This window comes from Hypomesus nipponensis, chromosome 7, assembly GCF_054491055.1.
Source record: "Hypomesus nipponensis isolate SF chromosome 7, ASM5449105v1, whole genome shotgun sequence".
Classification (NCBI taxonomy): Eukaryota; Metazoa; Chordata; class Actinopteri; order Osmeriformes; family Osmeridae; genus Hypomesus; species Hypomesus nipponensis.
Window position 1 is genome coordinate 17964894 of NC_140367.1, and position 70950 is coordinate 18035843.

The window sequence follows — 70950 nt, forward strand, 5'->3', positions numbered from 1 at the left end:
GAGATATGTGTGCAGGTTCTCGAGGGAAGGCAGATTGCAGCCAATCACCTTCTCTGCAGTGCGGATGACACGCTGCAGCCTGCTCTTGTCCTTGGCAGTGGCAGCAGCGTACCAGGTCAACAAAAATAGGAAGGCAAGTGAAAAAGGCAGGAATGCAAATGGATGCGTTGTGAAATTGTGTGTTTGCTTTTCTTTTGCAGGTGCTCTGTGGCGATGGACGAGTGTGTAAATCACGTGTCTGCAGGGAAAGGTAGGTGCCACATATTTGGAGATCAAGGTAAGTGTTGTTGCAACGTTTTTTAGTGTGTAGGTGAGTGAGGGGGTGCTCCTGGAAGTGTGTGACCAGTGTTGTTTGTAGCTGTGCCAGGCGGTTTGTTGTTCTGGTGTTGTTTCAGCCTGGTGTCTATCGATGCCCCGGTTTCTCCAACGTAGTGTTTGTGGCAGAGGGTGCAGGTGATGACGTAAACCACATTGGAGGTTTGTGAAGTGAGACTGCCCGGAACCGGAGCTGATGTGTGACTGTGGGGGTTTGTGATGAATTTTCCGTTCTTGTAGGGACTCCACTACCTGCCATCGAGCACATCCAGAGGAAACGCTGTCTGCATCGAGCTCGCAGCATCCTCCAGGACTCCCCTCGCCCAGCCGACACACGTCTGCCTTCACTTTGTCACTTGCACTACTGGAATGTCAATTTGCAACCACTGTCTGTTTATTGCAGTCACAGCTGTTTACAGTAACAGCTGTTTACTTGCGAATCTTGCACTGCGCCACCTTAACTGGATTGTGCTCCTTAGCACTGACGACTGTCATATGCAGTGCCAACTGTTTGCATTCAGCACCGTACTTTTAACTGTAATATGCAATCAATTTCCACTGCACTTTGACACTTTTTTTTTTTTTTAAGGATAGCTTCTGTCCATACTTTATTGCACAACACCTGCACTTACTTCTGGCCAGACCTAAACTACATTTGGTTGCCTTGTACCTGTACTTGTGTAATGACAATAAAGTTGAATCTAATCACATCTTTGGTTCTCTAGGTTGGAATGCAGAAGAAAATCAACGGGAACCACATTTTAAAAAAGGACCAGGAGCCCTCGTCATCGTTGTTACCTGTTGGGATGTCCTGAAACTATGAACGCCAACGCAGGTAAGTAATACACAAGGTAAGTGATGTACAAGAAGTAACATACACATAGGAGAAGGTTCACACACACACACACATATATATATATATATATATTTATTCAAACACTAACAGTGTCTGCAGGTAGGTAGGTAGGTGGGTGCCAAATATTTGGAGATCAAGGTAAGTGTTGTTGCAACGTTTTTTAGTGTGTAGGTGAGTGCCATTTTTGGACATCTTTACCATTGTTTGAGCTGCTAAATCAATGCTAAACACACACACACACACACACACACACACAGACACACACAGACACACACAGACACACACACACAGAGAGAGATGCTCAAAACAGTAACCCTTTGATATGTTAGGTGAGAAACAAGTGTATTCCCCTTTCCCGCGCTGCGCACCAGCATAAACGTATACAAAGTTACAGATAAATGGGTACTGTGTAGACGGTGATTGTGTGTTTTTTTTGCAGGTGCATCATGAGCGTGCATGTAGGCCTACATAGGGTTTGGGGCAATGCAGATATTGTTGCAAGGCGTTGTCATAACTGTTGTAAAAGGATTTTGCATTCCCCTGTAAACTAATGGCTTGTGTTCTGTTCCAATCCTTTAACCTAGCGTCCTCAGGTCTAACCCCGACAATGTCTTGTAGACGGGATGGCCAGTCGGGACAGAAGCCGGGGTGGAGCAGGAGTGCGCGGCGCTTTGGCAACACGTCAGAGGAAGACTTCGCCATCTTGAACTTTGTGTCCAAGCGCAAGAGTGAGACCCGAGGTATCCTGCTGTGGCTGGAATTGGAGAAGCGGGGTCTGATAAATCGCAGCTGCCGGTCCACAAAGGTTTGCTATCAGAAGCACCTTTGTGTTTCATTGCTGCAGAACCAGAGGAGGGGAGGACACAGGGTTAGACAGGTAGAGGACTTGGGGTTAGGCCAGGGGTGGGGTTTGTTGCGTTCAGGATCGCGGACGAGGGGGAGCACGCGGGGGTTTAGGGTTAGAGAGGGAAGAGGACTTGGGGTTAGGCCAGAGGAGGGGAGAACACAGGGTTAGACAGGTAGAGGACTTGGGGTTAGGCCAGGGGTGGGGTTTGTTGCGTTCAGGATCGGGGACGAGGGGGAGCACGCGGGGGTTTAGGGTTAGACAGGTAGAGGACTTGGGGTTAGGCCAGGGGTGGGGTTTGTTGCGTTCAGGATCGGGGACGAGGGGGAGCACGCGGGGGGTTAGGGTTAGACAGGTAGAGGACTTGGGGTTAGGCCAGAGGAGGGGAGAACACAGGGTTAGACAGGTAGAGGACTTGGGGTTAGGCCAGGGGTGGGGTTTGTTGCGTTCAGGATCGGGGACGAGGGGGAGCACGCGGGGGGTTAGGGTTAGACAGGTAGAGGACTTGGGGTTAGGCCAGGGGTGGGGTTTGTTGCGTTCAGGATCGGGGACGAGGGGGAGCACGCGGGGGGTTAGGGTTAGACAGGTAGAGGACTTGGGGTTAGTGCTGGGTTTGGGCCCTATAGGTGATTGCTGATGGTTGAGCGTATACTGTGCTGTGCCACATAAGTCAAAATAAAATAAAAAAATTAAAAACTCTTTCACTTTCCCTTGTCCCTTCCTTCCTTGAAAATAGTTGTCACCCAGAGAGTTTGCGTGGGCGGGGTGGTACACACCATCACCTTCCCGCAGTGTTGGTGTTAGAATTGGGTCGGTGGTTTGGGGAGCTTGGGGTTATGGGTTAGGGTTAGGGTTAGGGTTAGGGTTAGGGTTAGGGTTAGGTAAGGGAGAGCCCACGAGCATGGCACTCATTTGCATGGCACTCGTTTACATACCGCTAGCCCATTGGTCGAGGCACTTTGACACCGCCCAGAAAATGTCAAGACAGTGCACGGACGTTACAGGGTTTTGAAACTTTGCGCCACCCTGTGGACAAAAAAAGCCACTGCGACAGTCAAAGTCGAGCACTAGGTCAACGGTTGTGGCCTCGGGCGTCTGGTGAAGCCCTCGTGCTTGCTACGAGTCTGAGAGGCGCGCGCGGGCGATCTCCCTGCATTCAGCAGGCCTCCAGCTTTCCGTGGGCATGCGTTGTGTGGGCGTTTGTCCCCCGATTGGCCCCCCTCGGACAGGCCAAGGCGCTAGGCGTGGCGTGATGATTTTGCACTGGTCACTGTTCATCTCACCGTGATAATACCCGAGGGGCACACCTGTACGGCCACTCTTTGTCAGACTCCCAAAGCCCCTCTGAAGTGGAATATACATGGCGGTCTTTCATGGGAGCTTGAGGACGGGGCTTGGGGCTTGGGGCTTGGGGCTTGGGGCTTGGGGCTTGGGGCTTGGGGCTTGGGGTAAGGGATAGCCCACGAGCATGGCACTCCTTTGAATGGCACTCGTTTACACATTGCGAGCCCATTGGCCCTCAATAGAATAAAGGCTCGATTGTATAAACACTATCCCTCATCATTAGTGCATGTAATTTGCTCGAGGACGAAATGGCGTGTTCATTTCAGAGTAACTTCCATGTCAAAGCGGGGGTATCTGTTCGTCGTGGGCTTTTATTTTTTAAGATAATATAAACCACTTTTTGGAGGTGAACTCTTTGATTGGTCAGTTCCTCCCATAGACTTATAGTGGATACCGGAAAAGTGCTCAGTGAGGCAAGCGAGAGCGCTAAATGGACCGCGCCATCTTTCAAGTTCCGGTTCGTCCGGTCCCAAACAATAGGCGCGTTCGACTTCATGCAGCACCGGCGGCGCCGACAGCCAGCTGCAGCCAACTGCCTTGAAGCTGAGAATGCCATTGGCTGCTTCAAGTCAGCCGGGCTGCAGGCGATGCCGGCACTGCATAAAGTCGAGCGCACCTATAAACTCCCTTCCGTGAACACCCCGTCACTAGAAACAAAACCGGCTAGCATTGCGGATTATATCAACGTGTATGAATAGACCCTGTGCAGAGGTGGTGCTTTTCCCTTATAATAATTTCATTGTATGTAACTTTTAATAAAAATTAACAATAATACAAACATTTAATATGGAGATTATTCTCGATTCCGTCCCCAGCTCCTGTCCTGAGATATGTCTCCTGTCATGCTAGCCCTAACCCCAGCTCCTTGTCCATGTCCTCCTCTCCTGCACATAGGATCCTCACATAGCATGCACAATGACAGTTTTTTTTTTACTGTCGCTATGTTCAAGTATTTTAGTCAGTCTTTTTGTCAGGTACACAGATCAACACAAGGTTAGACTGGGCACTGAAATTCTTAAGACAAGACAACGCAAGCACCTGGCATAACATAACATATAAGTACACAGAACATAATTTACATCTATGCTGAGCTTTTATTTGTCATGTACACAGAACAACACAAGGACACACGCTAGGACACATTTCTCAACATTTATGTCACTTTTTCCAAAATCTTCACACAGTGATCACAACACAAGTATATTCGATTAGATTAGACTTTAGTTTAACAGTTTTGAAACAGCCTGAATGGACTGTAACTGTAGGGTCAAATGTCCACATTTTCAGCCCAAGCTTTTTAAGACAATAACATGTCCATATTCACCTCAACAAAAAAAAAAACACAATTCACAGGATGTACACACAACATGACCCATTTTAAAGAGTTTTAAGGAAGCAATTTGAAATATTGTCTATTGCCTCATCAGAATGTCCGAAAAGTGATTGCTTTCTTTTTAAAGGCATCATGAGTGCGTGTGGGTGTTCTGGCATTGATGCAAAGGTCGACGTAGAGCTTGTATGCTGCTATTGATGCACTTCCTCCATGTGCCTGAATTGCTTGGTGTGCAAGGTCAAGTTCTTGGGAAGACCAACGCATTTTATACCCAGCTGGTAAGGCCAGACTGGGCGTGTGGGTTACTGTCTGTTGTTGCTGATTGTCATCGCGCAGCAGGTCTTCAAAGTCTTCTTCCTGTTGATGTTGTTGTGGTTGTTCGTGCCAGGCATCAGGCTTTACCTGGCTTAGCCCCACTTGCAGAGGTGTTATTTTAAAGGGTATTTCGTGGTCTAGGCGATATATCCTCAGTTTACTTACACCCGGTAAAATGGTTTTGCTTTGTATCTGCAAAAGTCTGAGCCTGGCTTGTGTGACGGGGAGCGCCATTTCGAGCCTGGACAAGCTGTTGTAGTCCACGTAAACACCCTGCTGCAGCAAGGCTACACAACTGAGGAAAGTGCAGACAGTAACCAGTTGTGGCCTACTCAGATTCCGTCTCTCTCCATCCAGACGCTCCAGCACGGCTAGCATCCATGGCATTCCGTTCTCTTTGGCGGCGGCCAAATTCTTTTCAAAGGTCAGCCCTCTGGAAATCAGTTCGACCACAACGTCTGCTTCGAAAAGAGCTGCTCTGGCTTGCGGCGTCGGGTTCTGCAGGGGGGCGAGCACGTTCCAGTAGTCCCGTTTGTTCCAACTCACCTTTACATTGCGCGTCTCGTCGTGCAGTTTGATGGCAGGGAAAAAAGTGATAGCCAGGGAAGTCAAAGCGGAATCTAAGATGTCTCTTACTGGCTTACCAGCTGCCTCCAGGAGAGCGGCCGCCCTTCCATACGTGTATGGAAATGCAAACATTTTGACTTTTAACAGCTGTTCCACTAGCTGACCAGTGCTGAGTGTGCCAGTGCAACGGCCGAAACTGGGTGGTTCGTTTTTGGTGAATGCTTCAAGGGACAAGTTGTTGTTTTCCAGCAGATCTGAAAGGACGACTCTTAACAGGCGTTTGCCTATGACGGGGAAAGCTGCCTCCACGTAATCCGCGAACGCAAATACTCTTTGAATTCGGGCCTTCTGCTTTTCATCTTTGGTCCAATACAAAAGTGGAGGGGGAGTGTCTTCCAAAGTGGCAGAGTTGACGGGAGCTAAGCCCAAGATTCCCCTTTCCCAGGTTAAGCTTCTTTCCTTGTCAGTGGCCGGCCCCAGGTTAGCAGCAAGAACCAAGTCATACTTGCTGGAGGGCCTTCCCCAAAAGAAGACTTCCAAAGCAATCTCGGCCTGGAAAGCAGTCCAGGACTCTGTGAATCGGCCAGTGCCTCGGCCTGCGTCAAGGGCTGCCTGTAGCGTGTCACAGAGGTGAGTTGGCAGTTCCCGCAGTAAACTGGTGAAGGTGTTGCCTCCTGGCACTCCACACTCCTCAAAAGGCAGTAGCATAGGCTCCTGTTCAATAAGGGCGCGCAGCTTTGGAACATCAAAAAAGTCTCTCCCACTGAGTGCACGGCACATCTGGTTTGCTGCACATAGCGTGACAACTTCGACCCTGGCGGCAACACGCGTTTGTAACTTTCTGGTGTGCTCTCTCATGTGAAGTAAATAGTCCCTGCTGCGGTTTGACATGGCCCTCGCGGTCATGTGGTGCATAAGCCCGCAGCAAACAATCTCCCCCGAAACAGGATGAGAGTAGTATGTACGTGTTCTGTTGTGCGGAGTATCTGCGTAGAGCTGTATGAATGTCAGTTGTTCTGGAGAAACTACAATTTGTTGGAGGCGCTTGCTGATGTCCATTTTTTTACCATCCAGATTGCTCTGAAAGTTCACAGTTTCCCTCATGGACAGGGCAGCGAACACACTGCCCTTTAATCCTACAAGCTTTTGTAGTGCGTACTTTGACCAAAAATGATGATGATCTCCACACTTGGACAGGATGTCACAAGCAGTGTGGATGCTAACACTTTTCACCCTGGCGACTTCACACAGCTGGCAAAGATTCAGGTCAGACCTTTGTTTCTGTCCAAACTTGGTCAAAATCACAATGGTCCTCAATGAATTGTTCTTCCCTGTGTTGGCTAGAGCATTGTCTATCAATGTCAAGTAAAATCCCTGGTCCGGTTCAAGGACATTGACCCTGGACAGGTCGTACATTGTGTTTTTCCGCACTGTGGGTCGCGACATGTCGTCTAATGAAAGGTTTTCTAACAACATGGTAAGTTGTGTATGCACTTCAACAAAGTACTTCAGTGTTTCGGTGTCCATGTTCTGCTGAAACTTCATCCAGTCACGTCCATCTCTTTCAGCGGGTATCAAAGCGACGGTCAAGCTCCATCCCTGTGAGGTGTTCAGAACATGAAACATGAACATGAAGTCACCCGGCCTGCAATTTCAGCTGTTGCTAAATAACATACAGTTCCTAATGGGCGTAATAGCTTTTAAAACTACCACACACAAACATACAAGTAAAAAAAAAAATGGGCGAGAGAGAATGCACCATTGAGCACAAGAAAGACAAATAATTAAATGATTACTGTGAATTACCTGGGATTCAGCCAGTTTAATCCCTTTGCAGTGCATGAGACATGCAAAACCCTTATCAGAGTAGACATGGTTGTTGCTGACGTGCTTTTTTAGCAGATGAAATGCTGGCTTCAAGTTGTACTTTGTCGGTTTATCAAAAGAGACATAGTTTAATGGCATTTTGATAGCCGCCATGTCCTGGAGCTCTAGCACCACACCATCAATGTCAAATCTGTACTCCAGAAAGGTATCTTGTTCGTATGCCGTCAGCCGGGTTGGATGAACAGAGATGTGTACGTCCTCGTCAGAGAGAAATTCTTTAACTCCGTTAAACTGACTGCGCCGGTGCGCAAGGTTGCTGGTGTTTTCTTTAGCTGTCGTGGTGTATGTCAAATGGTCAGCATCCGTTGTCGTCCTGCGCGTAAGTGAAACACAACAAGAGGATCTCCTGATGTCATAAAAGCTACTTCACAAAGGTATGTCAAGCAGATGGTCTGCATCTCATTAAAACAAACAAACTCCCAACATCTTCTAGTCTTAACACATTCTCACCATTCCCTGGGTGATAAAAAAGCCTACAGTCATGTAGTCAAAACATTACATTGTTAATTTCTCCAACAAGCAGCAATAGCTTTCAATGTCAGATCTGATCTATTCTTGTCGATACATAGTTTCCAATTTTGTAAATTAAATTGTGATCACTGGAAACAATTACTAATTCAAAGCCAAGTTAACATGACTGAAAAAATACCTCATGTTTTCCGTATCCACTCTAGCCAGAACAGAATTTTCACCCTGCAAGTAAACACGTTCCTTCATTGAATTAAATGCGTTGACGACTCATCAAATACTACAATCAATAGAAGAAAAAAAAACTAGTTAGTTACCTGCATGTCTGCATCATGGGTAGGCATTGCTGTGTGGATGGAAGTAACAGTATAGGCATGTTTAATAATACACACGTGATATTACACATTATTAGTAGGCTATGGCTTATATGTAGGCCTACTTTCGAAAACAGTAGTCGTATAGTTGGTCAAATAGAAAACCTTGTCAATCTGTAGGCTATGTGAATTAGGCTATTTACAGTTTTTTTCAATCGCTATGACAGTTTTTTCAATACCTTTAACAAGTTTTCTAAACTCTTGACACAGTTAGCAGAACATCCGCCTGTGCTGGCTATACAATTAACACATTTCTTGTTGCTTTGACACACAATGCATAGAGTAAACACACATTTTAAATGCTTGAACTTCTTTTACACACAAGCTCCACCAAGACCAACACAATCGATTTTTACGGACCAATTTACCAATGCTTTAACACTGTATGTCAGAACAGATAACACTATGTTCAAAACCTAAATTATTGGCTAAAGTCAAAGTAAACAGCTGTTCATATTGTGAATTGAAACACAAATATATCCCCTGTATTTTAATCCATTGCTACTGAGAAAAAGCTGGTTGAAGTTATGCAAATGCTATAAATTACAGTTGATTCCCAACTAGGAAACACTATGGTGTTGAGGTTCTTTCAATCGTATGACTATATGGTATATATACTGCAAAGTGGAGCTCTTTGTGCTGATCTTGTGTGGAAAAAAAACAATATAGAGAAACAAGAAGAAAGTAAGAATACAGTACAGTAATACCTGCACAAAGGAGATGAAGTACCAGGACAAGGGAGAGGAGTGGGACAAGGGCAAGGGAGAGGGAGAGGAGTTACAATGTGTGGTGGCCTCAGAGAAATGCAGTTTCTGTATTCCATCTGATGTTAGTGTTTTTTATGACATTGTGCTATGATTGACTGAATGTTACTGTGAAAAGAGAACGGGTGTTAGTGTTTGGTAGACATGGTGTCATTTTTAGTATATTTTTGTGTTATGACAATTAGTGTTTTGAGTTTAGTTTACAATGTGTGATTTTGAGCATGAAATTAACCGTTTTGCCAATTGTGTGTGGTAGGTGTGTTGGTGCGTTAAGAGTTTCGAAAAATTGTTAAAGGTATTGAAAAAACTGTGATAGCGATTGTAAAAAACTGTAAACATTATAGGAATGATTACCTACGTCCCTGCAGGCCCCAATCCAGTTATTATTAATTCAGGAACATACCAATCAAAACGAATAACAAGTATAATATTTTATATTTCTCAATCTTATTAACCTACCTGCTTCAGGCCCATCGATTATATTGCTCTGGAAGTCGGAGCCAAACCGCTCACGAAGTCTAAGAAGTCGCCGTGATATTGTGTCAAGTTCCATCTCTGCCTGTTTTTTTAATTCTTCAATACGTGCCCTAAGTTGTTCCGTCATTTTTTTCTTTTCAGTAAAAAAATATAGGCCTACTAGGCTAGAGTGCAACGGCAAGGAATTCAAATGGTCGGAAATTTAGCCTACTGACCAGTTAACGTTTTTGCATCTGTGGTCAAGATAAACGTAATTTTTACATTAACGCATATTCCTAAATCTTACGCTATAGGCCACACCTATTTTGGTGAGATCGGAATCTGTCACCTAGGGCTCCGGAACACATGTGACTTTAGTGTTTACTTCGCCTTTTTTTTTATTCAGATCAAATACAAACAATCCAGGGGGCTATTGTACAAAAGTAGAATAAAGAAATCCAGGATAACTGAAAAAGCGCAACTTCATCAACCATTTCTAAACAACTGCAATAGTAGGGTTTAAGCATTTAAGTAATGCATGTTAATAAAAAATACATAAGAACACATTCAGACGACAGCGGAATACCTGTTAAAAACGTTTATTTCGGATCAGAGCGGCAGCTGATTTAACACGAGACTCCAGAATTAATCTTAGCCTGGCTGTTAGCCTGCTCGGGAGCAGGAGCTGCAAAGAATAAATCTCCATGGTTACTTGGCTGGGTTTAATTCATCCTGCTTTCGTGCAACCAACTCAAAGCTAAATTCATCCAGGATAACTTGAATATCCCGACTTAATCCCTTATCCTGGTTTCGTGCAATAGCCCTCAGGCACTTAAGCAGTAATTTCCCAACCAATGAATATATCTCCTGCCTCAGTTTCAACAAGAATAAAACCCATAAACAGATATAGACAATACTTGATAACAACAAAAACAATACAAATAATATCAACATAACAAACACAAGGACATATTTACAGCCATGACCAAATGACCTCCTCCAATAAAAGTGGCCAGAGGGGAGTCAATTCATAGGGGTTCATTTCATGGCGTGTGGCTTTACATTTACATTTACATTTATTCATTTAGCAGACGCTTTTATCCAAAGCGACTTCCAAGAGAGAGCTTTACAAAAGAGCATAGGTCACTGAACATAACAACGAGATAGTCCCAAACATTGCAAGCAGCCAAAACATGAAGCATACATTGTGAAAAAGCTAAACAAGTGCCAAAAGGGAAGACCCATAAGAGCATGTAGTTATACAAGTTACAAATAAAACAACATGAACCATAAAAGTGCAGGACTGTACCTGTAAAAGAACAATCAACAGTAAAATATTACACAGCAAGTACAAGACTTAACTTCGTTATATCTAACCTACAATAGCAACAAGTCACTCAATAAGAGTCGTAGTGATCCTGGAGGAAACTAACAAATCCAGCCAAGCATTCTTAAGTGCCGTTGTACTCCCGGAACAAGTGCGTCTTGAGCCTTTTCTTGAAGGTGGGGAGACAGTCAGTGTCCCTGATGGAGGTGGGGAGCTGGTTCCACCATTGGGGCGCCAGGCAGGAGAAGAGCTTGTGTTGGGACCGGGCAGTCTTGAGCGGTGGGACCACCAGGCGGTTGTCTGAAGAAGACCGTAGGTGACGGGTGGGGGTGTAAGGTTGCAGGAGAGACTTGATGTAGATGGGTGCAGTCCCGTTCACTGCTCGGAAGGTCAGTACCAGGGTCTTGAATCTGATACGGGCGTTGATGGGTAGCCAGTGGAGGGAGATGAGGAGCGGGGTAACATGGGAGCGTCTGGGTAGATTGTAGACCAGGCGGGCCGCTGCATTCTGAATCCTCTGAAGAGGGCGGGTTGCACATGCTGGGAGACCAGCGAGCAGCGAGTTGCAGTAGTCCAACTTGGAGAGGACCAGTGCTTGGACTAGCAGCTGGGTGGAGTGCTCAGACAGGTATCTCCTGATCTTTCGGATGTTGTAGAGGGTGAATCTACAAGACCGGGAGACTGCGGCGATGTGGGCCGTGAAGGAGAGCTCGTCATCCATTGTAACCCCAAGGTTCCTGGCAGAGGATGAGGAGGTCACCGTCGCAGATCCCAGGGTGATTGACAGGTCGTGGGAGATGGAGGGTTTAGCCGGGATGATGAGAAGTTCTGTTTTGGCGAGGTTCAGCTGGAGGTGGTGCTCGGTCATCCAGGCGGAGATGTCTGCGAGGCAGGCCTCAATCCTAGCAGAGATCCCCGGATCGGTCGGGGGGAACGACAGGTACAGCTGGGTGTCGTCAGCGTAGCAGTGGTAGGAGAAGCCATGGGAGGTGATGATTGGTCCAAGTGAGGTGGTGTACAGAGAGAAGAGGAGGGGTCCAAGGACGGAGCCCTGTGGGACACCGGTGGAGAGCTGGCGGGGGTCTGACAGTTTGCCTCCCCAGGAGACCTGGTAGGATCTTCCCGAGAGGTAGGATGAGATCCACTGGAGTGCAGTGCCAGTGATGCCCATCTCTCCAAGTCTGTAGAGCAGGATCTGGTGGTTAACCGTGTCAAACGCTGCAGAAAGGTCCAGCAGAATGATGACGGATGACCTCGAAGCCGCTCTGGCAGACTGGAGGGCAGTGGTGACTGAAAGGAGGGCAGTCTCTGTGGAGTGGCCGGTCTTGAAGCCCGATTGGTTGGGGTCAAGCAGGTTGTTCTGAGAGAGAAAGTTAGACAGTTGGTTAGATACAGCACGTTCAATTGTTTTAGAAAAGAAGGGTAGCAGTGATACCGGTCTGTAGTTCTGGAGGACGGCAGGGTTAAGGGAGGGTTTTTTGAGTAGAGGAACAACTCTGGCCTGTTTGAAGGCAGATGGGAAGGTGCCAGAGGTAAGAGAGGAGTTTAGGACATGGAGCAGAAAAGTTATGATAGAGGGGGAGATAGTTTGAAAGAGAGGGGAGGGGACAGGATCAAGGGGGCAGGAGGTGGGGCGATGAGAGAGAATGAGGTCAGAGAGCTCTGACTCGGACAGGGGAGAGAAAGAGTTTAGACATTTAGTTGGGTCAGTCGTGAAAGGTGAGGGGGTAGGAAAGGTGGGTTTAGGGAACCGACTGCTAATGTCGGAGACTTTTTCCTCAAAGAAGGAGGAGAAGTCGTCTGCTGTCAGAGTGGAGGGGGCGGGTGGGGGAGGTGGGTTAAGAAGGGTGGAGAAGGTAGAGAAAAGTTTGTGGGGGTTAGAAGCAGAGTTAATTTTGTTAAGAAAGTAGAGGGTTTTAGCACCAGTTATGTGAGAAGAGAAGGATTTAAGGAGGGAGTGATACTTATCAAGGTCCAGACCGTCTTTGGACTTGCGCCATCTCCTCTCGGCTGCTCGAAGGGTGGACCGCTTTTCACGAATAACATCCGTAAGCCACGGGCAGGAGGGAGAAGATCGTGCAGGCCTGGTTGACAGGGGACAGAGAGAGTCAAGTGATGCAGTTAACGTGGTTAACAGGGTGTCGGTGGCAGTGTTAGTGGGGTAGGACGAGAACTCGTCAATGGGAGGGATGGAGGATGTTACAACAGAGGAGAAATGGGAGGGGGATAGGGAGCGGAGGTTGCGCCGGAAAGTTACGAGGGGAGGGGAGGTAGGAGGAGTTGGAGGGAGAGAGACAGAGAATTTGATAAAGTAGTGATCAGATATGTGCAGTGGGGTTACAGAGGTTACATATATATACATTCACACCCACAATACGAGACATACAACGAGGCTGGAGGAAGAAGACCTAAGTCACGTAATGTGTTGGCAAAGTATTGTTGAGTTGCTCTTGCGCATGGTTGTGTTGGAAGAGACCGCGCGCCTCAGTGCGCCACTGCTCGCCATAGCGCGCCACAGTGTCCGAATCCTCAATGAGCAAAACAGCAGACCAGATCTTCACAACTATAAGCACATTCTCAGCTTCACACTATTGGCGAAATACTACACACAGTGGTTTTGCAAATCACTAAGTAATAATGTTGTTTACAATATGTGCTTCATGTTTTGGGCTACTCGCAATGTTTTGGGGCTCTCTTTTTGTTATTATCAGTGACCTATGCACTTTGTAAGGCTCTCTCTTGGAAGTCGCTTTGGATAAAAGCGTCTTCTAAATGAATGAATGTATACAATGTATCCAGTGTTTTTGCCCAGTTCGGTAAAGTGCCCACTAGATAGCAGTGTAAGAGCACAAATAGTAAGGGCAGAGCCTCTAGTCAATGTGATGGGTATGAGCATAAATTGCATAGTGTTTCAAGTTTCAAGTCTTTTATTGTATAAGTAGCAATAGCTTTCAGAACAACACAAGGTCAGACTGGGCACTGAAATTCTTAAGACAAGACAACGCAAGCACCTGGCATAACATAACATATAAGTACACAGAACATAATCTACATCTATCTACATAAATAATCGACTATACTAACCCTAATACAAAAATGTCCTAAATTACAGATAACAATAAATAATACACTATACTAGCCCTAAATGCAACATAAAACCTATTTCAACCCTATAACCCATTCTAACCTAGGTGGAGTACAATACAAAAGTGCAAAATGCAGATCAGTGACTATGTCAATGACCATACAGGAGCCTGGTGGCGTACAAATAAATAAATAACATTACAAAAAAACAAGTTAGGAATACACAGGGTTGAAGACAGCTGGACAGTACACATATTAGCCTTATTCAAGAAATAAAACATGTAATACCCATGGCAAAATGTACAATTGTTTGTCTTACATGTATCCTATTTTAATAGTTACATAATGCAATAATGTTAAACACACACAACATTGTATTTGGTCTGCTCATCTTTATTACATTGACGTGATTGAGACTGCTTACTCGTTCCAAGGCCTATTGACAATGTGATTACAATAGTTAAACACAGTGCACACACACATCATTTATGACAGGACATTGAGGATCGGTTCAAGAACATTAGTTCCCAAATGCATCCCTAGTTGTAACTCTAATTTAAAAAAAATGTGTTCAAGGAACATTCTTCGAAGAACTGGTGGCGTGTACTGGTGGACTCCACTTCAGAACAAAGGCTATAATCTTTCAATCCTATTAAAGCCTACATTATTCTCACATACATGTTACATGGTGCTCATGCAATGCAAAGAGAAGGCAAGATCCAGAAAGGTAGTTCACTCTTTTCTTGGGGTCATGTTTAACATAATTATTGTTGCTTCTTATTGAATGACTTTTTGATTTGACTTAACATGATTATATGTTTTTAAGTGTCTTCTACCCATTTTGTAACATTGATGTTCTTTGGGGTCATTTTCACCCCAGGCTGTTTTAGCTGTATGATACATACAAGAAATATCTAAATGTACATACATTTGTTTTGAATGTTATAGGGTTATAAAATGTTATAAAATGTAAAGATATTATGGTTCCCCTCCCCACTTGAATGATAGGGTAGACTTAGTGCTCCTAATGTCATCAAAGTGGGTTTGCATATATTCCATAGTCAGTCAAAAGGTTGTTTTGATGTATAAAGGGGGGTGGGGGTGGATTTTTTTATTTTATTTAAAGGGCTATTTAGGTGTGTGAACAAACAAACAAAAGTATCTGACACAAAAAAACCTGGGTACAAATCTGATTCTGGGCGTTAAAGTAGCTACTAGCTTTTTTGCTATAATTGGGTGCATTTACATGTTAATGTTCATTAATGTACACAGACGGCTCGCGTTTTGCAGCATTGGCAGGAAGAGCTACTGATTCTGAGACCTTAAATTAGACTCTTTCTGTGTTATCTTGCAGGACACGACCCAGCCCACACTTGGAGCCGGCAAGGACATATAAGTAAAACACTTGTACAACACTCTCCTGCATTTCACAGCCATACAATGGAATATCAGTCCAGTGAGATTCCTCTCTTTCTCTCCATCCTCCCCGTTCTCCTCTCTCCCCCAGTGTCGTACAAGCGTCTCCTGTCTCTCCAGAGTCTGAGTGAGGTTGCCAGTCCCTGGAGGGGGCTGACCCTGAACCGCTGCCTAGTTCTGGCCCTGCAGCTGGTTCTGGTCAGCACATCCCTTGCAGTTGAAGGTTCAGACCATCATAAAGCCCCCTCCTCACTCCACCCTGGAGCCCCCAGACGAGGCCCCCTGGAACACATGCTCTCAGCCTTAAGGGAGGGCTGGCCCCCCCGAGGGGGGCAGGGGGGCCAGGAGGCTCTGGTCCGGTTTGGAGTGTGCCCGGGGTCGGAGGGGAGCCCTGTCGCTGCCCTGGCACGGCTGGTTGGTGCTGGAGACAGACTGCGTGTCATGCACCCTGAAACAGGTCACCACGGAGACACACCCGGCCTCACTCGGTTCATATTCAGCACATCATGCATCTTAATAACATGTTTTAATTTTGTTTATTCACACAGAGCTGTTGGAGGAGAAGGGAGGAGGAGGACGAGGACGGCTGGTGTTGAACTTTCACCTCCCCCTCTCTCCGCTCCTGAAGCTGCATCCTGTCCTTGCCCTGGCTTTCAGTGTTCCCATGACAACCTCAGACATGGAGGTCTCCTTCACCAGCCCTGCCCTTCAACCTCCTACACAAGTGAGGCTCCACCCATCTCCTAGGCCCCGCCCCCAGGCCAGGGAAATTGTGGTCTTGACTTTAAATGTTTCTGTGTCTCCCAGACGCTGTGTCTGTCATCGAAGACCCAGTACCTGGTTCTGACTGGACAGCCTTCAGGGGGCCACAAATGGAGAGTTTCTGTCACATTGAAGACACCGGAAACAGAATCAGGCATGAACCAATGTTCAGCTATACTTCATCTGAAGTTCAGATCCACTTTTTTGGCTAGTTAAACCTCTCTAACCCCTTCTCTCTCTGCAGGGAAAAAGTTGTCTGAGCTACAAAGTATTCTGATTGGTGGAGAAACATCAACCCCTCTGCTACTGTTATCATTGGATAGAGCGACAGGAAAGAGGTGAAGTTTCATTGTTTCACAATTAAATCACTTTCTAAGCCAGCTCATCATTAAATTTACATTTTTATAGCAGATTATGTTGTCCAAAGCGACATCCAAATTGTATTATGTCACAGAATTGCAGAATTGCCAAACCATGACTTGATGATTCCTCCTGAGTTCAGAGTTGTTCATCTGTGTTCCCCAGAGAGACACCGGAGCCATGCGGCTTCCTGTGTGAGCTCCAGAGCTTCCTGTCTGAGGTGCTCCCACAAGTGCCCCTCCAGAACTCCGCCCCCTTCCCCCTGGCATCCCTGAACTCCCTGCCCCCCCTCCCCCTGGGCCCCTCCTCCAGTGAGGCACTCCTCCTCTGCCTCATCAACTCCTCTGGCCCCACACTGTTCTCCTTCCCCCAGAGGAGGCCAGTGCTGGGGGGGCAGGGGGGGGCCCTGCTGGGGGGCCAAAGTGGGGAGCTTTCCCTGACCCCCGTCTTGCTGGAGACCCTGAGGCTTCGGCTGGCGGAGGCCGTGGGCCGGCTGGGGCGGGAGGAGCTTGGATTCAGCGGTATGGACAGGCTGTGGAGGCTGCAGGAGCTCAGCGCCCTCCCCAGGCCAGGAGAGGAACTGCATAAAGGTCCACATTCTTGATTAAGATGCTCATAAAGATCTGTATTTGTCTTTGATCTGTCTTTGGTGAGTGTGTGTGTGTCAGTAACGGGGGGTGTCCCCACCCCCAGGTGGGGGTTGCTCCAGAGAGAGACAGTATCGGGCCCTGCTCCTGCTGAAGGCCCTGCACATGGTTCAGGGGCAGCGGGAGGTGAAGCGGGGCCTGCGTGTGGCGCGAGCATCCCCTGAGCGGAGCTCCGTCTGCCAGCTGCACAGTCTGACCGTATCCCTAGAAAGCTTCTTCAGGGACCCGCCGCACGCCAACATCAAAAACTGTGAGGGCAGCTGCCACTTTCCCATCCTGCAGGGCGTCAACGGCAACAACCATGTCATGCTGCTCAACAGCCAGGTATCCTGCACACCCTGCATACTGTACACTACACTTACACCATGTTCATTATACCTTACCCTCCACCCTACTCAGTGTAGGAACAAGGTGGAAGTGCAGCTCTGACCAGCCTGTTTGTGTGCAGGTGCAGAGAGGGCTGGAGCTGGGACGAAGCCCCTGCTGTGTGCCCCTGGAGTACGGCCCCCTGACAGTGGTGGAGCTGGATGCCAACAACGGAGCCACCATCAGCATAAAGGACAACATGGTGGCCAAGAAGTGTGGCTGTCGCTAAAGAGGAAAAGAGGAGGGTGGAGAGGAGGAGAGTTGGTCACACCAGTGCAAGAAACCCTCCCCAACCCTCCCTCGCCCCACCTAAATTATCGCTTTCAGTTCTGTAGTACGTTTTAATAAAGTGTATTTAAAAATAATCAGGACCTCTTGTAATTATTGTCACCTTTTGAGATATCCTGAAAATTTGAATGTGAATGCATTCATGATTTATGACATGATGATGTGCATGATGGCTGCACTAAAAGCCTTCATTTGCAACAGGACATTATTACTGCAAGAGACCATATGCCTTACAAAATGTCATCCTAATAACAGGTTTAGTCGATTGTGTGTGTGTATGTGTGTGTGTTTGTTTCCAGCCTGTCTGTGTGTGTTTCCAATATGTGAAGGGCCAAGGAATATATCACAAATGATTTGTATTTATCCCTTGACCCCCCATAGTTTAGATTACTTTTCGGCTCTATATGTATGGATGATTACGGTAAATAATCCAGGTCACGGTGACACTAGAATAAATATTGATCTAAAACCATTATCAAATGTCCTCCTAATAAGGTTGTGTGTTTCCAGACTCAATATATACAAAAAATAGGGGGCCAGGGGGATATATATATATATTTTTGTATTTACATGATTAAATAGCAGTACATAGTACTTAGCCGAGGAAGCCCCTGGCCCCAATCTTAGTTACTAATTTCGGCTCTATATATATATCGGCTAGTTATGGTAAGTAATCCAGGCCACGGTGACAAAACCGCTAGAATACATCTAAAAGCATGTATTTACAAATAGAAGGTTTTCACCGACGTCACGTTCTGAGCAGTAACCTGGATGCACGGCCATTGTGGAGGCACTTGGTGTAAATAACTGAACGGAGTACATGGAGTATTGTGCGCTTTGGATACTTTAAGTGAATGTAGCCATGTGGACGATTAGAACCTCACTTTGGATTGACGACAGTATGAAAATATAGGACGGTTTTATGTTAATATCGCTCTGGAAAAGAGCGTCTGCTAAATGAGTAAATGTAATATAAAATGTAATCTTCATGAAAGTCAGTTGGTTTAACTGTTACTGTAGCTAGCTAAATGTGGGAACGGAAGATAAAGTTATAAAGAGCTAGCCTAGCTAAATTGTCGTCCTTTAGTTTAAACTCCGTAATGTTAAGCGTATATCGTAATAGTACTTGTTTTTGTACTACTTTAAATGCAATGACAAATACACTGAGTAGCCTACAGAAAATATGCGTCTGTATTTTCTGTATTGTAAAGTAAACTAATGGCGCCCCATTACTATCCCCCATGTTGAGAAACACTGTCCACATGTTGAAGTGCTTGTTGTGTTCGAAAAAAAGGCTTGATATATAAATACTATCCCTCATCATTAGTGCATGTAGGCCTACATAGGGTTTAGAGCAATGCAGATATTCTTGCAGCGCGTTGTCATAACTATTATAAAAAGATTTTGCATTCACCTGTAAACTAATGGTTTGTGTTCTGTTCCAATCCATTTACCTAGCGTCCTCAGGTCTCTGACAATGTCTTCTAGACGGGATGGCCAGTCCGGACAGAAGCCGGGGTGGAGCAGGATTGTGCGGTGCTCAGAGGAAGACTCTGCCATCTTGAACTTTGTGTGCAAGCGCAAGCGTGAGACCCGAGGTATCCTGCTGTGGCTGGAATTGGAGAAGCGGGGTCTGATCAATCGTAGCTGCTGGTCCATGAAGGTTCGCTATCAGAAGTACATTTACATTTAGTCATTTAGCAGACGCTCTTATCCAGAGCGACTTACAGTAAGTACAGGGACATTCTCCCCGAGGCAAGTAGGGTGAAGTGTCTTGCCCAAGGACACAACGTCATGCACACCGGCCGGGAATTAAACTGGCAACCTTCAGATTACTATGCCGATGCTCTACCCGCTCAGCCACCTGACTCCCTAAGTACCTGTGTTTCATTGCTGCAGAACCAGGCCAGTCTTCTGAACCAGAGGTCGGAAAGCCAGCCTCTATCCTAGTGTGGCTGTAATTGGAGAAGCAGGGTCTGATAAATCGTAGCTGCCGGACCATGAATTAGGTTCGCTAACAATTGAGATTTCATCTTTGGGAGTATAATGTGTACAAAACCTTTTTTATAATGCCTTTTTAATGTGTTCACAGTGGTTCTCAAGTGCCATCTCAAGCCGGAGTAGAGGACTTCCCCCATTTTTTCCTCGCCCCAGCTGGAAGACCTGTCGTGAACCACCCAGAGTACAAACAGTAACCTTTTTCTATATGTTAGGTGAGAAACAAGTGTATTCCCCTTTCCCGCGCTGCGCACCAGCATAAACGTATACAAAGTTACAGATAAATGGGTACTGTGTAGACGGTGATTGTGTGTTTTTTTTGCAGGTGCATCATGAGCGTGCATGTAGGCCTACATAGGGTTTGGGGCAATGCAGATATTGTTGCAAGGCGTTGTCATAACTGTTGTAAAAGGATTTTGCATTCCCCTGTAAACTAATGGCTTGTGTTCTGTTCCAATCCTTTAACCTAGCGTCCTCAGGTCTAACCCCGACAATGTCTTGTAGACGGGATGGCCAGTCGGGACAGAAGCCGGGGTGGAGCAGGAGTGCGCGGCGCTTTGGCAACACGTCAGAGGAAGACTTCGCCATCTTGAACTTTGTGTCCAAGCGCAAGAGTGAGACCCGAGGTATCCTGCTGTGGCTGGAATTGGAGAAGCGGGGTCTGATAAATCGCAGCTGCCGGTCCACAAAGGTTTGCTATCAGAAGCACCTTTGTGTTTCATTGCTGCAGAACCAGAGGAGGGGAGGACACAGGGTTAGACAGGTAGAGGACTTGGGGTTAGGCCAGGGGTGGGGTTTGTTGCGTTCAGGATCGCGGACGAGGGGGAGCACGCGGGGGTTTAGGGTTAGAGAGGGAAGAGGACTTGGGGTTAGGCCAGAGGAGGGGAGAACACAGGGTTAGACAGGTAGAGGACTTGGGGTTAGGCCAGGGGTGGGGTTTGTTGCGTTCAGGATCGGGGACGAGGGGGAGCACGCGGGGGGTTAGGGTTAGACAGGTAGAGGACTTGGGGTTAGGCCAGGGGTGGGGTTTGTTGCGTTCAGGATCGGGGACGAGGGGGAGCACGCGGGGGGTTAGGGTTAGACAGGTAGAGGACTTGGGGTTAGGCCAGAGGAGGGGAGAACACAGGGTTAGACAGGTAGAGGACTTGGGGTTAGGCCAGGGGTGGGGTTTGTTGCGTTCAGGATCGGGGACGAGGGGGAGCACGCGGGGGGTTAGGGTTAGACAGGTAGAGGACTTGGGGTTAGGCCAGGGGTGGGGTTTGTTGCGTTCAGGATCGGGGACGAGGGGGAGCACGCGGGGGGTTAGGGTTAGACAGGTAGAGGACTTGGGGTTAGTGCTGGGTTTGGGCCCTATAGGTGATTGCTGATGGTTGAGCGTATACTGTGCTGTGCCACATAAGTCAAAATAAAATAAAAAAATTAAAAACTCTTTCACTTTCCCTTGTCCCTTCCTTCCTTGAAAATAGTTGTCACCCAGAGAGTTTGCGTGGGCGGGGTGGTACACACCATCACCTTCCCGCAGTGTTGGTGTTAGAATTGGGTCGGTGGTTTGGGGAGCTTGGGGTTATGGCTCAGGGTTTGGCTGTTGGCGTTGGCCTGGGGTGAGAACGTAGAGGTAGACAATGGGTCGGGCTGAAGTAACGTGTCCGTTCTGATACAGCAGGTGCTGTGTGGCGACGATGGTTGAGTGTAAAAATAGTCACATGACTTGGCAGAGTGACGTCGTGACGTTTTTGAGCCCCCCAAACGCCAAACCCCTCCCTCCAATTGAGCTCTATAAATGGAGCAGAGGGCGCATGGGCGGGTGGGCGGGCTAAATTTTCAGAGTAAATTTTGCAGCCCGCTTCTGACAGCTGCTCCGTTCATCCCTATTCATTTGGGGTCCACCGTTATTAATGTGGGGTTATTGCTGTTATTAATGTGGGGTTATTGCTGTGCTGCGGCAATGCGCTTCTCATCCCCGTTGTGACGGGTGTGTCTTTTTGTTGGCGTTTAGCTGTTGATAAAAGGCTGTCATTACTGAGCAAAGTCGATGTATTGTGCATAGCTCCGTAGCGGGGCGAGGGCGGCATGGGAAGACGTTGTGCGCGCAACACAGCTCATGCACCCACATACAATGTGTACAGTGGAGAATGCCCGCAGTCATTTGTGTGTGAGTCGTGTTTAGCTGTTCGTGAGAGTGTGGATTTGTTGAGCAAAGTGTATATACACATATTGCCGAGTGGCTATTGCACGCTGTCGTGTTGCGCCCACAGCGCGCCACAGTCCAGAGTCCGTGCTGCGCGTCTCCCCCAGTCAAAAGCCAGCGCTCCAGTTACGGATTTGTGTTATTGCAACAAATATGCTGCAGTCCCGCAGGGGGCGCCGCACGGCCGGCCGGCTGGTCAAAATGCATTGCTTCAAATGAAGAAGACGAACGCGTCGTTCACTCTCTGTGGTCGTCATTGATTTCGTTCGCAAGTGGCGAGCCAGACCAAAACCCCCGTTTCATTTTATCCTAATGTGTGAACATGTGAGAAAAAATGATAAAGAAAACGATCAGTGATAAAGAGAAGCAATCGTCGATCCATAAATTCATCAATCAATCAATCAATCAATCAATCCAAGCTTCTGCTCCAAATGACGTCAGTGCGGTCAGCTGTGGGGTTTCATTGGGGTTTCATTGGGGTTTGGGGGGATAGCCTAGCCCTCCTAGCCAGCCTGTGGGTAGTGGGCATACGTAGGTAGGTAGGTAGGGTAGGTAGGTAAGGGAGAGCCCACGAGCATGGCACTCATTTGCATGGCACTCGTTTACATACCGCTAGCCCATTGGTCGAGGCACTTTGACACCGCCCAGAAAATGTCAAGACAGTGCACGGACGTTACAGGGTTTTGAAACTTTGCGCCACCCTGTGGACAAAAAAAGCCACTGCGACAGTCAAAGTCGAGCACTAGGTCAACGGTTGTGGCCTCGGGCGTCTGGTGAAGCCCTCGTGCTTGCTACGAGTCTGAGAGGCGCGCGCGGGCGATCTCCCTGCATTCAGCAGGCCTCCAGCTTTCCGTGGGCATGCGTTGTGTGGGCGTTTGTCCCCCGATTGGCCCCCCTCGGACAGGCCAAGGCGCTAGGCGTGGCGTGATGTTTTTGCACTGGTCACTGTTCATCTCACCGTGATAATACCCGAGGGGCACACCTGTACGGCCACTCTTTGTCAGACTCCCAAAGCCCCTCTGAAGTGGAATATACATGGCGGTCTTTCATGGGAGCTTGAGGACGGGGCTTGGGGCTTGGGGCTTGGGGCTTGGGGCTTGGGGCTTGGGGCTTGGGGCTTGGGGCTTGGGGCTTGGGGCTTGGGGCTTGGGGTAAGGGATAGCCCACGAGCATGGCACTCCTTTGAATGGCACTCGTTTACACATCGCGAGCCCATTGGCCCACAATAGAATAAAGGCTCGATTGTATAAACACTATCCCTCATCATTAGTGCATGTAGGCCTATGTAGGGTTTAGAGCAATGCAGATATTTTACTGAACAGCAGACAGACAGACAGACAGACAGACAGACAGACAGACAGACAGACAGACAGACAGACAGACAGACAGACAGACAGACAGACAGACACACACACACACACACACACACACACACACAGACACACACAGACACAGACACACACAGACACACACAGACACACACACACACAGAGAGATGCTCAAAACAGTAACCCTTTGATATGTTAGGTGAGAAACAAGTGGATTCCCCTTTCCCGCGCTGCGCACCAGCATAAACGTATACAAAGTTACCGATAAATGGGTACTGTCTAGACAGTGTTTGTGTGTGTGTGCGCGTGTGCATGTGCGGGAAACTGAGAGACGGGAGATATGTGTGCAGGTTCTCGAGGGAAGGCAGATTGCAGCCAATCACCTTCTCTGCAGTGCGGATGACACGCTGCAGCCTGCTCTTGTCCTTGGCAGTGGCAGCAGCAGCAGCAGCAGCAGCGTACCAGGTCAACAAAAATAAGAAGGCAAGTGAAAAAGGCAGGTAACAGCTGTTTTCTTGCGAATCTTGCACTGCGCCACCTTAACTGGGTTGTGCTCCTTTGCACTGACGACTGTCATATACAGTGCCAACTGTTTGCATTCAGCACCGTACTTCTAACTGTAATATGCAATCAATTTCCACTGCACTTTGACACTTTTTTTTTTTTTTTAAGGATAGCTTCTGTCCATACTTTATTGCACAACACCTGCACTTACTTCTGGCCAGACCTAAACTACATTTGGTTGCCTTGTACCTGTACTTGTGTAATGACAATAAAGTTGAATCTAATCTCATCTTTGGTTCTCCAGGGTGGAATGCAGGAGAAAATCAACGGGAACCACATTGAAAAAAAGGACCAGGAGCCCTCGTCATCGTTGTTACCTGTTGGGATGTCCTGAAACTATGAACGCCAACGCAGGTAAGTAATACACAAGGTAAGTGATGTACAAGAAGTAACATACACATAGGAAAAGGTTCACACACACACACATATATATATATATATATATATATATTTATTCAAACACTAACAGTGTCTGCAGGTAGGTAGGTAGGTAGGTGGGTGCCAAATATTTGGAGATCAAGGTAAGTGGTGTTGCAACGTTTTTTAGTGTGTAGGTGAGTGCCATTTTTGGACATCGTTACCATTGTTTGAGCTGCTAAATCAATGCTAAACACACACACACACACACACACACACACAGACACACACAGACACACACAGACACACACAGACACACACACAGACACACACAGACACACACAGACACACAGAGACACACACACACACACACACACACACACACACACACACACAGAGAGAGATGCTCAAAACAGTAACCCTTTGATATGTTAGGTGAGAAACAAGTGGATTCCCCTTTCCCGCGCTGCGCACCAGCATAAACGTATACAAAGTTACCGATAAATGGGTACTGTCTAGACAGTGTTTGTGTGTGTGTGCGCGTGTGCATGTGCGGGAAACTGAGAGACGGGAGATATGTGTGCAGGTTCTCGAGGGAAGGCAGATTGCAGCCAATCACCTTCTCTGCAGTGCGGATGACACGCTGCAGCCTGCTCTTGTCCTTGGCAGTGGCAGCAGCGTACCAGGTCAACAAAAATAGGAAGGCAAGTGAAAAAGGCAGGAATGCAAATGGATGCGTTGTGAAATTGTGTGTTTGCTTTTCTTTTGCAGGTGCTCTGTGGCGATGGACGAGTGTGTAAATCACGTGTCTGCAGGGAAAGGTAGGTGCCACATATTTGGAGATCAAGGTAAGTGTTGTTGCAACGTTTTTTAGTGTGTAGGTGAGTGAGGGGGTGCTCCTGGAAGTGTGTGACCAGTGTTGTTTGTAGCTGTGCCAGGCGGTTTGTTGTTCTGGTGTTGTTTCAGCCTGGTGTCTATCGATGCCCCGGTTTCTCCAACGTAGTGTTTGTGGCAGAGGGTGCAGGTGATGACGTAAACCACATTGGAGGTTTGTGAAGTGAGACTGCCCGGAACCGGAGCTGATGTGTGACTGTGGGGGTTTGTGATGAATTTTCCGTTCTTGTAGGGACTCCACTACCTGCCATCGAGCACATCCAGAGGAAACGCTGTCTGCATCGAGCTCGCAGCATCCTCCAGGACTCCCCTCGCCCAGCCGACACACGTCTGCCTTCACTTTGTCACTTGCACTACTGGAATGTCAATTTGCAACCACTGTCTGTTTATTGCAGTCACAGCTGTTTACAGTAACAGCTGTTTACTTGCGAATCTTGCACTGCGCCACCTTAACTGGATTGTGCTCCTTTGCACTGACGACTGTCATATGCAGTGCCAACTGTTTGCATTCAGCACCGTACTTTTAACTGTAATATGCAATCAATTTCCACTGCACTTTGACACTTTTTTTTTTTTTTTAAGGATAGCTTCTGTCCATACTTTATTGCACAACACCTGCACTTACTTCTGGCCAGACCTAAACTACATTTGGTTGCCTTGTACCTGTACTTGTGTAATGACAATAAAGTTGAATCTAATCACATCTTTGGTTCTCTAGGTTGGAATGCAGAAGAAAATCAACGGGAACCACATTTTAAAAAAGGACCAGGAGCCCTCGTCATCGTTGTTACCTGTTGGGATGTCCTGAAACTATGAACGCCAACGCAGGTAAGTAATACACAAGGTAAGTGATGTACAAGAAGTAACATACACATAGGAGAAGGTTCACACATATGTATATATTTATTCAAACACTAACATGGCACTACGAGACAATCAGGAGCAGCACAGCCTCCATGGGCTCCCTGCACACTGGACACTGTTTGTTGCCCCTCTGCAGCTTGCGAGCGCATTGATAGCAGGAAATGAGGTGGATGGTGGGCCCGTGCACGATGCATCCGTTCTTGGGCCGGCTCTGGCAGATGAAGCAAGGGTCCAGGAAGCTGGCGGGTAGGTCGGCCTGCAGAAACACACACACACACACACAATAGTCTCCAAACTGAGTTATCACCTTTGTGCCATGTCCCATGTGCATCATTTGTGGAATTAGTACTGTTTTGGTGGCAGCTATATCTGTACTGTCCAGCCATACATAAATGCCATCCAACGCATTATATGCGTGTGTTTGATGGCATTTGTGTATGGCTGGACAGTACAGGTGAATCAAGGAGAGAAAGAGAACACACATTCTCCAAAGTGACTTACAAACTGTGTACTGAGATGTCAACATGTATCCATGGACGCAAGGCTCTGGGGTTAAAAGGGCAGGACTCACAGTGGTGCCGTGGACGCAACGTTCCTCCTCTTCCTCTTTGGCCGAACCTGGCCTCTTTCCTCCCCAATAGCCGGTGGATTCCCCTCCTTTGTTGAAAAGAAAGTATTTGATGTTAGCAGTCAGTTCCATGAACCCCTCTTTCCTACTCACACTCCCTCCTCTAGGACTGACCCAACTACACGTCTAAACTCTTTCTCTCCTCTGTCCGAGGCAGAGATCTCTGACCTCGTGACCTCATCCTTTCTCCTCGCCCCACCTCCTGTCAGTCACTATTCCCTCCAGTCTGCCAGAGCTGCTTCAAGGTCATCTGTGACCATTTTGCTGTACCTATCTGCAGCATTCGACACGGTCAACCACCAGATCCTGCTCGATACACTTTCTGAGATGGGCATCTCTGGCACTGCATTCCAGTGAATGTCATCCTATACTGCTTACCTGGGTTTAACACGGGAATGAGTTTTTGGCTCAGCCTGGAGAGGAAACGTCTTGGACACACACACACACACACACATACCTGGGGTTACAATACAGATGCTGGCTGTCTGCACATGGTCTACACACATTTCAAAATAAATCACACACACTTCCCAAGGGGCATTAGGCAGCTGCTTCCTCTCCATGGAAATCCCTTGAGACGTGTGCGTGCGCGTGTGTGTGTACGTCTGTGTGTTGGTGTGAGAGCAATGTGTGTTCCTTACAGTGGCTCCTTCACAGAGAACGTGTCGATCCCCAGCGCGGCCCCCAGAGGATCACTGCCTAGGTTGACAATGTGCTGCTGCTTCTGGTCGTACAGCTTGTTCTGAAAGATGTACCGGCCAAGGTAGAAGATCACCTGCGGGGACATAAATGGTCAGAGCCGGCCTGAACCCTGTTGCCCTAAACCAGTGGTTCTCAACGCTGGTCCTCGGGACCCCCTGCCCTGCATGTTTGAGATGTTTCCCTGCTCCAACACACCTGATTCAAATAAATGGGCCTGTTAACGAGCCATTCATTTGAATCAGGTGTGTTTGAGGAGGGAAACGTCTAAAACATGCAGGGCAGGGGGTCCCGAGGACCAGGGATGAGAACCACTGCCCTAGACTGCAGCGCAGAGGCTGGAGTGAGGACCAAATGTTTGTCATTTGTTTGGACACGCTGCTGGGAAACTATCAAAGAGGAGCAGGGACAACTAAAGCATTCTAACACCTGTACCTCTACTTGTGCCAAATGGAAAAATAAACTAAATCTACCTCCTTCCTGGTGTACACATTCTTATTTGCACCCGCGTGCCTCAGAAGGGAGCCAAGTGCGGCTGTGGGTCTCACCTGAGAAGAAAAACGAAAAGAAAGAGAAAACATTACATCATGCTTTGGTATTTCATTGTGGAGAGGGTAGAAATGCAGAGGTTTGTGTGCTTACTTTGAGCGGAGCTTGGTGTCTCGAACCGGTCATGTTGACGTACGTATGCCTATCTGGAGCAAAGACACAGATTAATACATTAACTCAGAGATTAATACATTAACATTAACTTCAACCCTGAGGACCAGCCTTCAAGACCTCTGCACGATTGATAACCAGCATATTGTTATGGTTCATGTGTTTGTTTGTTTTTTTGCAGGTGCTCTGTGGCGATGGATGAGTGTGTAATTCCACGTGTCTGCAGGTAGGTAGGTGCCAAATATTTGGAGATCAAGGTAAGTGTTGTTGCAACGTTTTTTAGTGTGTAGGGTGAGTGCCATTTTTGGACATCATTACCATTCTTTGAGCTGACACAGATTAATACATTAACTCAGAGGTCTTCAACCCTGAGGACCAGCCTTCAAGACCTCTGCACGACTGATAACCAGAATATTGGTATGGTTATGGTAGGCTACGTAAGGGTTGGTGTTCACTAGCTACAAATTGATATTGGCTACTACAGTTCAACAATGGCGTCTGAATTACAGCAATGCGCAGTACAGTTTTGGCAAAGCTTACACGCGTCGTGTGGTTAGCCTTTAGCAAACACCATATTAATAGTTAACATGAAATATAGCTAGAATGAAACCCTACTTTACAAATGTCACAAATGAACTTGCAAAAATGACACAAAGTACATAGATCTGTTGTTATTGAACCTGGAGAAATTACCTGAGTGTGCGCGGCCTCACTCGCCGTCATCCGAAATGGCGCTTCTAATGGAAATGGAAAGACGTCACGACGTCAATTGGCAAACATGTTGAAACATGTTCAATTCAATAAGAATAAAAGGTTGACAAGCACTTCCGGCAAAAAAAAAGAAAAAAAAAAGTATTTTCTAAATGAGAGGATCTGTTACGGATTCGTGCTATTGCAACAAATATGCTGCAGTCCGGCAGGGGCCGCTGCACTGCCGGCTGTTCAGTTGATTTTTCATATATATATATTTTTTGTTGTTGTTGATATATTCAGATCTTGTTGTTATTATCAGTGACCTATGAACTTTGTAAAGCTCTCTCTTGGAAGTCGCTGTGGATAAAAGCGTCGGCTAAATGAATACATGTAAATTTAATAATACAATTTCTGAACACAACGTATAGACTTGTTTCAATTGAAACATGAATGTTAAAATCTACCTGGTAACAGCACAACAACGTAGAAGCGGATCGAACTCCAATTGGTCAGTAAGACAGGCCCTTGTTAGCTTTTAGACCTATAAGAAGCAGGCCATAACACAAGAGTCATAGATGGGCATTTGTCTTCTGTTCCTTACCAATTGACCGACAGGAGCGACGAGGTTAAACTGCGGAGAAGAAGTGTAAACTGCTGTCGATTACAAAAGTAAGTGTTTCAATGCCTTTCTAGCAGTGTGTGACTCGGTGGTCCGTGTTGTGTCGGTCTCCTATCATCGTGCTATGCGCTTAGTTCATGTGGTGACGAGTTTCAACTTTGCCGTGTATAGGGGCTTAATAAAACGTTTGTTCGTCCCGAGCAAAGCGCCCAATGTTGCCTTAGCCAGTTTTGGTCGACGTATTCTTAATCTACTATAGGCTAACTATATACACACGGATGGGCATAGCCTCCTTCACCAAACCGACTTAATGAATACTAAACGAATCTGGCACTTTATGGCCCAACCGTGTACATTGCTAAACGTGTACAAATGTTTTATCTGGCTATAGGCCTCTCAAAATGGCCTATCCGCTTTGGGGACATGGCCTAGTCGTGTAGGGAACGAACGCACGCACGCACGCACGCACGCACGCACGCACCCCCCCCCCCCCCACACACACACTGCTTTTCTCTGCATATAACTCCCTTTGTCACCTGTCTGTGTTTTTGGCAGATGAGCATCGAAATGCAAATTGAGGCTCTCCAAAGTGCCGTGAGCCAGAGGGTCGGGGAGCTGAAGGCCGAGTGCGCGCGGCTCGAAGACGGCCTGGTGCAGGCACAGCGCAGAATGGCGTCGGAGACAAAGGCCTGCTGTGACCAGGTGGAAGCCAGGATGCTGGAGCATTTGGCCACCCTGGAAAGCAGACTGTCGGCAGCGGAACTGGAGGTGACGGCCGTGCGCCTTCGAAGGGCCAGGCGGGCAGAGGATGCCATGGCCCAGCGGGGCGCTCCCAGCCCTGTCCAGGTGGCGGACCCCGTCGACCGGACGCCAAGCCCTCGCCACTCGCCACCCGCGGTGCCGCAGAGAGACTCCAGGCATGGAAGTCCCCAGCCCAAGCGACCCTCGTCTCCCCAGGACGGACCAATGCACGGTGCCCCAGCGTCGCAGACAGACTCCAGGCACGGAAGTCCCCAGCGCAAGCGACCCTCGTCTCCCCAGGACGGACTAACGGAGGGTGCCGCCGAGCCCAAGAAGCGTCGCGTGGTCCTCTCCTACGAGGACTTGGACCCAGCCACCAGGGTTCGGGTTTTGGACTACAGGCCGCCCGTGGTCGACAAAGGAGAGTTGCTCACCGAACTCCAGCTGGCGCACCTCCTTATGTCGCTGGACCACTTTAAAATAACAGGTGAGTGAGTAACGGGGGAATATGCGTATAGTTTGTAACACTCGACAAAGGCACAGACATCTGATACCTCTGTTCTCTCTGACTCTTGTTTTATCAGATGCCGTCGATTTGGAGCACAAGGCCGTGCAAGTCATCTGCCTGGGCGCCGTCCACGGAGTTTGGCCTGATCAGCCCTGGGCGCCGCCCAATTGCAGCCAAACCTTTTTGGGCTACGTCATGGACAAAATCAGGACACACCTGAAGACAGTGGCCAAGCGAGCGTTGCTGGAAAAGCTGAGGCAGTCCTATATGGAAGACCTGGCGCGTCCATAGCAATGGTTTCCATCCAAATTATTTTTATCTTCTGTTCTGTTGGTGTTGTTTTGAGTTGTTTATATAAAGGATGCTATTGTTTTTGAGACAGTGTTTTCTTGACTCATTCTGGGTTTTGGTCTGTAAGGAATTGACTTTGGCAGGGAGGTGCATACATTTAACATATAGGAATATTGAAAACTTAAATATGTGGACTAACTATACAAAAGGAGAAAAGTCTAGCTAATACTAAGGGGGGTCTAGCTAATACCAAGGGGAATAAAATAAAATATAAGTAGTCATAATTGACAATATAACCTCAAATAAACAGATAGTGCAAGAGAACGATACAACATTGCAATGTGCAGGATGTCATTGTGCAAGACCACCCCACACACACACACACACACACACACACACACACACACACACTGAGAGAGAGAGAGACATCATAATGGCTGCAGGAAAGGATTGAAACAATATATGCCAAATACTACACACAGTGTTTTTATGCAATGTATTCCAACAGTGTTTTTGCCCAGTTCGCTAAGGTGCCCACTAGATGGCAGTGTAAGAGCAGATTACTATTTGGCTCTACATGTATGGACGATGACGTTAAGTAATCCTGGTCACGGAGAATCTAGAATAAATATTGATCGAAAACCATTCTTAAATGTCCTCCAGACAACATTTTGTTTGTTTCCAGACTCACATACACAAACATTAGGGGGCCAACGTAGACTTGTTTCGATGTTAGAATCTACTTGGAAACAGCACAACAACGTGGAAATGGGAGTTAACTCCAATTTGACCCTAGACCAGTTAGATAGCAGGCCAAAACTTATTTGCCTGGTAACAGCACAACAACGTGAAAAGGGGAGTCAACTCCAATTAACCCTTGTTAGCTTTTACACCAATAGAATCAGGCCAAAACTTAACAACCATAGGTGGTATTTGTCTTCTGTTCATACCGACTGACTGACGACAGCAACGACAAGGTGAAACTGTTGTCAATTACAAAAGTAAGTTTTTTTTCTTCACAATGTATGCTTCATGTTTTGGCTGCTTGTAATGTTTGGGACTACCTCGTTGTTATGATCAGTGACCTGTGCTCCTTTGTAAAGCTTTGGATAAAGGCGTCTGCTAAATGCATAAATGTAAATGTCATGTGGGGGTTTTTCAAGGCCTTTCTAGCAGTGTGTGACTCCGTGGTCCGTTTCTGGCCAGGCCGCTTGAAGGGTGTTACTCTTAGAGACTACGAATGGCCATCAGTAACTGTAACTGTACGCTAGTCAATGACAACAACAATCATCACCTGTCTGTTTTTTTTTTTTGTGTGCAAGGATGAGCAACGAAGAAATGGCCCTGTCGGAGTTGGAAGTGCTCGACACAAAGGTCGACGCCCTAAAAGGTGCAGTTGGGCAGACGGTGAAGGAGCTGAAGGCAGAGTGTGGCAGGCTTGCCCATGAACTCGAGCAGGTGCAGAGGAGGGTGATGGCTGAGGCGGCTGCCCGGTGCGCAGAGGTGGAGGCCAAGATGCTACGGCACATGGGCGCACTAGAAAGAAGACTGTCCGCAGCGGAGCGGGCCAATGGGAGCAAGCCGCAGCGCGCGGAGTCAGAGGAACCTGCCGCCTCCAGCCCCGACAGAGAGGCACCACCAATCTCCGGTGACCGGGCGCCAGACTTTTGGCCGGGGAAACCGACCTGCTCTACCCCGAAGACACCCGGTTCGCCGATGGCCTCCAGGCCCAAACGTCGTGCGCCCTGCCACCAACCTCCGACATCTGCCCCGGAGGAAACTGAAGCAGAGGTGCATCTGGTCCGGACCTACGCAGACTTTGAGGCGGGCTTGGGGAAGTGTGTGCTCGACCACAAGCCGGCTACAATTAGTGGCAGAGAGTTGCTCTCCGAGGTCCAACTGGCATTCTTTGCGTTGTCGATGAAGGAGCTAGACATCAAGGGTGAGAAAGCTTTGCTGTCTTTGTACTATACCAGGCATAATGGCACACGTAGAAAACAGCCCCACTCAACCAATGCACACACACTCACACACACACGTCTGATGTGTATTATGTGACCTCTTGCTTTTCAGACACCGTCGGTTTGGAAAACAAGGCCAGTGCCATTATATACAGAGGCGAAAGGCACAAAGTTTGGCCTGTACATCCCTGGGCCCCGGAGAATTGCCGCACCACCTTCTTGAGCTACGTCATGGAGAAAATAAAAAACACTCTTCGAAGACGCAAGTCCCTCGATCAAGCGGCAGACCTAGCGGATCGGACACAAGAACAGTGACACTGCCTTGTTCGGCCTATTTTATTGTGTGTATGTGTGATTCCAATGTTTTATCTTCTTTCCTGTTCCGATGTTGTAATGTCACGAGTGCCATATAAATGTTATTGCCACGAGACTGTGTTTTCTTTACATTGATTGGAATGCTCGGACATCAGTTTTCCCAGTGGTCAAGTTTAGCTGTTGCAAAAAGGGTTAATTTCTTGAGTGTTGAGCCACCATTCAGAGTTTAGATGCCATTCGTGACAAGCAAATGCCAATCACTCATTCGATATTCCACCTATTTTCCAGCGTATTAGGAAAGCCCTCAAAGAACGCAACTGGCCATTAGACGAGGCACAAGACAAAAAGAGATGAATAGATTTCAAACAAGACCATGCTAATGTAATTCCACACGTTCCAAACATATTTCAGGAAAAACGCTCTCCCAATAGGGTACTCTGATCGCCACATGTGTGAATAATTCATGGTAACGATTAGCCACACAAACAAACAAAAGCACCTAACACAAACAAAACAAAAACTCTGGGTACACATCTGATGCATGGGGTCGAAGTATAGCTGGGCTTAAATTAACCCCCAGGACGATCGATGTTAGTAAATTTGAGGACAACAGGAGGGTCCACATTGTGATAGAAAAAGGGAGAAGAAAAAAAACTCAACCAAAGGTAAAATACTCTGATCGCCACGAGTGAATTATTTATAGTAACGATTAGTAAGGGGCCCCATCGTCTTCCACCCAACCGCGTGAATGATAGGGGGTCTTTAATGTTGGCCAGTCTGAATGGACGATCATGGGGCCGCAGTTAGTAGGCTGTACAAAGTCTGGGAAATAACAACATTAAAACAAACGAAAAGTCTTCACAATGGGCACATACTCACAGCTTCACACTATACTTGCAAAATACGAGGCTACGCACAGGGTTTCCGCAAATCACCAAGTAGTAACAATGGTGTTCACAAGATGTGCTTCGTGTTCAAGAAATTTGAATTTGTACGGGTCGGACTGGCCTTGTTTTGTTTGTCCAAATGATTTTGCCGGCTCTAATTACAATTGTGTTTTGTTAGTGGTTTGTCACTAGCCTACATTTTTGAAGGGCTTATTTGAAATGATTAAGAATTGATGATGTAAATTCCATTTTCTGTAACTGCCAAGGAATGTTCCATAACTCATCTAGCCTACTATCGAAAACATGAGTCGGTCAAATCGAAAAACTTAAAACAAAAAAAAAATATATATATATATATATATATATATATAAAAAAAACGTCTAAATTGAGCAATACTCGTTGTTGTTATTATGGTGCACGAGAATAGATTATTTACTTGTGTATTATTGAACAATTATTTCAATAGAACAGGAACGATTACGCATACCTACGTCCCTGCAAACTTTCAATGCAAAGTATAATGTCCACACTTCTGATCAACATACCTGCCAGGTATGTTCACCAGGCCATGTAGGCCACGCCCACTTCGAAGAATCAGACCCATATGAGGGCCTCGTCAACATTCAAGGCTGCTCACTTTGAACAGCTCCCCATCCATCGGACCCCGCACGGCTTCCCTGACTGCATTGAATTAGGCCTTTATTCAAGCAAAACATTGAAAATGTCTTCTTCTGGGTAAGTTTGAATGCGTCCGATATTTTCGGAACAGTTGCGAGAGACAGACCCATTTGAACGCTGTTATAAACTGTGTTATAAAGTGTGACTAAAATGACGAATAACCCTTGAACATAGCCTACAACAAATACAGAACAGCTATGGGCCTAGTGAAAGTTCTACATTTTGTTTCATTAACCTAAGTAATTCAACGGTATGTTTGCAACCTATAACACGTGTTTGTATTTTCATGTCTTTCTTTCAGGAACAGAAATGTGCTGGTGTGCAAGTTCTGCTTCACCGTCCAGCCATCCCTTTCGGTGCACCTTAGGAGAAGGTGTATGAAGAATTCCACTGCAGATGAAATCAAGGACGTGGTCGACGAAGCCAAGAGGACTTTCTCCAGACTCGCGTCCAAAGCTAGCGTTTGGGACTACTCTACCCTGAAAGAAATTGTCGGCGAGGACTCACGGGTTGCCAGTCTAATTGGCGAGATGAAGAACCGAGGCATTTGGGTTACCAACGTCCCCTCGGCCACGGGCTCCCAGGAAGACGCCGGTTCAAGCGCGCCCTCTCAACCGTATGTACTTATTCACGTTTTTTGTTTGTTTTTTTTGTTGTCGTCGTCGTGAACTCTATCGTGTGTGTATATATTTATATGGTGCGAGTTGAATGTTTCAGTTTTTTAAACGAACAATTTGTCCTGTGTGTGTCCTTCTTTAGGCCCCAGATCCCCCAGGTTCAACACCCACACGAGTGCCTTTTACTCTTGAGGGCAGCAAAGATGGACTTTCTGGCCGTCGTCTCGAAAGTCAAGCATGCGAAGGCCATTTCCAAAATAGATGGAGCTCTATTTCTGAACTACATCATGGCTGTCTTGCTCCTGAAACATCTTTTGCGGCCGAGCATTCTGGAAAAAATGACGGTAAGTGCCCTTGTCTATTTCATGGCTATTTATTCGTAATCTGTATATACCATGTAAACTCTAAATGCTGCGACTAAATCAAATCGAATTTGTTCTAAGGTCAAGGAGTGGCTGGAAAGAAGTTCAGTCTCCTTTGATGGTAGCCAAGTGTCGGTGACTGGTATCCGGGAACACGAGACAGCAGCTACACCAGATGTGTTTTTTTGCCTGGACGAAGAAGAGGATTCTGTGAGTAAAACCGAATACGTAGAAATACATGTATAGCTCTAATGATAACAATTGAGATTTCATCTTTGGGAGCATAATGTGTACGAAACGTTTTTTAATAATGCCCTTTTAATGTGTTCACAGTGGTTCTCCATGTACTTTGAGCAAGTCAGGCCTGACTTTTTAAGGCCCTCTCAAGTCGGAGTAGAGGACTTCCCCCATTTTTTCATCGCCCCAGCTGGAAGACCTGTCGTGAACCATCCAGAGTACTTGAACAGATTCCACAAACAGTGAGTGAAACGTTTATGGCCCTACAATGAACTATGACATGTTTTCCTTTTCATAAACAGTTTAGAATGTTGTCGTGGTACACAACTAATCATTTGTTTGTGACGTCTTCAAGGTATCATTGTCCAAAGGTCACCGGTAAGATGGCCAGACGGGCGTTTCAGACGGCCACCGCCCAGAACATGGGCACTCAAAGGCAGTCGCACCTGGCAAGCTACCTGTCACACGGCGACCCAGTGGCTCAACAGAGTTGGCAGACGGCAAAGTTTGATTTCTTTGCCGAAGGAGCGAAACTGTTGAAACAGTTGGCGTCTGATCCCAAGTAAGCTTATTCCTACAACATCCCTTTTAAACCTTCATAGTTTAGAATTGCTTAAAAAAATGTACACATTCTCATATATTTGTATGTCAATATTTGTTTCTTTATTTCATAGCTCTGACCCGCTAGAAACGCCTGCAAAACGGCCTCGACTTGCGTCCACTAGTTCGGCTAAAGCTGAGGAGCAAGCCATATTTGCCTTGCTGACTGCGTCCTTCCCGGTGACCCTGCACGGTAGCCTGCCACCGACACAACAGCGCGCACACCTCACCGGGCAACATGACCGCATCTGCTACGACAAGTGGCGCGCAGACCAGATGAACATGCGCGCAAAACATGTGTTGTGTAAGTAATCCATTCCATATTTAAAAGTTTGCAGTTTCACAGACTAGTTTAACAGTGATGCTGGCATCTTGTTGGCTCTTTTTGTTCTGACTAACCAAATAGCACAATGTACTCGAGATAAACTCATTCTTTTGTTTGTTTATTGACTTTTCACAGCTACATTCTCCCGGCGCCAGCCCACAGAGAGTAGGCTCCAGGCCTGGATGAGCGCGCAAGGCTGGAACACCAACTGTCCAGACGCCAAAGACATCCTGGCGCAATGGAAGCCCCTCGAAAGCGTTTCCGACGCGGCGAACAACGAGGCCATCCAAATCCTGGCCAGGTCACAGAAGTGGACCGGACTGGTGCCCTTGCCGGTTCAAGGAAAAGGACAGGGGGTGTTTACGACCAGACGCTTCCTGAAGAACGAAATTGTTTGTGACTATCATGGCAGAGTGATTTCAAAAGACGAGGGCGAGTCCATTCAACGCAGCACTCCTTCTGGTGAAATGGGATACCTTTTCTTCTTCAAGGACAAAGGCGTTGGAAAGTGTATCGATGCACGCGCCAACAGCTGCCTATGTCACCCTGACATGACCATTTTTGGTAGGCTGATCAACCACTCTGCCAAACAAGCGAATCTCAAACCGAGACATTTTAAGGTCGAGTCGGGGGGCACCTCTACAAACACCATCCTGTTCTTTGCGGCAAGAGACATAAAGGTCAACGAGGAACTGATGTACGACTACGGAATAAAGAAAACATCTTTTTCTGGGGAAGGACTGGATTTGGAATGGCTTTGAACTGAGTTTGGAAGTCAGAAGAGGGCCATGGCTTGTTCAAATCATATGTTTAAAGTTGTTTATAGTTGTTTATTTTCTGAATATATTTTTCTAATCTTCTCTGGGAATGTTTCAGTGAAAAATAAAAGTTATCGTTCTACACACTTTGTGTTTTTTCTACTTCACACATCCTCTAGGGTGAATTCAGGTATACAGGCTATATTGGGAGATTTTCTTTTGTAATTCAATCTGCTGAGTTTAAGATTTTCTTCAAGTTCCAAACATAACCCAATAAATGAGACATTTCTGAATTCCTCAAGGTATCCACATTATTTAAGTGTAAAAAATAAGTCTTCATAATATTTTAGAAATGCATGGCTCACTATTTTAGTGGAGCTGACAAAAAAACGAATTTTCAGCAACTTGTTTGGTAATTTGGGACAGTATGTCTGGTAACACATTTGGGACACAGACTCATGGGTGTAGATTAATGTAGCCTATACTGAAGCTTGATGGGCCAATTCAAATTTGAATGGGTTATAGGCCCTGCTAGACGAGTGAGAAGAACACATCGTTATTGATTGCGCATTCATAAGTGGTTCGCGAGACAATAACCAAATGACAACGCTTCTCTCCCGCGCGTAATAGCCAGCGCTCGTGTTACGGATTCGTGTTATTGCAACAAATATGCTGCAGTCCAAGGCAAAAGTGAAATGCCTTTTCCTTATGCTGTCCCAAATGACCCGATGTCCCAATATAGCCCACCTGAATTCACCCATATACTGGAGCCTTGACTGCACGAAGCTGCTTGATGGGCCAATTTAAATTTGAATGGGTTACAATTCCCTCCCACGGCCGATGGGTGCGAGTTTGTCATTCCATCTGGGCTATCTCGATTGACAAGAACATATTGATTGCACATTGATAAGTGGTTCGCGAGACAATAACCAAATGACAACGCTTCTCTCCCGCGCGTAATAGCCAGCGCTCGTGTTACGGATTCGTGTTATTGCAACAAATATGCTGCAGTCCAAGGCAAAAGTGAAATGCCTTTTCCTTATGCTGTCCCAAATGACCCGATGTCCCAATATAGCCCACCTGAATTCACCCATATACTGGAGCCTTGACTGCACGAAGCTGCTTGATGGGCCAATTTAAATTTGAATGGGTTACAAGTTTGTCATTCCATCTGGGCTATCTCGATTGAGAAGAACACATCGTTATTGATTCCATTCACAAGTACTAGCCAGCGCTCTTTTTCAGAGTACATTTTGGAGCAGCCTTTTGACAGCTGCTCCGTTCGTCATTCATTAGTGTCTGGATATCGGGTCTCCTCTACCATATTTACAGCCATGACCAAATGACCTCCTCCAATAAAAGTGGCCAGGGGGGAGTCAATTCATAGGGGTTCATTTCATGGATTGTGGCTTTACATATATATACATTCACACCCACGATACGAGACATACAACTGCCCCCCCCCGGCCACAATGTCAAACTGTTTGGGCTCGATATATATGGCTGGTTATGGTACGTTATCCGGGTCACGGTGACATTGGAATGAATACAAAACCGGAATCATCCAAACACATGCGTTGTGTTTCCTGTAACATATAAACACATGGGTTGTGTTTCCTGTAACATATAAACACATGGGTTGTGTTTGGATGTTTAGATTGTGCCAAAGCCACCCAGTGGCACAACTCCCCGATGTAAAAGCACGCGCTCTGTTACGTCAGAGTCAAAGTCAGAGCTCATTGGATTGCATTCAAGCACAACGGACATATGTGACATGAGTGGTCTTTTAAAAACTGGCGAGGCTGGAGGAAGACCTAAGTCACGTAATGTGTTGGCAAAGTGTCGTTGAGATGCTCTTGCGCATGGTTGTGTCGGAAGAGACCGCGCGCCTCAGTGCGCCACTGCTCGCCATAGCGCGCCACAGCGTCCGAATCCTCAATGAGCAAAACAGCAGACCAGATCTTCACAACTATAAGCACATTCTCAGCTTCACACTATTGGCGAAATACTACACACAGTGGTTTTGCAAATCACTAAGTCATAATGTTGTTTACAATATGTGCTTCATGTTTTGGGCTACTCGCAATGTTTTGGGGCTCTCTTGTTGTTATTATCAGTGACCTATGCACTTTGTAACGCTCTCTCTTGGAAGTCGCTTTGGATAAAGGCGTCTTCTAAATGAATGAATGTATACAATGGATCAAGTGTTTTTTGCCCAGTTCGGTAAAGTGCCCACTAGATGGCAGTGTAAGAGCACAAATAGTAAGGGCAGAGCCTCTAGTCAATGTGATGGGTATGAGCATAAATTGTGTTGTCATAACTGTTGTAAAAGGATTTTGCATTCCCCTGTAAACTAATGGCTTGTGTTCTGTTCCAATCCTTTAACCTAGCGTCCTCAGGTCTAACCCCGACAATGTCTTGTAGACGGGATGGCCAGTCGGGACAGAAGCCGGGGTGGAGCAGGAGTGCGCGGCGCTTTGGCAACACGTCAGAGGAAGACTTCGCCATCTTGAACTTTGTGTCCAAGCGCAAGAGTGAGACCCGAGGTATCCTGCTGTGGCTGGAATTGGAGAAGCGGGGTCTGATAAATCGCAGCTGCCGGTCCACAAAGGTTTGCTATCAGAAGCACCTTTGTGTTTCATTGCTGCAGAACCAGAGGAGGGGAGGACACAGGGTTAGACAGGTAGAGGACTTGGGGTTAGGCCAGGGGTGGGGTTTGTTGCGTTCAGGATCGCGGACGAGGGGGAGCACGCGGGGGTTTAGGGTTAGAGAGGGAAGAGGACTTGGGGTTAGGCCAGAGGAGGGGAGAACACAGGGTTAGACAGGTAGAGGACTTGGGGTTAGGCCAGGGGTGGGGTTTGTTGCGTTCAGGATCGGGGACGAGGGGGAGCACGCGGGGGTTTAGGGTTAGACAGGTAGAGGACTTGGGGTTAGGCCAGAGGAGGGGAGGACACAGGGTTAGACAGGTAGAGGACTTGGGGTTAGGCCAGGGGTGGGGTTTGTTGCGTTCAGGATCGCGGACGAGGGGGAGCACGCGGGGGTTTAGGGTTAGAGAGGGAAGAGGACTTGGGGTTAGGCCAGAGGAGGGGAGAACACAGGGTTAGACAGGTAGAGGACTTGGGGTTAGGCCAGGGGTGGGGTTTGTTGCGTTCAGGATCGGGGACGAGGGGGAGCACGCGGGGGGTTAGGGTTAGACAGGTAGAGGACTTGGGGTTAGGCCAGGGGTGGGGTTTGTTGCGTTCAGGATCGGGGACGAGGGGGAGCACGCGGGGGGTTAGGGTTAGACAGGTAGAGGACTTGGGGTTAGTGCTGGGTTTGGGCCCTATAGGTGATTGCTGATGGTTGAGCGTATACTGTGCTGTGCCACATAAGTCAAAATAAAATAAAAAAATTAAAAACTCTTTCACTTTCCCTTGTCCCTTCCTTCCTTGAAAATAGTTGTCACCCAGAGAGTTTGCGTGGGCGGGGTGGTACACACCATCACCTTCCCGCAGTGTTGGTGTTAGAATTGGGTCGGTGGTTTGGGGAGCTTGGGGTTATGGCTCAGGGTTTGGCTGTTGGCGTTGGCCTGGGGTGAGAACGTAGAGGTAGACAATGGGTCGGGCTGAAGTAACGTGTCCGTTCTGATACAGCAGGTGCTGTGTGGCGACGATGGTTGAGTGTAAAAATAGTCACATGACTTGGCAGAGTGACGTCGTGACGTTTTTGAGCCCCCCAAACGCCAAACCCCTCCCTCCAATTGAGCTCTATAAATGGAGCAGAGGGCGCATGGGCGGGTGGGCGGGCTAAATTTTCAGAGTAAATTTTGCAGCCCGCTTCTGACAGCGGCTCCGTTCATCCCTATTCATTTGGGGTCCACCGTTATTAATGTGGGGTTATTGCTGTTATTAATGTGGGGTTATTCCTGTGCTGCGGCAATGCGCTTCTCATCCCCGTTGTGACGGGTGTGTCTTTTTGTTGGCGTTTAGCTGTTGATAAAAGGCTGTCATTACTGAGCAAAGTCGATGTATTGTGCATAGCTCCGTAGCGGGGCGAGGGCGGCATGGGAAGACGTTGTGCGCGCAACACAGCTCATGCACCCACATACAATGTGTACAGTGGAGAATGCCCGCAGTCATTTGTGTGTGAGTCGTGTTTAGCTGTTCGTGAGAGTGTGGATTTGTTGAGCAAAGTGTATATACACATATTGCCGAGTGGCTATTGCACGCTGTCGTGTTGCGCCCACAGCGCGCCACAGTCCAGAGTCCGTGCTGCGCGTCTCCCCCAGTCAAAAGCCAGCGCTCCAGTTACGGATTTGTGTTATTGCAACAAATATGCTGCAGTCCCGCAGGGGGCGCCGCACGGCCGGCCGGCTGGTCAAAATGCATTGCTTCAAATGAAGAAGACGAACGCGTCGTTCACTCTCTGTGGTCGTCATTGATTTCGTTCGCAAGTGGCGAGCCAGACCAAAACCCCCGTTTCATTTTATCCTAATGTGTGAACATGTGAGAAAAAATGATAAAGAAAACGATCAGTGATAAAGAGAAGCAATCGTCGATCCATAAATTCATCAATCAATCAATCAATCAATCAATCAATCCAAGCTTCTGCTCCAAATGACGTCAGTGCGGTCAGCTGTGGGGTTTCATTGGGGTTTCATTGGGGTTTGGGGGGATAGCCTAGCCCTCCTAGCCAGCCTGTGGGTAGTGGGCATACGTAGGTAGGTAGGTAGGGTAGGTAGGTAAGGGAGAGCCCACGAGCATGGCACTCATTTGCATGGCACTCGTTTACATACCGCTAGCCCATTGGTCGAGGCACTTTGACACCGCCCAGAAAATGTCAAGACAGTGCACGGACGTTACAGGGTTTTGAAACTTTGCGCCACCCTGTGGACAAAAAAAGCCACTGCGACAGTCAAAGTCGAGCACTAGGTCAACGGTTGTGGCCTCGGGCGTCTGGTGAAGCCCTCGTGCTTGCTACGAGTCTGAGAGGCGCGCGCGGGCGATCTCCCTGCATTCAGCAGGCCTCCAGCTTTCCGTGGGCATGCGTTGTGTGGGCGTTTGTCCCCCGATTGGCCCCCCTCGGACAGGCCAAGGCGCTAGGCGTGGCGTGATGTTTTTGCACTGGTCACTGTTCATCTCACCGTGATAATACCCGAGGGGCACACCTGTACGGCCACTCTTTGTCAGACTCCCAAAGCCCCTCTGAAGTGGAATATACATGGCGGTCTTTCATGGGAGCTTGAGGACGGGGCTTGGGGCTTGGGGCTTGGGGCTTGGGGCTTGGGGCTTGGGGCTTGGGGCTTGGGGCTTGGGGCTTGGGGCTTGGGGTAAGGGATAGCCCACGAGCATGGCACTCCTTTGAATGGCACTCGTTTACACATCGCGAGCCCATTGGCCCACAATAGAATAAAGGCTCGATTGTATAAACACTATCCCTCATCATTAGTGCATGTAGGCCTATGTAGGGTTTAGAGCAATGCAGATATTTTACTGAACAGCAGACAGACAGACAGACAGACAGACAGACAGACAGACAGACAGACAGACAGACAGACAGACAGACAGACAGACAGACAGACAGACAGACAGACAGACACACACACACACACACACACACACACACACACACAGACACACACAGACACAGACACACACAGACACACACAGACACACACACACACAGAGAGATGCTCAAAACAGTAACCCTTTGATATGTTAGGTGAGAAACAAGTGGATTCCCCTTTCCCGCGCTGCGCACCAGCATAAACGTATACAAAGTTACCGATAAATGGGTACTGTCTAGACAGTGTTTGTGTGTGTGTGCGCGTGTGCATGTGCGGGAAACTGAGAGACGGGAGATATGTGTGCAGGTTCTCGAGGGAAGGCAGATTGCAGCCAATCACCTTCTCTGCAGTGCGGATGACACGCTGCAGCCTGCTCTTGTCCTTGGCAGTGGCAGCAGCAGCAGCAGCAGCAGCGTACCAGGTCAACAAAAATAAGAAGGCAAGTGAAAAAGGCAGGTAACAGCTGTTTTCTTGCGAATCTTGCACTGCGCCACCTTAACTGGGTTGTGCTCCTTTGCACTGACGACTGTCATATACAGTGCCAACTGTTTGCATTCAGCACCGTACTTCTAACTGTAATATGCAATCAATTTCCACTGCACTTTGACACTTTTTTTTTTTTTTAAGGATAGCTTCTGTCCATACTTTATTGCACAACACCTGCACTTACTTCTGGCCAGACCTAAACTACATTTGGTTGCCTTGTACCTGTACTTGTGTAATGACAATAAAGTTGAATCTAATCTCATCTTTGGTTCTCCAGGGTGGAATGCAGGAGAAAATCAACGGGAACCACATTGAAAAAAAGGACCAGGAGCCCTCGTCATCGTTGTTACCTGTTGGGATGTCCTGAAACTATGAACGCCAACGCAGGTAAGTAATACACAAGGTAAGTGATGTACAAGAAGTAACATACACATAGGAAAAGGTTCACACACACACACATATATATATATATATATATATATATATTTATTCAAACACTAACAGTGTCTGCAGGTAGGTAGGTAGGTAGGTGGGTGCCAAATATTTGGAGATCAAGGTAAGTGGTGTTGCAACGTTTTTTAGTGTGTAGGTGAGTGCCATTTTTGGACATCGTTACCATTGTTTGAGCTGCTAAATCAATGCTAAACACACACACACACACACACAGACACACACAGACACACACAGACACACACAGACACACACACAGACACACACAGACACACACAGACACACAGAGACACACACACACACACACACACACAGAGAGAGATGCTCAAAACAGTAACCCTTTGATATGTTAGGTGAGAAACAAGTGGATTCCCCTTTCCCGCGCTGCGCACCAGCATAAACGTATACAAAGTTACCGATAAATGGGTACTGTCTAGACAGTGTTTGTGTGTGTGTGCGCGTGTGCATGTGCGGGAAACTGAGAGACGGGAGATATGTGTGCAGGTTCTCGAGGGAAGGCAGATTGCAGCCAATCACCTTCTCTGCAGTGCGGATGACACGCTGCAGCCTGCTCTTGTCCTTGGCAGTGGCAGCAGCGTACCAGGTCAACAAAAATAGGAAGGCAAGTGAAAAAGGCAGGAATGCAAATGGATGCGTTGTGAAATTGTGTGTTTGCTTTTCTTTTGCAGGTGCTCTGTGGCGATGGACGAGTGTGTAAATCACGTGTCTGCAGGGAAAGGTAGGTGCCACATATTTGGAGATCAAGGTAAGTGTTGTTGCAACGTTTTTTAGTGTGTAGGTGAGTGAGGGGGTGCTCCTGGAAGTGTGTGACCAGTGTTGTTTGTAGCTGTGCCAGGCGGTTTGTTGTTCTGGTGTTGTTTCAGCCTGGTGTCTATCGATGCCCCGGTTTCTCCAACGTAGTGTTTGTGGCAGAGGGTGCAGGTGATGACGTAAACCACATTGGAGGTTTGTGAAGTGAGACTGCCCGGAACCGGAGCTGATGTGTGACTGTGGGGGTTTGTGATGAATTTTCCGTTCTTGTAGGGACTCCACTACCTGCCATCGAGCACATCCAGAGGAAACGCTGTCTGCATCGAGCTCGCAGCATCCTCCAGGACTCCCCTCGCCCAGCCGACACACGTCTGCCTTCACTTTGTCACTTGCACTACTGGAATGTCAATTTGCAACCACTGTCTGTTTATTGCAGTCACAGCTGTTTACAGTAACAGCTGTTTACTTGCGAATCTTGCACTGCGCCACCTTAACTGGATTGTGCTCCTTAGCACTGACGACTGTCATATGCAGTGCCAACTGTTTGCATTCAGCACCGTACTTTTAACTGTAATATGCAATCAATTTCCACTGCACTTTGACACTTTTTTTTTTTTTTTAAGGATAGCTTCTGTCCATACTTTATTGCACAACACCTGCACTTACTTCTGGCCAGACCTAAACTACATTTGGTTGCCTTGTACCTGTACTTGTGTAATGACAATAAAGTTGAATCTAATCACATCTTTGGTTCTCTAGGTTGGAATGCAGAAGAAAATCAACGGGAACCACATTTTAAAAAAGGACCAGGAGCCCTCGTCATCGTTGTTACCTGTTGGGATGTCCTGAAACTATGAACGCCAACGCAGGTAAGTAATACACAAGGTAAGTGATGTACAAGAAGTAACATACACATAGGAGAAGGTTCACACACACACACACATATATATATATATATATATTTATTCAAACACTAACAGTGTCTGCAGGTAGGTAGGTAGGTGGGTGCCAAATATTTGGAGATCAAGGTAAGTGTTGTTGCAACGTTTTTTAGTGTGTAGGTGAGTGCCATTTTTGGACATCTTTACCATTGTTTGAGCTGCTAAATCAATGCTAAACACACACACACACACACACACACACACAGACACACACAGACACACACAGACACACACACACAGAGAGAGATGCTCAAAACAGTAACCCTTTGATATGTTAGGTGAGAAACAAGTGTATTCCCCTTTCCCGCGCTGCGCACCAGCATAAACGTATACAAAGTTACAGATAAATGGGTACTGTGTAGACGGTGATTGTGTGTTTTTTTTGCAGGTGCATCATGAGCGTGCATGTAGGCCTACATAGGGTTTGGGGCAATGCAGATATTGTTGCAAGGCGTTGTCATAACTGTTGTAAAAGGATTTTGCATTCCCCTGTAAACTAATGGCTTGTGTTCTGTTCCAATCCTTTAACCTAGCGTCCTCAGGTCTAACCCCGACAATGTCTTGTAGACGGGATGGCCAGTCGGGACAGAAGCCGGGGTGGAGCAGGAGTGCGCGGCGCTTTGGCAACACGTCAGAGGAAGACTTCGCCATCTTGAACTTTGTGTCCAAGCGCAAGAGTGAGACCCGAGGTATCCTGCTGTGGCTGGAATTGGAGAAGCGGGGTCTGATAAATCGCAGCTGCCGGTCCACAAAGGTTTGCTATCAGAAGCACCTTTGTGTTTCATTGCTGCAGAACCAGAGGAGGGGAGGACACAGGGTTAGACAGGTAGAGGACTTGGGGTTAGGCCAGGGGTGGGGTTTGTTGCGTTCAGGATCGCGGACGAGGGGGAGCACGCGGGGGTTTAGGGTTAGAGAGGGAAGAGGACTTGGGGTTAGGCCAGAGGAGGGGAGAACACAGGGTTAGACAGGTAGAGGACTTGGGGTTAGGCCAGGGGTGGGGTTTGTTGCGTTCAGGATCGGGGACGAGGGGGAGCACGCGGGGGTTTAGGGTTAGACAGGTAGAGGACTTGGGGTTAGGCCAGGGGTGGGGTTTGTTGCGTTCAGGATCGGGGACGAGGGGGAGCACGCGGGGGGTTAGGGTTAGACAGGTAGAGGACTTGGGGTTAGGCCAGAGGAGGGGAGAACACAGGGTTAGACAGGTAGAGGACTTGGGGTTAGGCCAGGGGTGGGGTTTGTTGCGTTCAGGATCGGGGACGAGGGGGAGCACGCGGGGGGTTAGGGTTAGACAGGTAGAGGACTTGGGGTTAGGCCAGGGGTGGGGTTTGTTGCGTTCAGGATCGGGGACGAGGGGGAGCACGCGGGGGGTTAGGGTTAGACAGGTAGAGGACTTGGGGTTAGTGCTGGGTTTGGGCCCTATAGGTGATTGCTGATGGTTGAGCGTATACTGTGCTGTGCCACATAAGTCAAAATAAAATAAAAAAATTAAAAACTCTTTCACTTTCCCTTGTCCCTTCCTTCCTTGAAAATAGTTGTCACCCAGAGAGTTTGCGTGGGCGGGGTGGTACACACCATCACCTTCCCGCAGTGTTGGTGTTAGAATTGGGTCGGTGGTTTGGGGAGCTTGGGGTTATGGGTTAGGGTTAGGGTTAGGGTTAGGGTTAGGGTTAGGGTTAGGTAAGGGAGAGCCCACGAGCATGGCACTCATTTGCATGGCACTCGTTTACATACCGCTAGCCCATTGGTCGAGGCACTTTGACACCGCCCAGAAAATGTCAAGACAGTGCACGGACGTTACAGGGTTTTGAAACTTTGCGCCACCCTGTGGACAAAAAAAGCCACTGCGACAGTCAAAGTCGAGCACTAGGTCAACGGTTGTGGCCTCGGGCGTCTGGTGAAGCCCTCGTGCTTGCTACGAGTCTGAGAGGCGCGCGCGGGCGATCTCCCTGCATTCAGCAGGCCTCCAGCTTTCCGTGGGCATGCGTTGTGTGGGCGTTTGTCCCCCGATTGGCCCCCCTCGGACAGGCCAAGGCGCTAGGCGTGGCGTGATGATTTTGCACTGGTCACTGTTCATCTCACCGTGATAATACCCGAGGGGCACACCTGTACGGCCACTCTTTGTCAGACTCCCAAAGCCCCTCTGAAGTGGAATATACATGGCGGTCTTTCATGGGAGCTTGAGGACGGGGCTTGGGGCTTGGGGCTTGGGGCTTGGGGCTTGGGGCTTGGGGCTTGGGGCTTGGGGTAAGGGATAGCCCACGAGCATGGCACTCCTTTGAATGGCACTCGTTTACACATTGCGAGCCCATTGGCCCTCAATAGAATAAAGGCTCGATTGTATAAACACTATCCCTCATCATTAGTGCATGTAATTTGCTCGAGGACGAAATGGCGTGTTCATTTCAGAGTAACTTCCATGTCAAAGCGGGGGTATCTGTTCGTCGTGGGCTTTTATTTTTTAAGATAATATAAACCACTTTTTGGAGGTGAACTCTTTGATTGGTCAGTTCCTCCCATAGACTTATAGTGGATACCGGAAAAGTGCTCAGTGAGGCAAGCGAGAGCGCTAAATGGACCGCGCCATCTTTCAAGTTCCGGTTCGTCCGGTCCCAAACAATAGGCGCGTTCGACTTCATGCAGCACCGGCGGCGCCGACAGCCAGCTGCAGCCAACTGCCTTGAAGCTGAGAATGCCATTGGCTGCTTCAAGTCAGCCGGGCTGCAGGCGATGCCGGCACTGCATAAAGTCGAGCGCACCTATAAACTCCCTTCCGTGAACACCCCGTCACTAGAAACAAAACCGGCTAGCATTGCGGATTATATCAACGTGTATGAATAGACCCTGTGCAGAGGTGGTGCTTTTCCCTTATAATAATTTCATTGTATGTAACTTTTAATAAAAATTAACAATAATACAAACATTTAATATGGAGATTATTCTCGATTCCGTCCCCAGCTCCTGTCCTGAGATATGTCTCCTGTCATGCTAGCCCTAACCCCAGCTCCTTGTCCATGTCCTCCTCTCCTGCACATAGGATCCTCACATAGCATGCACAATGACAGTTTTTTTTTTACTGTCGCTATGTTCAAGTATTTTAGTCAGTCTTTTTGTCAGGTACACAGATCAACACAAGGTTAGACTGGGCACTGAAATTCTTAAGACAAGACAACGCAAGCACCTGGCATAACATAACATATAAGTACACAGAACATAATTTACATCTATGCTGAGCTTTTATTTGTCATGTACACAGAACAACACAAGGACACACGCTAGGACACATTTCTCAACATTTATGTCACTTTTTCCAAAATCTTCACACAGTGATCACAACACAAGTATATTCGATTAGATTAGACTTTAGTTTAACAGTTTTGAAACAGCCTGAATGGACTGTAACTGTAGGGTCAAATGTCCACATTTTCAGCCCAAGCTTTTTAAGACAATAACATGTCCATATTCACCTCAACAAAAAAAAAAACACAATTCACAGGATGTACACACAACATGACCCATTTTAAAGAGTTTTAAGGAAGCAATTTGAAATATTGTCTATTGCCTCATCAGAATGTCCGAAAAGTGATTGCTTTCTTTTTAAAGGCATCATGAGTGCGTGTGGGTGTTCTGGCATTGATGCAAAGGTCGACGTAGAGCTTGTATGCTGCTATTGATGCACTTCCTCCATGTGCCTGAATTGCTTGGTGTGCAAGGTCAAGTTCTTGGGAAGACCAACGCATTTTATACCCAGCTGGTAAGGCCAGACTGGGCGTGTGGGTTACTGTCTGTTGTTGCTGATTGTCATCGCGCAGCAGGTCTTCAAAGTCTTCTTCCTGTTGATGTTGTTGTGGTTGTTCGTGCCAGGCATCAGGCTTTACCTGGCTTAGCCCCACTTGCAGAGGTGTTATTTTAAAGGGTATTTCGTGGTCTAGGCGATATATCCTCAGTTTACTTACACCCGGTAAAATGGTTTTGCTTTGTATCTGCAAAAGTCTGAGCCTGGCTTGTGTGACGGGGAGCGCCATTTCGAGCCTGGACAAGCTGTTGTAGTCCACGTAAACACCCTGCTGCAGCAAGGCTACACAACTGAGGAAAGTGCAGACAGTAACCAGTTGTGGCCTACTCAGATTCCGTCTCTCTCCATCCAGACGCTCCAGCACGGCTAGCATCCATGGCATTCCGTTCTCTTTGGCGGCGGCCAAATTCTTTTCAAAGGTCAGCCCTCTGGAAATCAGTTCGACCACAACGTCTGCTTCGAAAAGAGCTGCTCTGGCTTGCGGCGTCGGGTTCTGCAGGGGGGCGAGCACGTTCCAGTAGTCCCGTTTGTTCCAACTCACCTTTACATTGCGCGTCTCGTCGTGCAGTTTGATGGCAGGGAAAAAAGTGATAGCCAGGGAAGTCAAAGCGGAATCTAAGATGTCTCTTACTGGCTTACCAGCTGCCTCCAGGAGAGCGGCCGCCCTTCCATACGTGTATGGAAATGCAAACATTTTGACTTTTAACAGCTGTTCCACTAGCTGACCAGTGCTGAGTGTGCCAGTGCAACGGCCGAAACTGGGTGGTTCGTTTTTGGTGAATGCTTCAAGGGACAAGTTGTTGTTTTCCAGCAGATCTGAAAGGACGACTCTTAACAGGCGTTTGCCTATGACGGGGAAAGCTGCCTCCACGTAATCCGCGAACGCAAATACTCTTTGAATTCGGGCCTTCTGCTTTTCATCTTTGGTCCAATACAAAAGTGGAGGGGGAGTGTCTTCCAAAGTGGCAGAGTTGACGGGAGCTAAGCCCAAGATTCCCCTTTCCCAGGTTAAGCTTCTTTCCTTGTCAGTGGCCGGCCCCAGGTTAGCAGCAAGAACCAAGTCATACTTGCTGGAGGGCCTTCCCCAAAAGAAGACTTCCAAAGCAATCTCGGCCTGGAAAGCAGTCCAGGACTCTGTGAATCGGCCAGTGCCTCGGCCTGCGTCAAGGGCTGCCTGTAGCGTGTCACAGAGGTGAGTTGGCAGTTCCCGCAGTAAACTGGTGAAGGTGTTGCCTCCTGGCACTCCACACTCCTCAAAAGGCAGTAGCATAGGCTCCTGTTCAATAAGGGCGCGCAGCTTTGGAACATCAAAAAAGTCTCTCCCACTGAGTGCACGGCACATCTGGTTTGCTGCACATAGCGTGACAACTTCGACCCTGGCGGCAACACGCGTTTGTAACTTTCTGGTGTGCTCTCTCATGTGAAGTAAATAGTCCCTGCTGCGGTTTGACATGGCCCTCGCGGTCATGTGGTGCATAAGCCCGCAGCAAACAATCTCCCCCGAAACAGGATGAGAGTAGTATGTACGTGTTCTGTTGTGCGGAGTATCTGCGTAGAGCTGTATGAATGTCAGTTGTTCTGGAGAAACTACAATTTGTTGGAGGCGCTTGCTGATGTCCATTTTTTTACCATCCAGATTGCTCTGAAAGTTCACAGTTTCCCTCATGGACAGGGCAGCGAACACACTGCCCTTTAATCCTACAAGCTTTTGTAGTGCGTACTTTGACCAAAAATGATGATGATCTCCACACTTGGACAGGATGTCACAAGCAGTGTGGATGCTAACACTTTTCACCCTGGCGACTTCACACAGCTGGCAAAGATTCAGGTCAGACCTTTGTTTCTGTCCAAACTTGGTCAAAATCACAATGGTCCTCAATGAATTGTTCTTCCCTGTGTTGGCTAGAGCATTGTCTATCAATGTCAAGTAAAATCCCTGGTCCGGTTCAAGGACATTGACCCTGGACAGGTCGTACATTGTGTTTTTCCGCACTGTGGGTCGCGACATGTCGTCTAATGAAAGGTTTTCTAACAACATGGTAAGTTGTGTATGCACTTCAACAAAGTACTTCAGTGTTTCGGTGTCCATGTTCTGCTGAAACTTCATCCAGTCACGTCCATCTCTTTCAGCGGGTATCAAAGCGACGGTCAAGCTCCATCCCTGTGAGGTGTTCAGAACATGAAACATGAACATGAAGTCACCCGGCCTGCAATTTCAGCTGTTGCTAAATAACATACAGTTCCTAATGGGCGTAATAGCTTTTAAAACTACCACACACAAACATACAAGTAAAAAAAAAAATGGGCGAGAGAGAATGCACCATTGAGCACAAGAAAGACAAATAATTAAATGATTACTGTGAATTACCTGGGATTCAGCCAGTTTAATCCCTTTGCAGTGCATGAGACATGCAAAACCCTTATCAGAGTAGACATGGTTGTTGCTGACGTGCTTTTTTAGCAGATGAAATGCTGGCTTCAAGTTGTACTTTGTCGGTTTATCAAAAGAGACATAGTTTAATGGCATTTTGATAGCCGCCATGTCCTGGAGCTCTAGCACCACACCATCAATGTCAAATCTGTACTCCAGAAAGGTATCTTGTTCGTATGCCGTCAGCCGGGTTGGATGAACAGAGATGTGTACGTCCTCGTCAGAGAGAAATTCTTTAACTCCGTTAAACTGACTGCGCCGGTGCGCAAGGTTGCTGGTGTTTTCTTTAGCTGTCGTGGTGTATGTCAAATGGTCAGCATCCGTTGTCGTCCTGCGCGTAAGTGAAACACAACAAGAGGATCTCCTGATGTCATAAAAGCTACTTCACAAAGGTATGTCAAGCAGATGGTCTGCATCTCATTAAAACAAACAAACTCCCAACATCTTCTAGTCTTAACACATTCTCACCATTCCCTGGGTGATAAAAAAGCCTACAGTCATGTAGTCAAAACATTACATTGTTAATTTCTCCAACAAGCAGCAATAGCTTTCAATGTCAGATCTGATCTATTCTTGTCGATACATAGTTTCCAATTTTGTAAATTAAATTGTGATCACTGGAAACAATTACTAATTCAAAGCCAAGTTAACATGACTGAAAAAATACCTCATGTTTTCCGTATCCACTCTAGCCAGAACAGAATTTTCACCCTGCAAGTAAACACGTTCCTTCATTGAATTAAATGCGTTGACGACTCATCAAATACTACAATCAATAGAAGAAAAAAAAACTAGTTAGTTACCTGCATGTCTGCATCATGGGTAGGCATTGCTGTGTGGATGGAAGTAACAGTATAGGCATGTTTAATAATACACACGTGATATTACACATTATTAGTAGGCTATGGCTTATATGTAGGCCTACTTTCGAAAACAGTAGTCGTATAGTTGGTCAAATAGAAAACCTTGTCAATCTGTAGGCTATGTGAATTAGGCTATTTACAGTTTTTTTCAATCGCTATGACAGTTTTTTCAATACCTTTAACAAGTTTTCTAAACTCTTGACACAGTTAGCAGAACATCCGCCTGTGCTGGCTATACAATTAACACATTTCTTGTTGCTTTGACACACAATGCATAGAGTAAACACACATTTTAAATGCTTGAACTTCTTTTACACACAAGCTCCACCAAGACCAACACAATCGATTTTTACGGACCAATTTACCAATGCTTTAACACTGTATGTCAGAACAGATAACACTATGTTCAAAACCTAAATTATTGGCTAAAGTCAAAGTAAACAGCTGTTCATATTGTGAATTGAAACACAAATATATCCCCTGTATTTTAATCCATTGCTACTGAGAAAAAGCTGGTTGAAGTTATGCAAATGCTATAAATTACAGTTGATTCCCAACTAGGAAACACTATGGTGTTGAGGTTCTTTCAATCGTATGACTATATGGTATATATACTGCAAAGTGGAGCTCTTTGTGCTGATCTTGTGTGGAAAAAAAACAATATAGAGAAACAAGAAGAAAGTAAGAATACAGTACAGTAATACCTGCACAAAGGAGATGAAGTACCAGGACAAGGGAGAGGAGTGGGACAAGGGCAAGGGAGAGGGAGAGGAGTTACAATGTGTGGTGGCCTCAGAGAAATGCAGTTTCTGTATTCCATCTGATGTTAGTGTTTTTTATGACATTGTGCTATGATTGACTGAATGTTACTGTGAAAAGAGAACGGGTGTTAGTGTTTGGTAGACATGGTGTCATTTTTAGTATATTTTTGTGTTATGACAATTAGTGTTTTGAGTTTAGTTTACAATGTGTGATTTTGAGCATGAAATTAACCGTTTTGCCAATTGTGTGTGGTAGGTGTGTTGGTGCGTTAAGAGTTTCGAAAAATTGTTAAAGGTATTGAAAAAACTGTGATAGCGATTGTAAAAAACTGTAAACATTATAGGAATGATTACCTACGTCCCTGCAGGCCCCAATCCAGTTATTATTAATTCAGGAACATACCAATCAAAACGAATAACAAGTATAATATTTTATATTTCTCAATCTTATTAACCTACCTGCTTCAGGCCCATCGATTATATTGCTCTGGAAGTCGGAGCCAAACCGCTCACGAAGTCTAAGAAGTCGCCGTGATATTGTGTCAAGTTCCATCTCTGCCTGTTTTTTTAATTCTTCAATACGTGCCCTAAGTTGTTCCGTCATTTTTTTCTTTTCAGTAAAAAAATATAGGCCTACTAGGCTAGAGTGCAACGGCAAGGAATTCAAATGGTCGGAAATTTAGCCTACTGACCAGTTAACGTTTTTGCATCTGTGGTCAAGATAAACGTAATTTTTACATTAACGCATATTCCTAAATCTTACGCTATAGGCCACACCTATTTTGGTGAGATCGGAATCTGTCACCTAGGGCTCCGGAACACATGTGACTTTAGTGTTTACTTCGCCTTTTTTTTTATTCAGATCAAATACAAACAATCCAGGGGGCTATTGTACAAAAGTAGAATAAAGAAATCCAGGATAACTGAAAAAGCGCAACTTCATCAACCATTTCTAAACAACTGCAATAGTAGGGTTTAAGCATTTAAGTAATGCATGTTAATAAAAAATACATAAGAACACATTCAGACGACAGCGGAATACCTGTTAAAAACGTTTATTTCGGATCAGAGCGGCAGCTGATTTAACACGAGACTCCAGAATTAATCTTAGCCTGGCTGTTAGCCTGCTCGGGAGCAGGAGCTGCAAAGAATAAATCTCCATGGTTACTTGGCTGGGTTTAATTCATCCTGCTTTCGTGCAACCAACTCAAAGCTAAATTCATCCAGGATAACTTGAATATCCCGACTTAATCCCTTATCCTGGTTTCGTGCAATAGCCCTCAGGCACTTAAGCAGTAATTTCCCAACCAATGAATATATCTCCTGCCTCAGTTTCAACAAGAATAAAACCCATAAACAGATATAGACAATACTTGATAACAACAAAAACAATACAAATAATATCAACATAACAAACACAAGGACATATTTACAGCCATGACCAAATGACCTCCTCCAATAAAAGTGGCCAGAGGGGAGTCAATTCATAGGGGTTCATTTCATGGCGTGTGGCTTTACATTTACATTTACATTTATTCATTTAGCAGACGCTTTTATCCAAAGCGACTTCCAAGAGAGAGCTTTACAAAAGAGCATAGGTCACTGAACATAACAACGAGATAGTCCCAAACATTGCAAGCAGCCAAAACATGAAGCATACATTGTGAAAAAGCTAAACAAGTGCCAAAAGGGAAGACCCATAAGAGCATGTAGTTATACAAGTTACAAATAAAACAACATGAACCATAAAAGTGCAGGACTGTACCTGTAAAAGAACAATCAACAGTAAAATATTACACAGCAAGTACAAGACTTAACTTCGTTATATCTAACCTACAATAGCAACAAGTCACTCAATAAGAGTCGTAGTGATCCTGGAGGAAACTAACAAATCCAGCCAAGCATTCTTAAGTGCCGTTGTACTCCCGGAACAAGTGCGTCTTGAGCCTTTTCTTGAAGGTGGGGAGACAGTCAGTGTCCCTGATGGAGGTGGGGAGCTGGTTCCACCATTGGGGCGCCAGGCAGGAGAAGAGCTTGTGTTGGGACCGGGCAGTCTTGAGCGGTGGGACCACCAGGCGGTTGTCTGAAGAAGACCGTAGGTGACGGGTGGGGGTGTAAGGTTGCAGGAGAGACTTGATGTAGATGGGTGCAGTCCCGTTCACTGCTCGGAAGGTCAGTACCAGGGTCTTGAATCTGATACGGGCGTTGATGGGTAGCCAGTGGAGGGAGATGAGGAGCGGGGTAACATGGGAGCGTCTGGGTAGATTGTAGACCAGGCGGGCCGCTGCATTCTGAATCCTCTGAAGAGGGCGGGTTGCACATGCTGGGAGACCAGCGAGCAGCGAGTTGCAGTAGTCCAACTTGGAGAGGACCAGTGCTTGGACTAGCAGCTGGGTGGAGTGCTCAGACAGGTATCTCCTGATCTTTCGGATGTTGTAGAGGGTGAATCTACAAGACCGGGAGACTGCGGCGATGTGGGCCGTGAAGGAGAGCTCGTCATCCATTGTAACCCCAAGGTTCCTGGCAGAGGATGAGGAGGTCACCGTCGCAGATCCCAGGGTGATTGACAGGTCGTGGGAGATGGAGGGTTTAGCCGGGATGATGAGAAGTTCTGTTTTGGCGAGGTTCAGCTGGAGGTGGTGCTCGGTCATCCAGGCGGAGATGTCTGCGAGGCAGGCCTCAATCCTAGCAGAGATCCCCGGATCGGTCGGGGGGAACGACAGGTACAGCTGGGTGTCGTCAGCGTAGCAGTGGTAGGAGAAGCCATGGGAGGTGATGATTGGTCCAAGTGAGGTGGTGTACAGAGAGAAGAGGAGGGGTCCAAGGACGGAGCCCTGTGGGACACCGGTGGAGAGCTGGCGGGGGTCTGACAGTTTGCCTCCCCAGGAGACCTGGTAGGATCTTCCCGAGAGGTAGGATGAGATCCACTGGAGTGCAGTGCCAGTGATGCCCATCTCTCCAAGTCTGTAGAGCAGGATCTGGTGGTTAACCGTGTCAAACGCTGCAGAAAGGTCCAGCAGAATGATGACGGATGACCTCGAAGCCGCTCTGGCAGACTGGAGGGCAGTGGTGACTGAAAGGAGGGCAGTCTCTGTGGAGTGGCCGGTCTTGAAGCCCGATTGGTTGGGGTCAAGCAGGTTGTTCTGAGAGAGAAAGTTAGACAGTTGGTTAGATACAGCACGTTCAATTGTTTTAGAAAAGAAGGGTAGCAGTGATACCGGTCTGTAGTTCTGGAGGACGGCAGGGTTAAGGGAGGGTTTTTTGAGTAGAGGAACAACTCTGGCCTGTTTGAAGGCAGATGGGAAGGTGCCAGAGGTAAGAGAGGAGTTTAGGACATGGAGCAGAAAAGTTATGATAGAGGGGGAGATAGTTTGAAAGAGAGGGGAGGGGACAGGATCAAGGGGGCAGGAGGTGGGGCGATGAGAGAGAATGAGGTCAGAGAGCTCTGACTCGGACAGGGGAGAGAAAGAGTTTAGACATTTAGTTGGGTCAGTCGTGAAAGGTGAGGGGGTAGGAAAGGTGGGTTTAGGGAACCGACTGCTAATGTCGGAGACTTTTTCCTCAAAGAAGGAGGAGAAGTCGTCTGCTGTCAGAGTGGAGGGGGCGGGTGGGGGAGGTGGGTTAAGAAGGGTGGAGAAGGTAGAGAAAAGTTTGTGGGGGTTAGAAGCAGAGTTAATTTTGTTAAGAAAGTAGAGGGTTTTAGCACCAGTTATGTGAGAAGAGAAGGATTTAAGGAGGGAGTGATACTTATCAAGGTCCAGACCGTCTTTGGACTTGCGCCATCTCCTCTCGGCTGCTCGAAGGGTGGACCGCTTTTCACGAATAACATCCGTAAGCCACGGGCAGGAGGGAGAAGATCGTGCAGGCCTGGTTGACAGGGGACAGAGAGAGTCAAGTGATGCAGTTAACGTGGTTAACAGGGTGTCGGTGGCAGTGTTAGTGGGGTAGGACGAGAACTCGTCAATGGGAGGGATGGAGGATGTTACAACAGAGGAGAAATGGGAGGGGGATAGGGAGCGGAGGTTGCGCCGGAAAGTTACGAGGGGAGGGGAGGTAGGAGGAGTTGGAGGGAGAGAGACAGAGAATTTGATAAAGTAGTGATCAGATATGTGCAGTGGGGTTACAGAGGTTACATATATATACATTCACACCCACAATACGAGACATACAACGAGGCTGGAGGAAGAAGACCTAAGTCACGTAATGTGTTGGCAAAGTATTGTTGAGTTGCTCTTGCGCATGGTTGTGTTGGAAGAGACCGCGCGCCTCAGTGCGCCACTGCTCGCCATAGCGCGCCACAGTGTCCGAATCCTCAATGAGCAAAACAGCAGACCAGATCTTCACAACTATAAGCACATTCTCAGCTTCACACTATTGGCGAAATACTACACACAGTGGTTTTGCAAATCACTAAGTAATAATGTTGTTTACAATATGTGCTTCATGTTTTGGGCTACTCGCAATGTTTTGGGGCTCTCTTTTTGTTATTATCAGTGACCTATGCACTTTGTAAGGCTCTCTCTTGGAAGTCGCTTTGGATAAAAGCGTCTTCTAAATGAATGAATGTATACAATGTATCCAGTGTTTTTGCCCAGTTCGGTAAAGTGCCCACTAGATAGCAGTGTAAGAGCACAAATAGTAAGGGCAGAGCCTCTAGTCAATGTGATGGGTATGAGCATAAATTGCATAGTGTTTCAAGTTTCAAGTCTTTTATTGTATAAGTAGCAATAGCTTTCAGAACAACACAAGGTCAGACTGGGCACTGAAATTCTTAAGACAAGACAACGCAAGCACCTGGCATAACATAACATATAAGTACACAGAACATAATCTACATCTATCTACATAAATAATCGACTATACTAACCCTAATACAAAAATGTCCTAAATTACAGATAACAATAAATAATACACTATACTAGCCCTAAATGCAACATAAAACCTATTTCAACCCTATAACCCATTCTAACCTAGGTGGAGTACAATACAAAAGTGCAAAATGCAGATCAGTGACTATGTCAATGACCATACAGGAGCCTGGTGGCGTACAAATAAATAAATAACATTACAAAAAAACAAGTTAGGAATACACAGGGTTGAAGACAGCTGGACAGTACACATATTAGCCTTATTCAAGAAATAAAACATGTAATACCCATGGCAAAATGTACAATTGTTTGTCTTACATGTATCCTATTTTAATAGTTACATAATGCAATAATGTTAAACACACACAACATTGTATTTGGTCTGCTCATCTTTATTACATTGACGTGATTGAGACTGCTTACTCGTTCCAAGGCCTATTGACAATGTGATTACAATAGTTAAACACAGTGCACACACACATCATTTATGACAGGACATTGAGGATCGGTTCAAGAACATTAGTTCCCAAATGCATCCCTAGTTGTAACTCTAATTTAAAAAAAATGTGTTCAAGGAACATTCTTCGAAGAACTGGTGGCGTGTACTGGTGGACTCCACTTCAGAACAAAGGCTATAATCTTTCAATCCTATTAAAGCCTACATTATTCTCACATACATGTTACATGGTGCTCATGCAATGCAAAGAGAAGGCAAGATCCAGAAAGGTAGTTCACTCTTTTCTTGGGGTCATGTTTAACATAATTATTGTTGCTTCTTATTGAATGACTTTTTGATTTGACTTAACATGATTATATGTTTTTAAGTGTCTTCTACCCATTTTGTAACATTGATGTTCTTTGGGGTCATTTTCACCCCAGGCTGTTTTAGCTGTATGATACATACAAGAAATATCTAAATGTACATACATTTGTTTTGAATGTTATAGGGTTATAAAATGTTATAAAATGTAAAGATATTATGGTTCCCCTCCCCACTTGAATGATAGGGTAGACTTAGTGCTCCTAATGTCATCAAAGTGGGTTTGCATATATTCCATAGTCAGTCAAAAGGTTGTTTTGATGTATAAAGGGGGGTGGGGGTGGATTTTTTTATTTTATTTAAAGGGCTATTTAGGTGTGTGAACAAACAAACAAAAGTATCTGACACAAAAAAACCTGGGTACAAATCTGATTCTGGGCGTTAAAGTAGCTACTAGCTTTTTTGCTATAATTGGGTGCATTTACATGTTAATGTTCATTAATGTACACAGACGGCTCGCGTTTTGCAGCATTGGCAGGAAGAGCTACTGATTCTGAGACCTTAAATTAGACTCTTTCTGTGTTATCTTGCAGGACACGACCCAGCCCACACTTGGAGCCGGCAAGGACATATAAGTAAAACACTTGTACAACACTCTCCTGCATTTCACAGCCATACAATGGAATATCAGTCCAGTGAGATTCCTCTCTTTCTCTCCATCCTCCCCGTTCTCCTCTCTCCCCCAGTGTCGTACAAGCGTCTCCTGTCTCTCCAGAGTCTGAGTGAGGTTGCCAGTCCCTGGAGGGGGCTGACCCTGAACCGCTGCCTAGTTCTGGCCCTGCAGCTGGTTCTGGTCAGCACATCCCTTGCAGTTGAAGGTTCAGACCATCATAAAGCCCCCTCCTCACTCCACCCTGGAGCCCCCAGACGAGGCCCCCTGGAACACATGCTCTCAGCCTTAAGGGAGGGCTGGCCCCCCCGAGGGGGGCAGGGGGGCCAGGAGGCTCTGGTCCGGTTTGGAGTGTGCCCGGGGTCGGAGGGGAGCCCTGTCGCTGCCCTGGCACGGCTGGTTGGTGCTGGAGACAGACTGCGTGTCATGCACCCTGAAACAGGTCACCACGGAGACACACCCGGCCTCACTCGGTTCATATTCAGCACATCATGCATCTTAATAACATGTTTTAATTTTGTTTATTCACACAGAGCTGTTGGAGGAGAAGGGAGGAGGAGGACGAGGACGGCTGGTGTTGAACTTTCACCTCCCCCTCTCTCCGCTCCTGAAGCTGCATCCTGTCCTTGCCCTGGCTTTCAGTGTTCCCATGACAACCTCAGACATGGAGGTCTCCTTCACCAGCCCTGCCCTTCAACCTCCTACACAAGTGAGGCTCCACCCATCTCCTAGGCCCCGCCCCCAGGCCAGGGAAATTGTGGTCTTGACTTTAAATGTTTCTGTGTCTCCCAGACGCTGTGTCTGTCATCGAAGACCCAGTACCTGGTTCTGACTGGACAGCCTTCAGGGGGCCACAAATGGAGAGTTTCTGTCACATTGAAGACACCGGAAACAGAATCAGGCATGAACCAATGTTCAGCTATACTTCATCTGAAGTTCAGATCCACTTTTTTGGCTAGTTAAACCTCTCTAACCCCTTCTCTCTCTGCAGGGAAAAAGTTGTCTGAGCTACAAAGTATTCTGATTGGTGGAGAAACATCAACCCCTCTGCTACTGTTATCATTGGATAGAGCGACAGGAAAGAGGTGAAGTTTCATTGTTTCACAATTAAATCACTTTCTAAGCCAGCTCATCATTAAATTTACATTTTTATAGCAGATTATGTTGTCCAAAGCGACATCCAAATTGTATTATGTCACAGAATTGCAGAATTGCCAAACCATGACTTGATGATTCCTCCTGAGTTCAGAGTTGTTCATCTGTGTTCCCCAGAGAGACACCGGAGCCATGCGGCTTCCTGTGTGAGCTCCAGAGCTTCCTGTCTGAGGTGCTCCCACAAGTGCCCCTCCAGAACTCCGCCCCCTTCCCCCTGGCATCCCTGAACTCCCTGCCCCCCCTCCCCCTGGGCCCCTCCTCCAGTGAGGCACTCCTCCTCTGCCTCATCAACTCCTCTGGCCCCACACTGTTCTCCTTCCCCCAGAGGAGGCCAGTGCTGGGGGGGCAGGGGGGGGCCCTGCTGGGGGGCCAAAGTGGGGAGCTTTCCCTGACCCCCGTCTTGCTGGAGACCCTGAGGCTTCGGCTGGCGGAGGCCGTGGGCCGGCTGGGGCGGGAGGAGCTTGGATTCAGCGGTATGGACAGGCTGTGGAGGCTGCAGGAGCTCAGCGCCCTCCCCAGGCCAGGAGAGGAACTGCATAAAGGTCCACATTCTTGATTAAGATGCTCATAAAGATCTGTATTTGTCTTTGATCTGTCTTTGGTGAGTGTGTGTGTGTCAGTAACGGGGGGTGTCCCCACCCCCAGGTGGGGGTTGCTCCAGAGAGAGACAGTATCGGGCCCTGCTCCTGCTGAAGGCCCTGCACATGGTTCAGGGGCAGCGGGAGGTGAAGCGGGGCCTGCGTGTGGCGCGAGCATCCCCTGAGCGGAGCTCCGTCTGCCAGCTGCACAGTCTGACCGTATCCCTAGAAAGCTTCTTCAGGGACCCGCCGCACGCCAACATCAAAAACTGTGAGGGCAGCTGCCACTTTCCCATCCTGCAGGGCGTCAACGGCAACAACCATGTCATGCTGCTCAACAGCCAGGTATCCTGCACACCCTGCATACTGTACACTACACTTACACCATGTTCATTATACCTTACCCTCCACCCTACTCAGTGTAGGAACAAGGTGGAAGTGCAGCTCTGACCAGCCTGTTTGTGTGCAGGTGCAGAGAGGGCTGGAGCTGGGACGAAGCCCCTGCTGTGTGCCCCTGGAGTACGGCCCCCTGACAGTGGTGGAGCTGGATGCCAACAACGGAGCCACCATCAGCATAAAGGACAACATGGTGGCCAAGAAGTGTGGCTGTCGCTAAAGAGGAAAAGAGGAGGGTGGAGAGGAGGAGAGTTGGTCACACCAGTGCAAGAAACCCTCCCCAACCCTCCCTCGCCCCACCTAAATTATCGCTTTCAGTTCTGTAGTACGTTTTAATAAAGTGTATTTAAAAATAATCAGGACCTCTTGTAATTATTGTCACCTTTTGAGATATCCTGAAAATTTGAATGTGAATGCATTCATGATTTATGACATGATGATGTGCATGATGGCTGCACTAAAAGCCTTCATTTGCAACAGGACATTATTACTGCAAGAGACCATATGCCTTACAAAATGTCATCCTAATAACAGGTTTAGTCGATTGTGTGTGTGTATGTGTGTGTGTTTGTTTCCAGCCTGTCTGTGTGTGTTTCCAATATGTGAAGGGCCAAGGAATATATCACAAATGATTTGTATTTATCCCTTGACCCCCCATAGTTTAGATTACTTTTCGGCTCTATATGTATGGATGATTACGGTAAATAATCCAGGTCACGGTGACACTAGAATAAATATTGATCTAAAACCATTATCAAATGTCCTCCTAATAAGGTTGTGTGTTTCCAGACTCAATATATACAAAAAATAGGGGGCCAGGGGGATATATATATATATTTTTGTATTTACATGATTAAATAGCAGTACATAGTACTTAGCCGAGGAAGCCCCTGGCCCCAATCTTAGTTACTAATTTCGGCTCTATATATATATCGGCTAGTTATGGTAAGTAATCCAGGCCACGGTGACAAAACCGCTAGAATACATCTAAAAGCATGTATTTACAAATAGAAGGTTTTCACCGACGTCACGTTCTGAGCAGTAACCTGGATGCACGGCCATTGTGGAGGCACTTGGTGTAAATAACTGAACGGAGTACATGGAGTATTGTGCGCTTTGGATACTTTAAGTGAATGTAGCCATGTGGACGATTAGAACCTCACTTTGGATTGACGACAGTATGAAAATATAGGACGGTTTTATGTTAATATCGCTCTGGAAAAGAGCGTCTGCTAAATGAGTAAATGTAATATAAAATGTAATCTTCATGAAAGTCAGTTGGTTTAACTGTTACTGTAGCTAGCTAAATGTGGGAACGGAAGATAAAGTTATAAAGAGCTAGCCTAGCTAAATTGTCGTCCTTTAGTTTAAACTCCGTAATGTTAAGCGTATATCGTAATAGTACTTGTTTTTGTACTACTTTAAATGCAATGACAAATACACTGAGTAGCCTACAGAAAATATGCGTCTGTATTTTCTGTATTGTAAAGTAAACTAATGGCGCCCCATTACTATCCCCCATGTTGAGAAACACTGTCCACATGTTGAAGTGCTTGTTGTGTTCGAAAAAAAGGCTTGATATATAAATACTATCCCTCATCATTAGTGCATGTAGGCCTACATAGGGTTTAGAGCAATGCAGATATTCTTGCAGCGCGTTGTCATAACTATTATAAAAAGATTTTGCATTCACCTGTAAACTAATGGTTTGTGTTCTGTTCCAATCCATTTACCTAGCGTCCTCAGGTCTCTGACAATGTCTTCTAGACGGGATGGCCAGTCCGGACAGAAGCCGGGGTGGAGCAGGATTGTGCGGTGCTCAGAGGAAGACTCTGCCATCTTGAACTTTGTGTGCAAGCGCAAGCGTGAGACCCGAGGTATCCTGCTGTGGCTGGAATTGGAGAAGCGGGGTCTGATCAATCGTAGCTGCTGGTCCATGAAGGTTCGCTATCAGAAGTACATTTACATTTAGTCATTTAGCAGACGCTCTTATCCAGAGCGACTTACAGTAAGTACAGGGACATTCTCCCCGAGGCAAGTAGGGTGAAGTGTCTTGCCCAAGGACACAACGTCATGCACACCGGCCGGGAATTAAACTGGCAACCTTCAGATTACTATGCCGATGCTCTACCCGCTCAGCCACCTGACTCCCTAAGTACCTGTGTTTCATTGCTGCAGAACCAGGCCAGTCTTCTGAACCAGAGGTCGGAAAGCCAGCCTCTATCCTAGTGTGGCTGTAATTGGAGAAGCAGGGTCTGATAAATCGTAGCTGCCGGACCATGAATTAGGTTCGCTAACAATTGAGATTTCATCTTTGGGAGTATAATGTGTACAAAACCTTTTTTATAATGCCTTTTTAATGTGTTCACAGTGGTTCTCAAGTGCCATCTCAAGCCGGAGTAGAGGACTTCCCCCATTTTTTCCTCGCCCCAGCTGGAAGACCTGTCGTGAACCACCCAGAGTACAAACAGTAACCTTTTTCTATATGTTAGGTGAGAAACAAGTGTATTCCCCTTTCCCGCGCTGCGCACCAGCATAAACGTATACAAAGTTACAGATAAATGGGTACTGTGTAGACGGTGATTGTGTGTTTTTTTTGCAGGTGCATCATGAGCGTGCATGTAGGCCTACATAGGGTTTGGGGCAATGCAGATATTGTTGCAAGGCGTTGTCATAACTGTTGTAAAAGGATTTTGCATTCCCCTGTAAACTAATGGCTTGTGTTCTGTTCCAATCCTTTAACCTAGCGTCCTCAGGTCTAACCCCGACAATGTCTTGTAGACGGGATGGCCAGTCGGGACAGAAGCCGGGGTGGAGCAGGAGTGCGCGGCGCTTTGGCAACACGTCAGAGGAAGACTTCGCCATCTTGAACTTTGTGTCCAAGCGCAAGAGTGAGACCCGAGGTATCCTGCTGTGGCTGGAATTGGAGAAGCGGGGTCTGATAAATCGCAGCTGCCGGTCCACAAAGGTTTGCTATCAGAAGCACCTTTGTGTTTCATTGCTGCAGAACCAGAGGAGGGGAGGACACAGGGTTAGACAGGTAGAGGACTTGGGGTTAGGCCAGGGGTGGGGTTTGTTGCGTTCAGGATCGCGGACGAGGGGGAGCACGCGGGGGTTTAGGGTTAGAGAGGGAAGAGGACTTGGGGTTAGGCCAGAGGAGGGGAGAACACAGGGTTAGACAGGTAGAGGACTTGGGGTTAGGCCAGGGGTGGGGTTTGTTGCGTTCAGGATCGGGGACGAGGGGGAGCACGCGGGGGGTTAGGGTTAGACAGGTAGAGGACTTGGGGTTAGGCCAGGGGTGGGGTTTGTTGCGTTCAGGATCGGGGACGAGGGGGAGCACGCGGGGGGTTAGGGTTAGACAGGTAGAGGACTTGGGGTTAGGCCAGAGGAGGGGAGAACACAGGGTTAGACAGGTAGAGGACTTGGGGTTAGGCCAGGGGTGGGGTTTGTTGCGTTCAGGATCGGGGACGAGGGGGAGCACGCGGGGGGTTAGGGTTAGACAGGTAGAGGACTTGGGGTTAGGCCAGGGGTGGGGTTTGTTGCGTTCAGGATCGGGGACGAGGGGGAGCACGCGGGGGGTTAGGGTTAGACAGGTAGAGGACTTGGGGTTAGTGCTGGGTTTGGGCCCTATAGGTGATTGCTGATGGTTGAGCGTATACTGTGCTGTGCCACATAAGTCAAAATAAAATAAAAAAATTAAAAACTCTTTCACTTTCCCTTGTCCCTTCCTTCCTTGAAAATAGTTGTCACCCAGAGAGTTTGCGTGGGCGGGGTGGTACACACCATCACCTTCCCGCAGTGTTGGTGTTAGAATTGGGTCGGTGGTTTGGGGAGCTTGGGGTTATGGCTCAGGGTTTGGCTGTTGGCGTTGGCCTGGGGTGAGAACGTAGAGGTAGACAATGGGTCGGGCTGAAGTAACGTGTCCGTTCTGATACAGCAGGTGCTGTGTGGCGACGATGGTTGAGTGTAAAAATAGTCACATGACTTGGCAGAGTGACGTCGTGACGTTTTTGAGCCCCCCAAACGCCAAACCCCTCCCTCCAATTGAGCTCTATAAATGGAGCAGAGGGCGCATGGGCGGGTGGGCGGGCTAAATTTTCAGAGTAAATTTTGCAGCCCGCTTCTGACAGCTGCTCCGTTCATCCCTATTCATTTGGGGTCCACCGTTATTAATGTGGGGTTATTGCTGTTATTAATGTGGGGTTATTGCTGTGCTGCGGCAATGCGCTTCTCATCCCCGTTGTGACGGGTGTGTCTTTTTGTTGGCGTTTAGCTGTTGATAAAAGGCTGTCATTACTGAGCAAAGTCGATGTATTGTGCATAGCTCCGTAGCGGGGCGAGGGCGGCATGGGAAGACGTTGTGCGCGCAACACAGCTCATGCACCCACATACAATGTGTACAGTGGAGAATGCCCGCAGTCATTTGTGTGTGAGTCGTGTTTAGCTGTTCGTGAGAGTGTGGATTTGTTGAGCAAAGTGTATATACACATATTGCCGAGTGGCTATTGCACGCTGTCGTGTTGCGCCCACAGCGCGCCACAGTCCAGAGTCCGTGCTGCGCGTCTCCCCCAGTCAAAAGCCAGCGCTCCAGTTACGGATTTGTGTTATTGCAACAAATATGCTGCAGTCCCGCAGGGGGCGCCGCACGGCCGGCCGGCTGGTCAAAATGCATTGCTTCAAATGAAGAAGACGAACGCGTCGTTCACTCTCTGTGGTCGTCATTGATTTCGTTCGCAAGTGGCGAGCCAGACCAAAACCCCCGTTTCATTTTATCCTAATGTGTGAACATGTGAGAAAAAATGATAAAGAAAACGATCAGTGATAAAGAGAAGCAATCGTCGATCCATAAATTCATCAATCAATCAATCAATCAATCAATCCAAGCTTCTGCTCCAAATGACGTCAGTGCGGTCAGCTGTGGGGTTTCATTGGGGTTTCATTGGGGTTTGGGGGGATAGCCTAGCCCTCCTAGCCAGCCTGTGGGTAGTGGGCATACGTAGGTAGGTAGGTAGGGTAGGTAGGTAAGGGAGAGCCCACGAGCATGGCACTCATTTGCATGGCACTCGTTTACATACCGCTAGCCCATTGGTCGAGGCACTTTGACACCGCCCAGAAAATGTCAAGACAGTGCACGGACGTTACAGGGTTTTGAAACTTTGCGCCACCCTGTGGACAAAAAAAGCCACTGCGACAGTCAAAGTCGAGCACTAGGTCAACGGTTGTGGCCTCGGGCGTCTGGTGAAGCCCTCGTGCTTGCTACGAGTCTGAGAGGCGCGCGCGGGCGATCTCCCTGCATTCAGCAGGCCTCCAGCTTTCCGTGGGCATGCGTTGTGTGGGCGTTTGTCCCCCGATTGGCCCCCCTCGGACAGGCCAAGGCGCTAGGCGTGGCGTGATGTTTTTGCACTGGTCACTGTTCATCTCACCGTGATAATACCCGAGGGGCACACCTGTACGGCCACTCTTTGTCAGACTCCCAAAGCCCCTCTGAAGTGGAATATACATGGCGGTCTTTCATGGGAGCTTGAGGACGGGGCTTGGGGCTTGGGGCTTGGGGCTTGGGGCTTGGGGCTTGGGGCTTGGGGCTTGGGGCTTGGGGCTTGGGGCTTGGGGTAAGGGATAGCCCACGAGCATGGCACTCCTTTGAATGGCACTCGTTTACACATCGCGAGCCCATTGGCCCACAATAGAATAAAGGCTCGATTGTATAAACACTATCCCTCATCATTAGTGCATGTAGGCCTATGTAGGGTTTAGAGCAATGCAGATATTTTACTGAACAGCAGACAGACAGACAGACAGACAGACAGACAGACAGACAGACAGACAGACAGACAGACAGACAGACAGACAGACAGACAGACAGACACACACACACACACACACACACACACACACAGACACACACAGACACAGACACACACAGACACACACAGACACACACACACACAGAGAGATGCTCAAAACAGTAACCCTTTGATATGTTAGGTGAGAAACAAGTGGATTCCCCTTTCCCGCGCTGCGCACCAGCATAAACGTATACAAAGTTACCGATAAATGGGTACTGTCTAGACAGTGTTTGTGTGTGTGTGCGCGTGTGCATGTGCGGGAAACTGAGAGACGGGAGATATGTGTGCAGGTTCTCGAGGGAAGGCAGATTGCAGCCAATCACCTTCTCTGCAGTGCGGATGACACGCTGCAGCCTGCTCTTGTCCTTGGCAGTGGCAGCAGCAGCAGCAGCAGCAGCGTACCAGGTCAACAAAAATAAGAAGGCAAGTGAAAAAGGCAGGTAACAGCTGTTTTCTTGCGAATCTTGCACTGCGCCACCTTAACTGGGTTGTGCTCCTTTGCACTGACGACTGTCATATACAGTGCCAACTGTTTGCATTCAGCACCGTACTTCTAACTGTAATATGCAATCAATTTCCACTGCACTTTGACACTTTTTTTTTTTTTTAAGGATAGCTTCTGTCCATACTTTATTGCACAACACCTGCACTTACTTCTGGCCAGACCTAAACTACATTTGGTTGCCTTGTACCTGTACTTGTGTAATGACAATAAAGTTGAATCTAATCTCATCTTTGGTTCTCCAGGGTGGAATGCAGGAGAAAATCAACGGGAACCACATTGAAAAAAAGGACCAGGAGCCCTCGTCATCGTTGTTACCTGTTGGGATGTCCTGAAACTATGAACGCCAACGCAGGTAAGTAATACACAAGGTAAGTGATGTACAAGAAGTAACATACACATAGGAAAAGGTTCACACACACACACATATATATATATATATATATATATATTTATTCAAACACTAACAGTGTCTGCAGGTAGGTAGGTAGGTAGGTGGGTGCCAAATATTTGGAGATCAAGGTAAGTGGTGTTGCAACGTTTTTTAGTGTGTAGGTGAGTGCCATTTTTGGACATCGTTACCATTGTTTGAGCTGCTAAATCAATGCTAAACACACACACACACACACACACACACACAGACACACACAGACACACACAGACACACACAGACACACACACAGACACACACAGACACACACAGACACACAGAGACACACACACACACACACACACACACACACACACACACACACAGAGAGAGATGCTCAAAACAGTAACCCTTTGATATGTTAGGTGAGAAACAAGTGGATTCCCCTTTCCCGCGCTGCGCACCAGCATAAACGTATACAAAGTTACCGATAAATGGGTACTGTCTAGACAGTGTTTGTGTGTGTGTGCGCGTGTGCATGTGCGGGAAACTGAGAGACGGGAGATATGTGTGCAGGTTCTCGAGGGAAGGCAGATTGCAGCCAATCACCTTCTCTGCAGTGCGGATGACACGCTGCAGCCTGCTCTTGTCCTTGGCAGTGGCAGCAGCGTACCAGGTCAACAAAAATAGGAAGGCAAGTGAAAAAGGCAGGAATGCAAATGGATGCGTTGTGAAATTGTGTGTTTGCTTTTCTTTTGCAGGTGCTCTGTGGCGATGGACGAGTGTGTAAATCACGTGTCTGCAGGGAAAGGTAGGTGCCACATATTTGGAGATCAAGGTAAGTGTTGTTGCAACGTTTTTTAGTGTGTAGGTGAGTGAGGGGGTGCTCCTGGAAGTGTGTGACCAGTGTTGTTTGTAGCTGTGCCAGGCGGTTTGTTGTTCTGGTGTTGTTTCAGCCTGGTGTCTATCGATGCCCCGGTTTCTCCAACGTAGTGTTTGTGGCAGAGGGTGCAGGTGATGACGTAAACCACATTGGAGGTTTGTGAAGTGAGACTGCCCGGAACCGGAGCTGATGTGTGACTGTGGGGGTTTGTGATGAATTTTCCGTTCTTGTAGGGACTCCACTACCTGCCATCGAGCACATCCAGAGGAAACGCTGTCTGCATCGAGCTCGCAGCATCCTCCAGGACTCCCCTCGCCCAGCCGACACACGTCTGCCTTCACTTTGTCACTTGCACTACTGGAATGTCAATTTGCAACCACTGTCTGTTTATTGCAGTCACAGCTGTTTACAGTAACAGCTGTTTACTTGCGAATCTTGCACTGCGCCACCTTAACTGGATTGTGCTCCTTTGCACTGACGACTGTCATATGCAGTGCCAACTGTTTGCATTCAGCACCGTACTTTTAACTGTAATATGCAATCAATTTCCACTGCACTTTGACACTTTTTTTTTTTTTTTAAGGATAGCTTCTGTCCATACTTTATTGCACAACACCTGCACTTACTTCTGGCCAGACCTAAACTACATTTGGTTGCCTTGTACCTGTACTTGTGTAATGACAATAAAGTTGAATCTAATCACATCTTTGGTTCTCTAGGTTGGAATGCAGAAGAAAATCAACGGGAACCACATTTTAAAAAAGGACCAGGAGCCCTCGTCATCGTTGTTACCTGTTGGGATGTCCTGAAACTATGAACGCCAACGCAGGTAAGTAATACACAAGGTAAGTGATGTACAAGAAGTAACATACACATAGGAGAAGGTTCACACATATGTATATATTTATTCAAACACTAACATGGCACTACGAGACAATCAGGAGCAGCACAGCCTCCATGGGCTCCCTGCACACTGGACACTGTTTGTTGCCCCTCTGCAGCTTGCGAGCGCATTGATAGCAGGAAATGAGGTGGATGGTGGGCCCGTGCACGATGCATCCGTTCTTGGGCCGGCTCTGGCAGATGAAGCAAGGGTCCAGGAAGCTGGCGGGTAGGTCGGCCTGCAGAAACACACACACACACACACAATAGTCTCCAAACTGAGTTATCACCTTTGTGCCATGTCCCATGTGCATCATTTGTGGAATTAGTACTGTTTTGGTGGCAGCTATATCTGTACTGTCCAGCCATACATAAATGCCATCCAACGCATTATATGCGTGTGTTTGATGGCATTTGTGTATGGCTGGACAGTACAGGTGAATCAAGGAGAGAAAG

At 47.3% G+C, this 70950-nt stretch overlaps 4 protein-coding genes and 2 long non-coding RNA genes across 6 annotated transcripts; 4 read left to right on the forward strand and 2 right to left on the reverse strand.

Annotated features, from left to right (window-relative positions):
- Positions 1–4736: 4736 nt before the first annotated feature.
- On the reverse strand, positions 4737–7020 carry LOC146281782 (uncharacterized). The gene has a single exon (XM_084701974.1). It carries the CDS (start codon positions 7018–7020, stop codon positions 4783–4785), a length of 2238 nt encoding a protein of 745 aa, XP_084558100.1. The 3' UTR covers positions 4737–4782.
- A 7613-nt stretch (positions 7021–14633) lies between these two features.
- LOC146281783 (anti-Muellerian hormone-like) lies at positions 14634–17820 on the forward strand. The gene is made up of 8 exons (XM_084702057.1): positions 14634–14661; positions 15442–15807; positions 15901–16074; positions 16158–16283; positions 16357–16450; positions 16638–17062; positions 17166–17443; positions 17568–17820. The coding sequence occupies exons 1-8, from the start codon at positions 14634–14636 to the stop codon at positions 17712–17714; spliced, it is 1638 nt and encodes a 545-aa protein (XP_084558183.1). The 3' UTR covers positions 17715–17820.
- Positions 17821–18551: 731 nt separating this feature from the next.
- Positions 18552–20245, forward strand: LOC146281784 (uncharacterized). The gene is made up of 3 exons (XR_014762496.1): positions 18552–19436; positions 19673–19782; positions 19866–20245. It is a non-coding gene; the product is annotated as an uncharacterized LOC146281784 (long non-coding RNA).
- Positions 20246–49253: 29008 nt separating this feature from the next.
- Positions 49254–51537, reverse strand: LOC146281785 (uncharacterized). The gene has a single exon (XM_084701980.1). It carries the CDS (start codon positions 51535–51537, stop codon positions 49300–49302), a length of 2238 nt encoding a protein of 745 aa, XP_084558106.1. The 3' UTR covers positions 49254–49299.
- A 7613-nt stretch (positions 51538–59150) lies between these two features.
- LOC146281786 (anti-Muellerian hormone-like) lies at positions 59151–62337 on the forward strand. The gene is made up of 8 exons (XM_084702060.1): positions 59151–59178; positions 59959–60324; positions 60418–60591; positions 60675–60800; positions 60874–60967; positions 61155–61579; positions 61683–61960; positions 62085–62337. Exons 1-8 carry the CDS (start codon positions 59151–59153, stop codon positions 62229–62231), a joined length of 1638 nt encoding a protein of 545 aa, XP_084558186.1. The 3' UTR covers positions 62232–62337.
- A 731-nt stretch (positions 62338–63068) lies between these two features.
- Positions 63069–64762, forward strand: LOC146281787 (uncharacterized). Its single transcript, XR_014762499.1, has 3 exons — positions 63069–63953; positions 64190–64299; positions 64383–64762. It is a non-coding gene; the product is annotated as an uncharacterized LOC146281787 (long non-coding RNA).
- The last annotated feature ends 6188 nt before the right edge of the window (positions 64763–70950 follow it).

Coding starts and splice junctions, on each gene's coding strand:
- LOC146281783 (XM_084702057.1), top strand. CDS start 14,634: ATGCAAAGAGAAGGCAAGATCCAGAAAG. Junction 16,451..16,637: donor GATAGAGCGACAGGAAAGAG/GTGAAGTTTCAT, acceptor TGTGTTCCCCAG/AGAGACACCGGAGCCATGCG. Junction 17,444..17,567: donor TCATGCTGCTCAACAGCCAG/GTATCCTGCACA, acceptor GTTTGTGTGCAG/GTGCAGAGAGGGCTGGAGCT.
- LOC146281785 (XM_084701980.1), bottom strand. CDS start 51,537: ATGTCGCGACCCACAGTGCGGAAAAACACAATGTACGACCTGTCCAGG.
- LOC146281782 (XM_084701974.1), bottom strand. CDS start 7,020: ATGTCGCGACCCACAGTGCGGAAAAACACAATGTACGACCTGTCCAGG.
- LOC146281786 (XM_084702060.1), top strand. CDS start 59,151: ATGCAAAGAGAAGGCAAGATCCAGAAAG. Junction 60,592..60,674: donor CCCTTCAACCTCCTACACAA/GTGAGGCTCCAC, acceptor TGTGTCTCCCAG/ACGCTGTGTCTGTCATCGAA. Junction 61,580..61,682: donor AGGAGAGGAACTGCATAAAG/GTCCACATTCTT, acceptor CCCCACCCCCAG/GTGGGGGTTGCTCCAGAGAG.